We start from the raw sequence: 72089 nt of genomic DNA on the forward strand, positions 1-72089 counted from the left end.
TTTTCACAACACTTGCATGGAGAGCCTGTTTGTTGGGCTCTCGACGCGTTTCCCCCATGACTGGGTTCATCAGGAGATGTGAGGATAATGGCACATGGCAGAGGATCAGTGTCTTAATGGGGAGGCTTCAGGCCTGGTCTATGTTCACACAATGTTTTTTTCAGCTGGTCAAAAATGTCCATTTTAAAGCAAAACACGCCACAGAAACCGCTCCTTTTCTCTGCAGGTTCGAAAACCTGGAGTGTCTTTTTTTGAGCAATTTTTGGTCTTTTCCTTGCTCCCTTGATGTTTTTTTTCTGTCGATGTTTTAGTTTTTTGTCATCTTTTTTTTTAAGCATTAAGAGCTTAATTCATCAAAGCTTTCACACCAGGCAAAAACCTTTGAAAAGTCGCATAATTTAGGCACAACTCAGAACTGTGCCAAAATCTTGCGACTTTTGGCGTTTTAACGCCAGATTCTTCCATAGCCAACAAAATTCCAGATAAGTTGTGGCATTCCCTACGACAGAAATCTCACTCCAGTATGTGACTAGAGTAAAATTTATGGCGTGGCACACACGACTCAACAGATGCTCCAGATTCATGAAGAGGAGTGCACCTCTTCATGAATCAGGAGCATCTAACTCCAACACTCCCCCTCATCAAGACCAGCGTGAACAACAGAGGTCTTGATAAATCGTGGCCTAAATTTTTTTTCATCAAAAGCACTTAAGAGATGCCCATTTTAAGCATTTTCTAAGTTCTTTTTTAGGCTGTTTTTGGAGTGGACTCACTATAAACTCACCTAACAAAAATGTCATGTGAACATTCCCATAAAGAGGACCAGTCATCAGGTCAAAAGAGACTAGTTTTTGCTCTAATTTTATTCCCGCTGCTCTCCTGAGTAATCCTTTTTTCATTTTTAATCTGGCACATGGTTCCAGACATTTGGACCTTTTTATTTCGTGCTGCGTTTTTTGGTCTTTACTAAGAGGGCATGACTCACGGGTTTGTTAGTGCATAGCAGCCTATAGACATGTCCCCAGAGAATCCTATGTGCCATGCCCCATTGTAAATCCCATCAAAAGCACTAAATAAAAAGCCACATATCTTTGGAACCATATGGTGGCTTTACAGAAAAAAAGAACAATATCTGGACACTTTGGAGCTCATGACATATCCTCTTTTAAGAGGGGTATACCAATATAGTGATCACATGGAAGCAAGTGCAAAGAATAAGAGATTTACTTTGACAACCTTATTATTCTGTAAATGGCAGGCAACAATTATCAAATGATAAATATATTGTTAATTCTATAAAATGAAATCAAAATAATTTGTATGAACTTGCACAATTATGTGAGGCAAGCAGCATAATTACTGAGCCGACATTTAATGATTACACTGTTGGTTATGTCTCCCATTAGCCTTAATGATACCTTTTTATTCTAGTACCATGTGTTCGTTTCCAGAGAAAGCAGACTTGTGGCACACTTACGCAATGTAGAAATGGGTGTAATGTAGGTCAGTACATTTAGGTCAGTTTCTTGCTAACATTTTCTGCTGTCTCAGTCATCAGATTGCATGGCTGTCTAACCTCTGCTGCTGCAATCTATAGCTAAATACCAGCATATGCAATTTGACACTTTAACGTACTTACTGCTGATCCTTTCTCAGACGACAAAAATGTTAAAACTAATGAGGTCGTTAATATATATTTTTATCTGTACTGTGCAGATGAATTTTTGCTTCTAAAAAGATGATTTTGAAGTTGCTGTAATATAAACATCTGTCCATTTACTTATCGGATTTTACTGTTCCAGCGCAGGGAGCAATGCATACACTATTTGGTTAGTTTCATTGTGTCATGGCAGTTTCCACTTGTACTCAACAATATCAAGTGCTGATATTAGGTAATAAAGTACCAGAAAATAAATCCTGTCTGTTTTTAGAACCCTGGATAACTCCTTTAAAGGGAATCTGTCAGCAGTTTTTTGCCGTTTAATGAGAATAGCGTAATGTAGAAACAGAGACCCTGATTCCAGCGATGTGTCACTTAATGAGCTGCTTAGTGTGTTTTTGATAAAATCATAGTTTTGTCAGCAGGAGATTATCATTAGAGGACTAGTAACCCTTCTGCCTGGTAGTCCAGCATATTCATTAACTCTGTATAACCCCGCCCTCACCTCAGATTGGCAGCTGTCTGTGTGCACTGCACATGGACAGAAAAATGCCAGTCAGTGGTGTAGCTGTGATTGCAATGCAAAATAAAAGTTAGTGTTGGTCTTGGGCAAGCTATTTTCCCAAGGCAGATTTATTTTTTAAATGGACTACAGGAAGGTAGTGGGGCCGGTTCGTTTCCTCCTGGCCAGGTCTTGCAAGTGGCCTATGGCCACAGGTTCTTTGTAAAAGCCCTGCAGCAAAGGGTTGGGTGTGTCAGTTTGGAGTTTGCAACTTGCAGAGCCGACAGCTCTGCAAAAGCTCAGTCTGTGAGGAAACACAGAGCCAAGCAGAACGAACTCCTGGCACCCCGCAGCATGATACAGTGGTTCAGTTGCCCTGGGCAACCGTACTCATTTACGGACTGTCTTGTTTCCCGGCTGTGATCCAGAGGATACCATTTGTTTTGTTTGTGAGTATGCTGTACATTAAACTACATTTACTTTGAACTTTTCTGGGTCAATGCCTCATCACTGCACAGTGTGGACACCGCTGCACTGTACCATGCACACTGATGCCAAAGTGCAAGGACATTTGTTAACACCTTCTGCCCCGTCATGTCACAATATCCCTATTGATGGTAACCTTGTTGCCGCTACCTCTTCCGCCCCTCCACATAGAGGTAGACAGGACAGGCAAAGACACCACAGATCCTCTTCTTCCATGTCACCGTATCACCGTCATGGCCACCGTACCTCAGATCGGCACAAGAAGCGCTCCACGCAATGTTGCCGTAGGGCAAAATCCCACAGATGTCATAGATCTTGGTCCTCAACATGGCGCTCTCCATCATCATTTTCTGATATGACAAGCGTCACGGGCTTCCAGCCTGGTCCAGCCGATGGCACTGCCTAGGGCTTCAAGCAAGGTCTCATTTTTCGTCCGTCTATACTGGTGCCGGAGTTCCTCCATCCGTTGGAGTCCCTCCTCTAGCTGCAAATGTGGATGAGTGCGTTGTAACAGGAATAGAAAACAATTATAGCACTGGTTTGGTGACTGCCCTTAAGGCATTAGTAGAACAATTATCCGCGCCATCCAGCTCAGTACAGACCACCAGTAATGTTATCTCCCCTTTAGCTAGCGTACATAAAGACACAAAGACACATTTTTCTGTGGGATTAGCCCACTTGGCTCTCACTTAGATGATAATACCAGAAATATAATCTGGAATAATGATTATATCAATATCTGGTCTCTAATTTCCGTGGATCAACGTACTGTTGACAAGGAATGGAGATCAGTTGTGAGGCCCTTTAATAGATATAGGCAAAAGGTGGCAAAAACAATAAACAATTGGTTGCAAGAAGTTGCATTATGGGCCAGAAGCACCAGGAATGCTGCTTAGAACTATATATCATATATCAGGACATGATATGTAACTCGTATAAAGCCCACAGTAGCACCGCCTGGTGGCTATACGACTAGGAGTTCTGGAGGCGGCTGACCCTACAACTAGAAATTGGCTGGGGGATAAAAGCAACCGATGTTTGACTGTATCTGATGTTGTGTCAAAAACATTTTCCCTTTCCAGCAGCGGTTACTGGTCAATCCACAGCAGGTCAAAATTCAGTGGTCGTAGGCACACCTGGGACACTGTCGCTTTTATGGACTGTGTAAATATAAGAATGAATGTTCCACATGTGGGAGATCTCATCCCGCTGCAGTGTCCCCACCCCTCAGGAAACTTCCAACCAAAACCCCTCAAACAGAATGTAAGAATCCCGGTGAATGTAGTCACGATGGGCCCTTGGTTAGACCAGTGTCCTGACAAAGAAGCGGCGGGTCAAATATGTTTTGGTTTTAAGTACGGTTTCTTCATCCCATTTAAATTAAATCATTCAATTAATTTCTCAAAAAAATTTAAATCTGCTCCTAAACTCCTGGATATTCTACATAAAAAGATAGATAAAGAGTTTGCACTAGGTAGAATGTCCAGTCCTGCCCCTCCTTTTCGAAACTTTAGAATTTCCCTGTTGGGGGTAGCCAAATGGACGATGATTACTACTAAGATACGTGCTTACTAGTGATGAATGAGTATACTCGTTGCTTGGGTTTTCCCGAGCATGCTCGGGTGGTCTCTGAGTATTTGTTAGTGCTCGGAGATTTCGTTTTCGTCACGCAGCTGCATGATTTACGGCTGCTAGACAGTGTGAATACATGTGAGGATTGCCTGTTTGTTAGGGAATTCCCACATGTATTCAGGCTGTCCAGCAGCCTAAAATCATGCAGCTGAGGCAACGAAAACTAAATTGTCCAAGCACGCCAAAATACTCGGAGATCACCGAGCATGTTCGGGAAAACCCGAGCAACAAGTATACTCGCTCATCACTAGTGCTTAAAGGGAACCTGTCACCCCCTTTTTTGAAGATGAGCTAAAAATACCGTTAAATAGGGGCAGAGCTGGGCGTTACATTAGTGTCTTTGTGTGCCTTTATAACCTACCTAAGCTGCCGAAATACCTTTGTAAAGTCGCCGTTTTCTGCTGTCACTCACGCTGGTCTGGTCCTGTGGGCGTGGTGACAGCGCTGTTTCTCCCCCAGAAACCTGCTCATCATTACGTTGGTGGCGTAGCGGTATTCCGCGCGTGCGCAGATGGAGATCGCGGTGGCCATTTTCCTGAAGCCCCAGGCAGCAGAGCGCTCCATCTGCGCACGCGCGGCCACAGGAAAGATGGCCGCGCCCACCGGTAAACGGCGAATAGCGAAGACCGCGCTGTTTTGAATCTCCTGGGCAATGGATCTTCGCTTTGGACATGCACACACCACTACGCCACCAACGTAATGATGAGCAGGTTTCTGGGGGAGAAACAGCGCTGTCACCACGCCCATATGACCAGACCAGCGTGAGTGACAGCAGAAAACGGCGACTTTACAAAGGTATTTCGGCAGCTTAGGTAGGTTATAAAGGCACACAAAGACACTAATGTAACGCCCAGCTCTGCCCCTATTTAACGGTATTTTTAGCTCATCTTCAAAAAACGGGGTGACAGGTGCCCTTTAACAATGGGTTGTTCTATTTCATGTTACTACTTTGAACTATTCATTTCCTTTTTAAATTGGGTGGTAAGCTCTGAAACAGGCAGTAGGAACGTCATCCATTATTTGGATGACTTCCATTTTGTCGGCCCCAAAAATTCAAATTTATGCTTCATTTTACATAAGGAATTTCAAATTATCACTCGTCGTTTCGGCTTACCCGTGCCACCCAAAAAAAACCGGTTGAAACGGTTAACACATTGTCTTTCCCAGAAATTGAAATCGATAACACAGCAATGTTTTGTGTACTGATAAAATCCAAAAAACTCTTCATCTGATTGAGGGTTTCTGTTCTGTGCGGAGGGTAACCCTCTTGCAGATGCAGTCTTTGCTTAGTTTAGTGGTTTTTGCTTGGCAGTTGTCATTAGCAAGAAAAGGTTCATCACAGCCCGGCCATAGAATAAGGATCAACAGATCCTTACGCGCTGATCTAGAAGTTTGGAAGACTTTCTTGATTTCATTTAATGGTCATTTGTGCTTTATGTCACCAGCAATTTCGAGTTAGGAATTAAAGCCAATGAATTAGGTGGTTTTGCAGTGGTTTTCGGTGACCATTGGTGTGCGGGCACATGGCCAGCATACTGGAAAAAACAAGCCCTTCTTTTCCCTATAGTAGCGGCGATTGAACTGTGGGGTTCGCATCTCTCAAATATGAAAGATTATTTTCAGAGGGAAAAAGTAACTGTCACATGTTGTATAAACCATATGTCTTCTTTGCTTCCTGTTCTGGGCCTTTTCCGCCGGTTAGCACTGCTATATTTAAGCTACAATATAAGGCCCCGTGCGTACCTTGTGCTGGAAGCTAATAACACCCATACTAACGTATCACATTTTGATTGCCAGGTTTTCAGAGAACTCTTCCCCACCCCCCACCCATCGGGTACCCCTTGCCCTCCCCTCCCTATGGGACATGGTTGCGAACAACTGATGCCATTAGTTTGTTCCTCTGTTTCCTCATTGACCTGGCAAGCATATGGTAAAGCATGGGAGGAGTGGTGCCTTGATAGACGGCAGACCGGTGGACAGTCGTCATCAATCCAGATTAGATGTCACCATTGATTTTCTTTGGCAGCTCACTAATAGGGGTATATCAGGAACATCAAGCCAACAGGTTTATTTGGTGTGGCATTTTACTTTCACTTGTTGGGTTGGGCAGATGTTACAAAAGCATTCATTATTAGGCTTTGAAAGGATGGAAAAGAGCACAACCTAGCAAGGAATGTAGACACCCCATTTCTTTATCCTTGCTGAGCCACATTATTTCATTCATGGTTGTTACATGCCGCTCTCAATTTGAGTTGACACTCGTGTCTGTCGCATTTGGGATAGCCGTTTTTGGAGTGCTTCGGATTAGTGAACTCGTTCCATGTTCAAAGAATATCACGAGCAGTGGTTTATTTTACGAAGACGTCATGGCCAATAATGTGATACGTCTCCATATACATAAATCAAAAGCAGACCCAATAGGTAGGGGTACTTGAGTGCTATTGCATCCTTCAGATGCCCTGTTACATTAATTAACACTTAATGGTTAGAGGAAGCTGCAGTTTTTTCTTGTTCTATTTGGACGGCTCCCCATTAACGAGGTACCAGTTTCAAGCATTATTTCGTAAATGGTTTAGCAGCAGCAGGAGCTCCGCCAAAGGATTACGGGACACACTCATTTTTATAGGAGTGGCCACAGAGGCTGCAAAGGCAGATTTACCTGAATCAGAAGTTCAGAGGACAGATCGCTGGCACTCTGCATGTTTTGCAAGAGGCCAGACTTGCTAATTTAATGCTGTTATTTTCAATTCTAGGTGTCGTGAGGCCATCGGTTTGGTTGTTAGGCCATTCCTACATTTTTTGGGTAGCACAACAATCTGAATGTCAGCCAGGCAAGAGGAATTTGGAATTTTGGGGTGTTGATTTTACTTGGAGAGAAATCTCCATGGCCACAAGTTTTCCCCAAAGTGGTTGAGATTGCAAGAGAGGCAATGGGGTCGGTAATCCTAGCTATACACGCAGATAGTAACGACCTTTGCTCATACAAGGTAGCCGAGCTGATGGCAATGATGAGATCCGATATGGAGCACTTTAACGGTTTCTTTCCTGAGCTCGTCCTAGTGTGGTCTGAAATTGTCCCTTGTGCAGTTTGGCAAGGAGCCAGAGATGGCACTGCCATCAAGCGCACTAGAAGGACAATAAATGCTCGAATATCAAAATTTGTAAGGGAGAGATTTCATACGGATGTAGTCGAACAGGCATTGCTTTTAATGGTTGGGAGTCAGAGTCTTGTGTGTTGTACACATTTTCCTCTGTGGCAGTAAATGAAAGAAAAGACATATAGTAATGTTACGGCTCGTTGGCTGACTTGCCTGTAAATACAATATACAACAGGGCATTTGCTGTTTAAGAAAGTTAAGTGCCTTTCTTATTGTTAAAGAAAAATAAAATTAATAAAGCTGTGACCGACCTTAACCCATCAATTCTTGTACTTGTTTTAATTGTTATGATGCAGTAGTTGTGGGTGGGAAGGCGCTCTGGAGAGTTATGTTTGGGTCACTGCAGTCAGAGCCATAATAGAGCATTCCTAGTTTCATATAGAGGGGCTTTTTTGGATTCCCTGTACCACTGTACAGCCTCTTGCCTAAGGTAAGAGGTTAACCTCTATTACAGGCAGGTCAGTAAAGTAAGGCAGAACAGGTGTAGTTTTAAAGGGAACCTGTCACCCCGTTTTTTCCGTATGAGATAAAAATACTGTTAAATAGGGCCTGAGCTGTGCATTACAATAGTGTATTTTGTGGACCCCGATTCCCCACCTATGCTGCCGAAATACGTTACCAAAGTAGCCGTTTTCGCCTGTCAATCAGGCTGGTCTGGTCAGATGGGCGTGGTGTCTTCCCCCAGATCTTGCTTAGTTTTCCGTTGGTGGCGTAGTGGTGTGCGCATGCCCAAGTCCAGAATCCACTGCACAGGGGAGGGAAAAGAGCGCGATCTGCGCTATTCCCCTGGTGATCGGTGGGGGCGGCCATCTTCCTGTGGCCGCGCGTGCGCAGATCGAGCGCTCTGCTGCCCGGGGCTTCAGGAAAATGGCCGCGGGATGCCGCGTGTGCGCAGATGGAGATTGCGGCGGCCATTTTCCTGAAGCAGAGTTTCCACAAAATACACTATTGTAATGCACAGCTCAGACCCTATTTAACAGTATTTTTATCTCATACGGAAAAAACGGGGTGACAGGTTCCCTTTAAGCTTGATTTTATAAATGCATTCACTAGCTCACACTGTACAGTATTGGCTTGCCTAAATCAATAGCTCTCTATCTATTACACCTAGCCTAGTAATTCTACTTTTTGGCACTATAGTAATTTATGTATAACAGAAAATGGATGTTGTCAGTATCTCAGGAGTTTTGTGGTGAACAGATTCTAGATGTATATAGTGATGAAAGGGGGGAGAGACAAACAAAAGATGATCATACAGTCCAAAATGTAGAAAGTAATAACATCTTTATTATATAAAAAGGCTTAGGGAGAAGTAAACACGTATGCAGAGGGCACACGGAATCTAGTGAGTAAATATATTCCATAGTCCTGACTTGTGGTTTACAGACATAATCTGGATATACATATCCCCCAGTTATACTGATTATGGCATTACATACACTGAGTCAGTGGAAGAGGGAATAGATATAAGGCTGTGGTCAGTCCTGCGATGTGGTGTGAGGGGTTGAGCCAGGGTCGTAGTCATGACCGAGGCCAGCTGTGTAGTCGTGCCCTAGTCTCTCATCACATGAAAACAGTGCTCATTGCTCTGCATACCTGTGGCTTCCTTTTCGGCATCGTCATTAGCCATGCCTACAAGCCAAAACGACACATGCGTAGCCAAAGCCCTAAGCATACAAACGCATGTACCTGCGTCCAAAACGTTAAAGATAGGAAAGCACGACGCATGCGGATGTATGCGGCCGAAACGCTGCAGATACTACCGCAAATGTGAAACCAGCCTAAAATGAGTCCTAAAAGTCAGGAGATTCTCTAGGAAGATTCACTAAACCACTTGTGCCATTTTAGCATATCTTCTGCCTGTCAAATCAAAGTCATTTCTGGTTCAACTTTGAGCTTTGGAATATGATGTCTGTAGTTTTGACAAGGTTATACTTATTGTCCTTACCATTATCTATTCATTGATGAAAATGTTTGGCAGATCATTTTTGTTCTGGGTGAGATGGAAATCCTAAAACTCCAAGCCAGAAGTCCCTGAATCCAGAGGGGGAAGTCCAGATTGCAGTGAGATGAAGAACCATGTGGTCACAATCCACAACCTTTTATCTATAGTGAAAAAAATATTCTGGGCTGGAATAGACATAAATATAATTATCTCAGACTTATTTGGCAGGTCTCGGCATGAATACAACTAGTTCTTCAGCCATACTAATGAGCCACATAACATGATCATCTTGCTGTCAATGTGTTTTGTCTCCTTTGAATAGGTTCACAATACATTAGAATGGGGAAGCAGTGTTTTTTTGGTTTAATTCAGTTACACGATCACATACATAATGTAGGGACCTGGATGCTTCAATGTTATTGATCATAAGGAGCGTAGTCTTTTATGTCGTCACTGTAAATAAAATAAGGAAAAACAAACAGAAGACATTAGCAAACAAAGCATTGTAATAAATTACATTTCATTGTAAGACTTAATGTAATACTTAACATTTTGCGGCATGACGTTCCCAAAGTTACACATATATTAATGGGATAGAAAAACGATGTGGACAGACAAACTGTCCTGCTATAAATAGCCAGGCAAACAAACACACATGCTAACATTTCCAAGAAACTACAATGTTTTCCGATGAGCTGTCGTTACTTCACTATCTTGTTTTTTGCGCATTCATTTACATCAGGCTGTTTAGTCATGGCTTTAAATAGAATTTGCAAAGCGTTCTTGTTAGACCCCTAAGCCATTAACTGTAACATCTTCTTTCAAAAGGTTATTTTTAAAGGAATGTGTTTTCATGTACAAATTATAAGCACTTAATGAATATGTCTGTGCATATATATTTTGCTCATAATGAACTAAGCTACAATCAATGGCCATTAAAAACCATATTCAAATTGTTTTAACGTAGTACTCCAGCATTTTTTTTAATTCTAATAAACCTCATCAGTAGTATTCTAGCTGTCTAATTTATTCCCCCAAACTAGAAAGTTGTCACTTTCTAACTTCCTGTAGTATGACATTTTCATTAGAGATGAGTGAATATTTCAATGTTCGGTTCAGAATAAAGTGAACCTGTCACCAGTTTTGGCTGATACGAGGTATGGCCATCACCTTTCAGGGCTGATATATAGCGCACAGGTGCCAGAAAAGGTCAAAGAGCCCCAGCACCTGCGCACTGCAGTACTTTGCTCTGCCCTCAACAGCGCAGATAAGTACGCCTGCGCAGGAATGGAGACGCTAGACCAAGACCAGTAACGCCTATCGGACCGGACCTCCCCGCAGGTGAGTATAATAAAAGTTATTTTTCTTCTCTTACAGGTCAGGTTAGTGGCAGATATACAGCATTATACAATGCTGTATATCAGCCCCAAAAGGTGGTGGCCGTAACTTATATAAGCCAAAACTGGTGACAGATTCCCTTTAAAATTGACGAATTTACAATATTCGCCAATTAATTTGTCGAATATATGCGCCGAACATAACCGAACACCATTCATATCAATGTGAGGCAAAAAGAAACGCATGCACAACACCTGATAACGGCCCCAAATGCTGTCAAAACACATCAAATGAGGGACTGACACCAGGAAAGTGGCCTCAATTCACCCACAGTACGAATTGTAGCATGGCACTGCAGCAATCAGCCAGGCATGAGGTGTGGGGGTCTGGGACAGCATTTACAGCTTTCAATTGAACGTCACAGTAAGACGAGGTGGGTGAGGGATCGGTGTAGGCCTCCTGTGCTGGGTGCCCTGTTTTCACATGCAACAGCTTAAGGCTGTTTTCACACATCAGTTTTTTGCCATCAGGCACAATCCAGCAAATTTTGAAAAAACGGATCTGGCAAAAGTTGCCACCGGATCGTTTTTTTTCTCATAGACTTGTATTAGCGCCGGATTGCGACGGATGGCCTCACGTTTCATCCATTTTTTGCCGGACAGCGACGGATCCAGCGAAAAATGGATGAGTGTGGCTGAGCATGCAAGCAGGAACGTGAGATCAAATGATGTAATCCGGCAACGGATTCCGTTTTTTTAATCAAATCATGCATTTTCCATACAAATAATGCATTTTCCATTCTGGTCTCTCTCTCTCTCCTCTCTCTCTCCCCAGAATCCAAAATAGCCAGCAGAGCCACAAACTCGGATCCGGTGAAAAACTGGATCCATCGCATCGGTTTTTCACAATTTACGACGGATCCTTTTTTTTCAAAATTCGCCGGATTTAGCCTGACGGCAAAAACCTGATGTGTGAAATTAGCATAACCTGCTTGCATGCTCAGCCACAGTCAGGTGTCACAAATATCAGTTTTGTAGAATAACGTTGTCAGAAAAATTTAAGGATAGTAACACGGGTAGTTGAGTCTAAGGAAGTGGAGGCCTACTTCTACCGGCAACACTCATGAAGCAGACACAACCAGGAGTATTTCCAAAAATTATTGGCAGACACCACCAATGTGGCATCAGTTTCACCACAGTAGAAATAGTATAATTGGGACTGATAGGTCTTCCACTATGCCTAATCCAGCAGATGGACACCCAACAAGGAGTGTTCACATTTCCAAAAATTATTGGCAGACAATACCAAAGTGGCATCAATTTCACCACAGTAGAAATAGTATAATAGGAACGAACAGGTCTTCCACTACACCCAATTCAGTAGATGGACACCCAACCAGGAGGGTAAACATTTCCAAAAATTATTGGCAGATACTACCAAAGTGGCGTCAATTTCACCACAGTATAGATAGAATAATAGGGACTGAGAGGTCTTCCACTACACCCAATCCATCAGATGGACTCCCAACAAGGAGTGTTCACATTTCCAAAAATTATTGACAGACAATACCAAAGTGGCATCAATTTCACAACAGTATAGATAGTATAATAGGGACCAACAGGTCTCCCACTGCACCCAATCCAGCTGATGGGCACCCAACCAGGAGTGTTCACATTTCCAAAAATTATTGGCAGACAATACCAAAGTGGCATCAATTTCACCACAGTAAAAATAGCATAATAGGGACCGACAGGTCTTCCACTACGCCCAATCCATCAGCTGGACGCACAACCAGAATTGTTCACATTTAAACAAATGAGGGCCTTACACCACAGAAGTGGCATAAATTTCATGAGAGTACAAATAGTATAATAAGAACCAACAGGTCTTCCACTACACCCAATCCAGCAGATGGACACCCAACCTGGAGTTTTCACATTTTAAAAAATGATGGCCTGATACCACTGAAGTGGAATAAATGTCACGACAATAGAAATAGTATAATTGGGACAGACACTTCTTCCACTACAGCTAACCCAGCTGATGTAGACCAATCACGAATGTTCACATTTCCACAAATTTGTGTTAACATCAGCAGCAGCCACAGCAGGCACAGAAGCCACATTAAAGATATCACAGAGTGCAGTTACGTGACATTAATGTATCACACAAAAAAATGCAATATCACCTAGTCTATACAGTCTGCGACTGGGGTGCAAAAGTCCTTGGAGATCCATGACTTGTTCATCTTGATGAAAGTTAGGCCGTCTATACTTTGAGGAGACAGCCGGCTGCGCTTATCCATCAGGACACCACTAGCAGCACTGAAGACAGGTTCTGAGAGAACGCTGGCTGCTGGGCACGATAAAACCTCCAAGGCGTGTGAGTCGAGCTCAGGCCACTCATCCATTTTGTAAGACCAAAATGTGAAAGGGTCCAAACCCTCCCTGATAGTATTCATATTCAGTTCTGGATACTCCTGCATCATCCTCTCCATTTGTTCACCTCCTCCTCTTCTTCTGTGACCACCATCTCCTCCTGCAAGCTATTCAAAGTCTGCTCCAGCATATAGATGACCGGAATAGTGATGCTGATGACGGCGTCATCAGTGGTAACCATCTTAGTAGCCATTTCAAAACTGTGCAGAAGGGTGCAGAGGTCCTTAATCTGTGCCCACTCCGTAAACGTGATATGTGCCACGTCCATACTGTGTTGACCTATGCTATACGACATGACATACTGCGTCAGGGCTCGTTATTGCTGCAACATGTGCAGGGTGGAATTCCGTGTTGGCATATCGCATATAAGCCTGTTTACTGGCATGGACCTCTGTATCGATGCAAGTCAATGACCTGAGGGATGCGAATGGTGGAAATGAGCACACAATTTACGCGCTTTTTGGAGCAGCTCACCAAGGCACGGATAGTGGCGGAGAAAATGCTGTACCACCAGGTTGAGGACGTGAGCCATGCAAGGCACATATGTGAGCTTGCCTCGTCAAAGAGCCGCCTTCAGGTTCGCACTATTATCGAACATAGCCTTCCCTGGATGCAGGTTCAGCGGAGACAGCGATTGATCAAACTCAGTCTGGAGAGCTGTCCACAACTTTCAGCTGTATGACTGCAATCTCCAAGGCATATAAATTTTAACACTGCCTGACAGCGGTGAGCCCTGGCTACGCAGTGCAGAGGTGGTGGGGATTCGCTCTGCACTGTTGGAACGCGTGCCTCATTAAGGCAGATGTTGAGGGCGCAGGTGGAGGCCCTAGAGGAGGAGGAGGCAGAAGCAGTGGAGGAAGTGTTAAATGTAGAGGTTTGTCCTGCAAGCCTTGGAGACTCCAAGACTTGTGGAGCAGCGCCTGCCCCCACAGCCACCAGAGTCACCCAGTGCCCAGTCTGTGAGTTGTAAGACCCTTGGCCTTGCTTACTTGTCTAAGTGTCTGTGGTGCAATGCACCCTGGCAGGCATAGATTTAGTCAAGGAATGGGTGATTTTATCTGTGACACGCTGGTGTAGCGCAGGCACAGCTTTCTTAGAAAAGTAATAGGAACTGGGCAGTTGGTACTGGGGGACTGCGACGGCCATCAGCATTTGGAAACTGTATCTACCAGACAGCATTTCCGTGGCAAACAGATTGGAGATGGTGGAGTTCTACCTCTTAGCTTTGTCTTGCGTTGGAGGATACGATCTTTTACGTGACCACAACTGCGGTACCGTGGGCTGGCTGCAATGCTGAGAGAGGGCAGTGTACAGTGAACCATACAAACTGTTGGACCGTGAGAGAGGTGCAGGCGGAGATGTTACGGTGGATTGCGAAAGTTGTGATGTGCTTGTTCTCGGAGATGGGTCTAAAATAGCAGGCATGCCTGCATCCATTACAGCTGATGGCGGGCTCTCAGTCAGCGTGACTGGAGCGGGTAAAGAACCAGATGTTCTGCGGTCGAAGACCTGTGTCTCAATAGTTGGCACAGCAACAGAGGAGGAGGAAGAAGCAGCAGATGCGATTGATGGGGCGGCTGATGGTTGTTGAGGTCCACTTGTCCCCATTTTAGCACAGTGGGATTTCCAGATTAACTCATGTTGATTGCTAATGTGAAGGTTCATGTCACAATATAGAACGACTCAGCAGGGGGTCGGTCAGTGGACAGCACAATAATCACACAATGGGATGATAAAAGGGAGAGGAAGGCCCTACCGATAAAGAATGGATGGTCACCACCTGAGCTCAAACCTGAGCCTGTCCCTGCACTCCCCTAACGCCTTAAGTGGATACTTTCCCCTATCGCCGTCAGGAACCTCGTCCCTTGCTGTCACCTCACACTACCCTGGCTAGTGCACTGGCCGGCAAGTGCGCTAGCCTCACCACTGCAGATGGTACAACACAGGGGACAGTGACAAACACCAAACAGATGAGGTATAAACACAACACTTAGCTTCCAAGCTGCTGCTGCAAACTCCACTCAGCATAGGATGCAAAACCAGGACCTCAAACTGTTGATACATGCCGGCACCAGAGAGCTCCTCACACATCGGCTGGTCTCCAGAGAAACTCTATCACCAACAGTCAGCTGATGTATCAGATGACCATTTAAAAAATGGTGGGAGTGGTCACCACCCATATCAGCTGACCCAGCAACTCTGCACTTGCAGATTGCCAGGAGGGAAAGCTGACATTAACATCCGCTGGTCCTGAAAGGAAAAAAAGCTACATTTTTTAAATCAGAGTGGAACCAGAGCTGCCACAAATCCAAAAATGGATCATGACAGTTCACACATATAATAGTCAAATTATTGCACTTTTCACCTGTACTACTAATTTTTTTTTGCAAAGTTTGCAGATTATGTGAGTTAGCTCATCATTTGCAGTGTCAAAAAAGGCCCAGGCTAGGCAACCCTTGCTACCCCTGCGAGCTGCAGACCCACGGATGCTGCTTGTCACAGCCACAGTTATGGCTGAGGATGCATTGCTCATCGTGGCTGCAGCACTACGTGTCTGCGACGTATGGTGCAACATAACCTCCTCGTCTTCCTCCTCAGATGACCTACTCAGCTGTGTGCCTCTAAGTTCACGCCAAGTGGGATCTTACACCTCATCATCATACTCTGTTATCACATTCCTCCCCCTTGGAGTCGCCCTCCTCCTATCCCTGCCCTGACAGCACAGTACAGTCCACGTGAGCCTCAGATATCTGAGTCTCATCAGGATCACCTCCCCCCGGGGTTAACGTCTGATGACGAGGGTCAAGATGCTGCTTGGACTCTACTCCGTACTGCTCCAGATCCAAGCTATTAAAATTTTGGACATCAGTGCAGATTTCCTCCTCTTGAGGCTTTTGAGTACACTTCTGATGACCATGGCATAGAATGTGTGAACAGCTCTCCAGTCTCACCCATCTGTGGTTCTGTACAGTCAGTTGTACGGTTGGAGAGTTGGGACGTGGGGGAAAGCAAGGGGAATTTGGATGCCACCTTTGTGGACTGTACTGAGTGTGATGTTGAGGTGGAGGAAAAGGAGGAGAGGCCACCCGTCCGGTAGCAGAAGTTGTCAGATGTCTTTGCATAGGACGTGACATTGTTGGTTCACTAGTGCTTTCACTAACCTTACCACCTACCCCACGTACACAGTGAATACCAACCTAATGCCCCTTCCACCATGGCCTTGCTTTTTCCCAGGTATGTTGCTCAGATAGTGTGGTAGGAGCACAGTATTAGCAACAAAAAATTTGATTTTAAACTCTGCACCACCTATTCAAACAGTTGAATTTCAGCTGCAGTAAATTCCAAGGTCAAATATGGTGTGCTGTATTGCGTTAATCACAGAAGAAAGAATTGTTTGAGTGTGGATGTGACCTGTATGAGAAAGAACATATACTACAAACTATTTGAAAGTCAGATGTCCCCTACTGTATGATGTTAGGAGCGCAAGAATTTCTTGGTGGCCTCTATAGCACACTAGCACACTAGATGCTACAAATTATTTGAAAGTCAGGTCCCCTACTGTATGACACTAGGAACAAAATAATTTTTTTGAGGCCTCTGGATCAGGCCTCTATAACACACTAGATGCTACAAACTATTTAAAAGTCAGGTCCCCTACTGTATGACATTTAGCAACAAAAAACATTTTTTGTCATGTTCGTGAGATCTGCAGACAGCTTCATTTCAACCCAACAAAATGACAAAGTGTAATACAACGGGCTGTCTAACTTTTTGCAACTGAAATATTATATTTTTTTTTAATATGCGTTAGGTCTGCAGACAGTTTCATATCACCACAGCACTAAATGACAAGGTGGGATACAGCAGGCTGTTTCACATTTAGCTAATGAAAAAATATTATTTAGAATGCTGTACTCAGGCATGGAGCACAATAGAAGCAGTGCACAACACACTTGTAGAACATGTGTCTGTGGCCAAAAAGAAAATGCTGGAAGGTAAATTTAACCGCTTAATGACGGAGCCAATTTGCAGCTTAATGACCGGGCCAATTTTTATAATTCTGAGCACTGTCACTTTATGAGGTTATAACTCATAAACGGACATTGAACACATGAGCAATCACCACATCGTATTCATAGACTGTGTTATTTATCTTGCGGAGACGGAGCATCTCTGCAAGATAAATAGACATGCTGCGGTTTGGAAAGACACGCCACAAGTCCGGTTACGCAGGGCTGTAACATCTGGACTCTGTGGATTGGACGCTACGGCTGTACGCAGAGTCCAATCCGTAGCAAATCCTGAATGAATTCTTAACATGGAAACATAGCCGAACCCTAATTTTAGCCCCAACCCTAACTTTAGCCCAACTGACTTTAGCCCAACTGTAACCCTAATGCGAAAATGGAAATAAATGCATTTTCTTTATTTTATTATTTTTCCCTAGCTAAGGGGGTGATAAAGGAGGGGTTCATTTACTATTTTTTTATTTTGATCACTGTGATAGGGACACTATCTGACTGATATAAAACCGCCTAGTTAACTAGCTATATTCTTGCTGCTAACAGTGTCAGTGTCAGGAGCAGTCCCTCTGCGCTGTTATAGTGTCAAAATGGCGCTAAAACAAGATGTCCGCTCTTTATATGGAGAGGGACATGTTATTTTAGGAGCCAATGACACAAGCCATGGTGTCAGGACATTGTGGATGTTTCCTGCGCCCTGATTGGCTAGCTGCAATGTGCACACATAAAGTTAGGGAAAATAAGACTGTTTATAAGAACGCCGCACCTCTGAGCTCTGCAAACCCCCTCCCCTCATCAAACACGTGCCAAATGCTCGTGAAACACCACCATTATTGTTGCTAAGGTGCTGAAAATACTTTTGTAGCAACGCAAATATTTTCCCACACTTTTTACCAAATATTAGTTTTTTTCCTATTTTATAAAATTTTGCTTGTGCTTCCGATCACGAATCTGAATGTGCCATATTCGTGACGAATTTATGTTTGGCAATCGTTTTCCGAACAAATTCTCTCATCACTAATTTTCATCTGTCAATTGTCACCTGTAAATTTTTAGACCCCTTGTCCATCCTCCTTGAATGGCCCTTATGCAGCTGAAAATGGCATATCTGCTTTATAAAAGAGAACAGTGTCATCCATACAATGATTAAGGTATTAATAGATCACCAATTGGTTATTATTATTATGTGCACTGAACCATCTGAAATGGTATGTATAGCCTGCCAATGTCCTCGGCAACAAGTCCTGTTCACACCGGACGATGCGCTGCCAAGGACGATGATCTTTTGTGCAGCACAGAAGATCAATCCACCCATCAAATTAGCGTTTTCCTAGTTGATGTGTTGTGACAGTGAAACAGCCACGACACATGCAGCTACGGCTCAGAACAGCTGATCAGCCGGCGCACTCCATATATCCGGGTTCTCAATGCAGCTTATTCAGCAAGCGCTATAGCTTGCCGAATAAGCAGGAACCCAATCAAATTCGCTCATCTCTACTCAAAACCACATTCAAGAAGTTTATTAACCCTTTAAGTGCTTCACAGGAATTTAAAAAAAAAATTAAAATGTAACTTTTTTTCACAAAAAATCGACTACAGATCCAAATTTTTTTATTTTGACAAGAGTAACAGGAAAATATGGACCCCAAACCTTGTTGTGCAATTTCTCCTGAGCATGCCGATACTCCATTTGTGGGAGAAAGCCACTGTTTGGGAGCACGGCAGAGCTCGGAAGGGAAGGGACACCATTTTACTTTTTGAATGCAAAATTTGCTGGAACAATTGGCAGATGCCATGTCGTGTTTGCAGAGCCCCTGATGTGCCTAAGCAGTGGAAACCCCCCACAAGTGACCCCATTTTGGAAAACAGACCCCTCAATGAACGTACTTAGATGTGTGGTGAGCACCTTCAACCCCCAGGTGCTTCACAGAGGTTTATAATATTGAGCCGTGAAAATTAAAAAAAACAAATTTTCCCCACAAAAAATGTTATTTTGGGGCCAAATTTGGCATTTTTATAAGGGTAACAGGAGAAATTGCACCATACAGTTTGTTGTGCAACTTCTCCTGAGTACGCCGATACCCCACATATGTGGGGGAAAACTACTTTTGAGGCACAGTGCAAAGCTCAGAAGGGAAGAGGCGCCATATTGGAGTTCAGATTTTGCTGGAATGATTTGAGGGTGCCATGTCACACTGGCAGAGCCCCTGCCAATGTGACATGGCACTACATGTGCCTCACAGAATTTTATACCATCGAGCGGTGAAGAAAGAATAAATTATATTTTTATCACTACAATGTTGTTTTAGCCCCAAGATTTTAATTTTTCCAAGGGCTAATAGGAATTGTTTTCGCAACAAACTGAGGTCCATTTTTCCCTGAGTGCACCAATACCCTACATGTAATCGGGAAATATTTTCCAGGCACAGTGCAAGGCTCAGAAGGCAAGGAGCGCCAGATTTTAGGCTGTGTGCACACGTTCAGGATTTTTCAAGTTTTTTCGCTATAAAAACGTGATAGGAACGCTTAAAAAACGCATACACATGCATCCCATCATTTATAATGCATTCCGCAATTTTTGTGCATATGTTGCATTTTTTTCCGCGAAAAAAAACGCATTGCGGTAAAAAACGCAGCATGTTCATTAATTTTGAGGATTTTTTGCGGATTTCCCACTATATTATTGCATTGGAAACCTCCTGAAAAAAAACACAAAAAAACGCATGTGGATTTCTTGCAGAAAATGTCCGGTTTTGTTCAGGAAACTTCTGCAAGAAATCCTGACGTGTGCACATAGCCTTACTGTTATGGTTCGCAGGTACCATGACCCACTAGGAGAGGCCATCAGGTGCCAGAACAGCAGAACCCCCCATAAGTAACCCCATTTTACAAACTACACCTCTCAATGAATTCATCTAGGAGTGCAGTGATCGTATTGACACCACAGAATTTTATACCATTGAGCAATGAAGAAAAAATAACTACCGTATTTTTCGGCCTATAAGACGCACCGTCCTATAAGACGCACCCCAAATTTGGGGTGAAAAATGCAGAAAAAAAGATTTTTTATAAGATGGGGGTCCGTCTTATTGTCCGAATTTAAGATCTCTTACCTGAGGGCAGGCAGTGGCAGAGCAGGGTCACAGGAGGCATGGTGGTGGCAGAGGTGAGGTGATGCTGAGGTGCGGTGGGCGGAACGGCGTGCACCTGAGCAGGGTCCCATCCTGCTTAGGTGGGCGACGCCATGGCCTGGTGTCCATGGGGAGGTTGCTGTGGCGGTGGCAGACGTGCGGTCACTTCCTCAGGTGGCAGCGGCCAGGGTCCCTTCCACATTTGAGGTGACGCCACAGCAGTAGTGAAGGAGAGCAGCAGAGCTGGGTGGTTTTCCTGGTGGCGGCGGGCTTACCGGCATTGTGGCGGCGACAGAGGTGCGGGCATGATGTGGCACGGTGAGCTATATGGCGTGAGCAGGTCCCATCCATATTTGAGGTGAATCCGCGGCCCGGTATTGATGGAGAGCAGCAGCGCAGGTGAGTTACGGTATTTTCCGGTGGCGGCGGCCATCTTGCTGAGGCCGCGCGTGCGCAGATTCACTACTCTGCGTCCCAGGGCTTCAGGAAAATGGCCACCGCGATCTCCATCTGCGCACGCGTGGCCTCCCGCGGCCATTTTCCTGAAGCAGAGTAGTGAATCTGCGCACGCGCGGCCTCAGCAAGATGGCCGCCACCACCGGAAAATACCGTAACTCACCAGCGCTGCTGCTCTCCATCAATACCGGGCCGCGGATTCACCTCAAATATGGATGGGACCTGCTCACGCCATACAGCTCACCGTGCCACATCATGCCGGCACCTCTGTCGCCGCCACAATGCCGGTAAGCCTGCGTTCCGAATATAAGACGCACCCCCCATTTTCCTCACAATTTTTGGGGGGAAAAAGTGCGTCTTATATGCCAAAAAATACGGTACATTTTTACCTTCAAAATTACGTTTTAGCCCCAGATTTTACATCTTCACACAAGAAGTGGGTTAAAATGGCACCAAAATTTGTCCCACAATTTCTACTGAACATAGCAATACTCCATATATATATAACAGAAAAACTGACCGACACATCAAGAACTAGTCTGACACCACACTGGTCCCGCAGCTTCCAATATAATAACTTACTATTATATATAATAACAGCACATATAATAGTATGTTATTTATGTTACTAAATATTTTACCACATTTGTTTGATTCTAATTTTTTTTTTCCTATTTTCCACCTCTAAAACCTCGGTGTGCGTCTTACAGTCCGAAAAATACGGTACTTTATACTTTGTTTTGCATTTCATGGTTTACTTTACTCACTCTGGGACATTTCCTTTTTCAGCACACTTGCCCTTTTGTAGGTAATTTACATTCTACACTGCCCTCTGGTTCTTTAAGAAGAACCTGAAGCACTCCATGGCGTTTCAGGAAGTTTAGGTCCAAGCTTCTAGTCTGTGGTTATCTCTGCATGCATGAACATTAGGGACTGTGTGTCAGGACCTCTAGTCTGTACAGGAACCAACAGGGTCAGTTGCAGTGTTTAGTTTGCTGCCTATTTTCCCAAGTGAGTTGCAACTCTAGCATAACAATGACATAAATATACGTCATATGTCGTGAAGGGGTTAACAGCCTAGCTCTGCTCAAGGTGTAGCAGATTTTTTTTTTTTTTTTTTAGGTACTGCAGATCATCTCCTACTCTCTTAAATAGCTCATCTTACCTGGAGCGGCTGCTACATATTGAATGGTGCAGAGTTGTTCAGCTCCATTAGGTGTTTACATGTGGCAGCCACCAATAAAAGCTGATCTACGGATTGGTCATCAGTATCATAAGTCAGGCAAACCATTTCATTGCCCTGTTGTGACGACCCCATCACAGGCCTTAACAGTCACGTGCCAACCATCCTACCATTTCCAATGATGCCAGCGAATGACTACAGCAATCGCATGACTGTGGCTGACACATTATTACTGCGTAACAAAGGGGATTTACCAGGCGAGTAATTATTGCATTCTAAGTTTTGTGCAGTGTTTAAAAATTCTGAATAACTCCTTTAAAGAGAAAGATGATCTTTCACCAGCTTGAGAACATTAAATTGGCCATTTCATGGAACAGTGGCAACATAGTTAAATAAAACATAACTTTTTAAGTTGATATGGAGAAGAAATAAAAACTAAGTTTATAATTTATGATAAACGCAACAGGGCGATAACAGAGATTTGTCTCTGGGGAGCGTGTACTTCTCATGCATGAGGCTGAGCAATCATAAACTGGAGACATAATGCAGGGTGAAAAAGAACACTCACCCACAATAGCTTCAAACAGGTTTCTGTTGTGTGAGATATGAAATGATAGTCTGCTCTCCTAGCTGGTCTTTGGGGAGAGCTGTGTGTGATTGCAAAGTGCTGGGAATGGAGCAGAGATTAGTGTAATTACTAACACTTTCAGCTTTCATCTCACAGCAGTCAGTGTGGCAGGAAGTGCAGTACAACAGAGCTGACAGCACTATGAGCTTAGAGGTTCTAGAAGTGTTTGTAGTAAAACAAAGCTCAGCCCAGCTACACTGACTCTTAGGCTACTTTCACACTAGCGTCGTGCACTGCACGTCGCTATGTGTCGTTTTGTACAAAAAACGCATCCTGCAAAAGTGCTTGCAGGATGTGTTTTTTCTCCATAGACTTGCATTAGCGACGCAGTGCGACGCATTGCCACACGTCGCAACCGTCGTGCGACGGTTGCGTGGGTCTGTCGCCACCAAAAAACGTTGCATGTAACTTTTTTGGTGCATCGAGATCATCTTTTCCGACCGCGCATGCGCGGCCGGAACTCCGCCCCCTCCTCCCCGCACCTCACAATGGGGCAGCGGATGCGTTGAAAAACAGCATCCGCTGCCCCCGTTGTGCGGCACTTTCACTGCTTGTGTCGGTACGTCGCAACGACGCAATTCGTCGTGCGTCGTACGACGCTAGTGTGAAAGTAGCCTTACCGCACACTGACTGCAGTTAAATGAAAGCTGAAAAGTGTTTGTAATCACATTCATATCTGCTCTACTCCTGACACTTTCTAATCACACACAGCTCTGCAGTGAGATCTGTGATGATAACAGACAGCCACTACATGTCCCGCACAGGAAAAAGCCGTGGGCATGTTCTTTTTCCCCTGAATGTTGCTGCCTGCTTATGATCGGTCAATGTCATGGAGTATAAGATGTGCACACCCCCAGAGACAAATTTCTAGAAACACCCAGTTGGTCTTATCATAAATTCTAATATAAATTTTATAAGTTAACTATGTTTTATTTAGTTCTGTAGCCACAATTCAATGATATGGCCAGTGTAACATGTTCAAACTGGTAAAAATCCTCTTTAAACTTGTATGTAACATTAATGTTTGTGTTTTAAGAAATATCTGTGTTTCCTTGTGGGTTTAATTGATCGCACTTAAAGGGAACCTGTCACCCCCAAAATTGAAGGTGAGCTAAGCCCACCAGCATCAGGGGCTTATCTACAGCATTCCTGAAAGATGGGAAAAAGAGGTTAGATTATACTCACCCAGGGGCGGGGCGGTCCGGTCCAGGGCCTCCCATCTTCTTACGATGACATCCTTTTCTTGTAGTCACGCTGCGGCTCTGGCATACTTTGTCTGCCCTGTTGAGGGCAGAGCAAAGTACTGCAGTGCGCAGGCGCTGGGCCTCTCTGACCTTTCCCGGCGCCTGCGCACTGCAGTACATTGCTCTGCCCTCAACAGGGCAAACAAAGTACGCCTGCGCCGGAGCTGCAGCCTGAAGACAAGAAGAGGACGTCATCGTAAGAAGATGGGAGGCCCTGGACCGCGACGCCCATCGGAAGAAGAAACGGACCGGGACCGCCCCTGGGTGAGTATAATCTAACCTCTTTTTCTCATCTTTCAGGATACATCGGGGGCTTATCTACAGCATTACAGAATGCTGTAGATAAGCCCCTAATGCTGGTGGGCATAGCTGACCTTCGATTTTTGGGGAGACAGGTTCCCTTTAACGGGAACCTGTCAGCACTTTTTCCCTGTATAAACTAATTTTACCATCTTAATAAAGTAGTAGTGGACAACCCCTTCTCGATCTGAATGTTCGCCCAGTGAAAATAAAACCATGTTCCAAATTATTATCCAAATTGGATTTAAGTGTGATAAAGATTTAATTGTTTTGTTTTTCAAATAAACTCGTGGATGGTATTGTGTCTCAGGGCTCAATGGATCACTGAAATCAATCTTAAACACATGTGATAATTAGTTTTCCAGGTGATTCTAATTAAAGGAAAACTACTTAAAAATGATGTTCCACATTATTAAGCAGGTCACAGGTTTCAAGCAATATGGGAAATAAAAAGGATCTCTGCTGCTGAAAAGCTTTAAATAGTGCAATGCCTTGGACAAGGTATGATAACATTAGATATTTCACGAAAACTTAAGAGTGATCATCATACTCTGAAGAGATTTGTGACTGAAACAGAGCACAGACAGAGTTCATACAGATAAAGGCATAATGAGGAAGGTTTCTGCCAGACAAATTCATTGGATTAAGAGGGCCGCATGAAATAAATACCATTACAAAGCAGCAAACAGCTATTTGAAGCTGCTGGTGCCTCTGGAGTCCATCGAACCTCAAGGTGTAGGATCCTTCAAAGGCTTGCTGTGGTGCATAAACCTACTATTCGGCTACCCCTAAACAGTGTTCACTATCAGAAACTGTTGCAGTGGGCCCAGACATACATGAAGACTAATTTTCAAACATTTTTGTTTACTGATGAGTGTCGAGCAACCCTGGCTGGTCCAGTTGGATGGATGGTCACCATGTCCCAACAAGGCTGCAACGTCAGCAAGGAGGTGGAAGAGTCATGTTTTGGGTCGGAGTAATGGGTAAACAGCTGGTAGGGCCCTTTAAGGTTCCTGAAGGTGTGAAAATGACCTCTGCAAAGTACATAGAGTTTCTGACTGACAACTTTCTTCCATGGAATAAAAAGCAGAAATGTGCCTTCAGGAGCAAAATCATCTTCATGCATGACAATGCACCATCTCATGCTGCAAAGAATACCTCTGAGTCATTGGCTGCTATGGGCATTAAAGGAGATAAACTCATGGTGTGGCCACCATCTTCCCCTGACCTCAACCCTATAGAGAACCTTTGGAGTATCATCAAGTAAAAGATCTATGAGGGGGGAGGCAGTTCATATCAAAACAGCAGCTCTGGGAGGCTATTCTGACTTCATGCAAAGAAATACAAGCAGAAACTCTCCAAAAACTCACAAGTTCAATGGATACAAGAATTGTGAAGGTGATACCAAAGAAGGGCTCCTATGTTAACATGTAACTTGGCCTGTTAGGATGTTTTTTGGAGTTAAATAGCTTTTTTTGTTCAGTGAATGTGACCTCCTAATGCTGCAAATTCCACAAATGAGCATTTTCAGTTCTTTAAAACATATCAAATGTTTAGAAATTCTACTGTGCCTAATAATTTGGAACAGTGCATTTAAGTTTTTATTCATTTTGGAGATTATACTGTTATCATTGGGAGGGTTATTCAATAAAATTCAATGTATACTCTAATGGGTGATGACTTTTATTAGACTGACTGTCATTTGCACCGACCATTTAGGAAAATCCGAGAAAAATATAATTTGCATAATAATTTGGAACAGGGTGTATACATACCTCCTGCACTGCCATTTCAGCGGTGTCAAGCACTCGTGTTCACAGGGATCTCGTACGGTGGTTATAACACGTGAGTCCTACACCCAACCAGCACTAGCATCATTGTCCCCGCCTTCAGATGTATAAATAATCAAGATGGAGCGAGAGCTGTGGCTGGCTGCTCACTTCCTCTTGATTATGTATATATCTAAAGACAGGAACAGTGATGCCAGAAGTGATTAGGCACAGGGCTCACGTATCATAAAAACCTCACGAGTCCTGGGAACGCAAGTACAGACACTGCTGGAACGACAACCCCTTTAAGTCATCTTTATTAGCATTTTAGTAAACTGTCCATAAGTGTCGAGCATCCCATGCATAAGTTAGAAAATATATTTTATAATCCTTCTGCGCAATATTCTAATCACCGTGGATTAGACGACTGGGTGATGCTGGTCTGTGCCTGGCGCCTCCTCTTTTCCCGCAATCGCCAACCCTCCTGCCTTGAGTGATATGGCTGATGTCATCCACGGTCTACTCGACTTTCACAGAAGCTGTGCAGGCAATACAGGCTGTGTGGATGTCGTGGAAAACGTCGGCCACATCAGTCAAGATAGAATGATGATTGCAGGGATACAGGAGGCACCAAGCACAGACAATACCCTTTCAACCAGACCAATTAGCATATGACGTGGGAGGATTATAGAAGGTATTTTCTTAGATATGCCGGGAAGCTGGGTGCTTATAAACAGGTTGCAGGAGTGCTGTTCAAGATGACTTAAAGGTGGTGGATTAAGTTTATATAGGTAAAAGTAGGTGAGATTTCTTACACATAAAACACCATGTCTCAGTTCCCTGTTTTCAGCTCAAAGGAAGAAAATGAACTGATAGCCTACTGCCCACATTCTCTGAAGTTATGACAATCTCCCAAAAATATAAAAGACGGACCAGTACCATTACCAAACTACCATTTCAATTTCTTTGGGAGGGGGGATAGAGTAGATAAACAGGGAATGGAGACATGTGGCGTGCATGCTTGCAATGATATTCCGCAATGAAGGAAGCCTTCTTTTATTCTAATTTCAAATACAAATAATACCAAGTTGTATTCCCTTCACTTTATTGAGGAGCCCTATTAGGGCAAATGTATAAAAAGATAAAATAAACATACAATAACACCTTTTACAATCCGGTGCTCAGCTGGCAAAGTTTAACTCCTATTGTTTCACCATTGCAATTATCAATTTTAGGCCACATACACATATTACCGATGACTACATAAATACATTTTACACATTTTCCATTTCTTACACTAGTACATGGTAAAAAAACACATTACTTTCTAATTGCCATTTGATTTAGACCAACGTTCCTTCTTTGTCACCCAAACTTTATTATATCTGGTAACTTGCACAGTTTAGAACAGACCATCAAAAATAATATTTAAAGTATTTACAACCTTGCAATATCTACGTAACTGTACACAAGGCATAGTGATCATAATAACACAATCTAGTCTTCAGAATATTGTGCACAAAAAAGACAATATTTAGTAGACATCATTACATGAACAAAACAGTGAAATGACGTCACAAGTCCAGTGAAATTCAGCATCTTACAAAACACCAATTTACTGCTAACGACACCCTTTACATTAAGAATCTGAATTCATTTCAGTAGTAATTTAGCTGGAATCTGAAGTGCAGATTTCTTGAGCTACTATAAGTCTTTTAAGTGTGGCCACTTCAGCAGATAAATCTGCGATACCTCGCTTTAAATACAAGTTTTCTGGCTCAGAAGTATTGTAGACATTGTCTGACATTCCGGCAGATTTGCAAATGTTTGGGATTTTATCAAGTTCCTTGTGATGCCACTGTCCTGATTTTATAGGCCAGTCTGGAATATTAGTCACTTGCACTGACAAGGGGGACAAAGAAGAATGTACCAGGGGTTCGCTGCTATGTTTTTCCAGGGGAAAGTGCCGTTTGGAGGACATGTCAATTGGCAGTGGCAGTTTTTGTGTGGCATCAAATTCGTTCTCCAGTGTTTCTGGTTTTACCTGCATTGCTTTTGATTTAATTCGCAGTTTATGAGGCAGTGCAGATGAGTTCACCTCTGGGACTTTTATGACCGTTGTATGACTATTTTTCAGTTCAACAGGAGAATGGATGGGGCCTTTAGGAACCTGCTGTTCATCCTCCCCATCAGAAGTCTTTCCCACCACTCCCTCATCAGCCTCCGATGTTCTTGGAGAGTTGCTGGAGGAACTGTTAATTTGCAGAAGCGGCGGAGAATGCGAGTACCCAGAAAATGTGCTTCCAATATAGTTCCGAAAAATAGATGCTGCATAGGAGTGATTTTCTTCCCTAGGCTCCCGAGTAAAGTTCTCAATTTCCATGGGTTCCTGCTTTATCCTTTGATAATTCATGTCAGGGGTTTGGCAGATATTTTGGGTAGGGTTTGATTGGATGTGTTCTCCAGATGATACCTCAGATACATCAGAAATTGAACTTTGAGGGGAGTGCTTGATTACGGAGATACAGCTACTACTCATTAAAGGATGTTCATGTTCTCCAGGGAAAGACATGACATTTGCTTTGGCTGTTGCATATTCCTGGAAATACATAGCGGTGGCAGTAGTAACCTTTTGTACTTCTTGAGCATAAGAAGCAGAACTTATCAATCCAAATTTAAGTTTTAAAGACAGCAGCTCTGTTTTCAGATTTGCATTTTCCTCTCCTAACGCAATCAGTTTATTTTCTAGAACCATATCATTTAGTCTCCGTTTTTCCCGTGATCGCTTTGCAGCCTCATTGTTTTTCCTTCTTTTTTCCCAGTACATGGCATCTTTCTTTTCATCAGGAATAAATTCCCTTTTCCTGCGGCAGGAGGAGGACTTGTTTTTTGAACTTCCCCCTCCTTCATTATACAACATGTCATTACTGGAATCCATTGATTCTGACAAGTCCGGCATATTAGAATTAAGCATGAGGACGTTCTCCATACTATTCCTTGCATCAACACATTCCTGCTCTTTTTTAACAGTAGGCATGTTTCTTAGTTGTATCCGCGCCAACTGGCATTAGAAAAGGTCCACAGTTGCTGAAGAGAACTCTGTGACACTGTTCCTTAAATCATGTGAACATTAATATCTTAATTATAGGATATTCCATCTGCTAGAAATATTTCTTCCCAGGAGTCGAAGCATTGAGTCTGTCACCATCTTTGCAGTGTGTCCAGAATATAACTTGTCACCTGTAAAAAATGAGAACACGGATTTTAAAACATGGAGATGGAAGAAAATTAAATTGAAATCATCATGTTGGTACTTAGAAATAATAGTCTATGACTTATGAAAAAAAAAGTCCCTCTTCTATGGAAGAAATTCAGGTTTCACTTAAGTTACAGAAGTGTTGTCTTGCGATTGCGACCACAATTACAAACACTTCCGCAATTTGGTAGGCTAAATTATACAGGGCATGTTTTGTGGTTCATATGATCAGGTGCACCAAATATCGTCAAATAAGCAGAGATTTGCTTGGCTTAGGCTACGTTCACATTTGCGGTCAGCGCCGCAGCGGCGCCGCATGCGTCATGCGCCCCTATATTTAACATGGGGGCGCATGGACATGCGTTGTGCTGCGTTTTGCGCCGCATGGCCGCAAGCGTTGGACGCAAGAAACGCTTCAAGTTGCATTTTTTTTGCGTCCAACTTTTGGCCAAAAAGGACGCATGCGGCGCAAAACGCAGCGTTTTAGCGTGCGTTTTGCCGCATTTTTGTTTGCGTTGTGCGCTGCGGCGCACAACGCAAATGTGAACGTAGCCTTACATCAGTTATGGCGAGCTTGAAACATTGCATGTCTTCTGTCTGAGTATGTAAAGAGCAGAAGGAACAAAGAACTCATGGAATGATTAATTGGTACTTGATATTCAAAGAGAAGTGGAAAAAGTGAACTTGAATAGTAAAGAAAAAGCCCCTAAAAACTCAAATACATACCAAAAAACACTAAACATAAACATCATATGTTATGTTCACATTTACTGGCTTGGAACTATATTTAGGAAAGCGAGTCTTGGGAGTAACACTAATTCAACATACGGTAACGCTTTGATACAGCAATTGCAAAAAGGTTTCTGCTTTAAATAATCCTAAAACGTTAATATATTCAAAAACTACAATAAAATATAGAATCACGGGTGACTACTCTAAGTTACATACTGTGTTTTGAGATTCTGTTTATATACAGTATATGGCTTTAACTTTGGTTATGTTCACACCATCACGAATGTAGGTGACATGTAACTGGGTGCCACACAAGTGCATTTGTTGCCCATTAACTTCATTTGTCAAAATAATCTATACCACATGGTATTGTAGAGTGTACTTGACTCCCTTGATATAGTATAATGTACTCCTGATGACTTAGGGATACATTTGGCATATACATCTAGAATGTGTTATGTGGATTCTATACAAAGCCACTACTGCAAAGGATAAAATAAAATAGCCAGTACAACAAAGGATAAAATAAAATAGCCAGTACTGCAAAGGATAAAATAAAATAGCCAGTACAGCAAAGGATAAAATAAAATAGCCAGAACAGCAAAGGATAAAATAAAATAGCCAGTACAGCAAAGGATAAAATAAAATAGCCAGTACTGCAAAGGATAAAATAAAATAGCCAGTACAGCAAAGGATAAAATAAAATAGCCAGTACAGCAAAGGATAAAATAAAATAGCCAGTACTGCAAAGGATAAAATAAAATAGCCAGTACTGCAAAGGATAAAATAAAATAACCAATACCGATGGAAATACGTAAAAAAGTCAGGGTAACTTACTATTAGCTTTACTACATATATGCTAGGAAGAGATTTGGCATTGGTATAATGTAGGATATGAGAAAGAACTTGTAATGTTTGGGTACCTCGGAGCATCATCTACTCTCATGTTCATTGCAATTATGCTAGGCTTTCTAACATTAAGGCTAGAGAGCCGCTGCTGCTTAAGCCTTCTGGAAAGGAAATGGCATAAAAGGCCCATTTTTGCATAGACTATAATCATTATAGACAGCAGCCGATTGGGATTCACATCCATACCTAATTTTATCACTGCTAATTAAGAAGCACCAAACGGCAACCACGTGATTTCCGTGTACAAGCAAATCATACAAGAAGTGATTAGCCAGTATGTGAAATGGATGACTTGCTGACTGTGACTATACTTGGCAGAAAAATAAGGCTCCTGTTTGTGACTTACTCACCATGGTTTGTCAGATTTTCAGTGAATCAAAAATAGTAAAAGAACAACTGTTCACATAAATATATCCAGCCAGCTAATGTTCAGCGAGAATGCTGCCAAGGTACACAAAGACGGCCAACAAGGTTAGCTTTTCACTCATTTACAAGGGCTCATTAATCTAATTTTCTCTCTCTATCCTTGGAATAAAATGACTTGAAGACGGGCATAAAAATCAATAATAGAATAGTTATGTACAAATAAACAAATGGATTTTATGAAAGGGTTTGTAAAGACTAAGATGGCAAGAACACAACATGTGGGGGTGTAGACTCAACCACTGCCAAATCGCAATACTCTCAAAGAATAGATAGCTGACACAGTGAAAGGCCTTAATACAGTGTACATTTAGGCATCTTCTGCCTCAGCCTAAAGGTGGTCACCCACATTAGACAAAAGTATATTGATGTTTTAACACCATTCAATGAACGACCATTACACAGACACGGTTGTGCACACATTAGTTTATATTGGCCAATGTCAGTGGCTTCAGGCAAAGGGACAATCTTTCCGGGAACGTTATTTTAAACTCGAAAGATTGCTGGTGACTGAAAGATCTCTTATTCGACAAATGTCTTTCATCTATCAGATGAAATATGGAAACATTTGACTTTAAGACACTGAATGTGTGTCATTGGTTGGTTACGATTCTTTCTAAAATGGGATCCAACAAATGTTCGCTATGATTGAAATAATCCATTTTCATCAACTTTAGGCTGCATGCACACATGGTTGTGACAAGTCCGTGAGCTATCTGTTCTTCTTCTCAGACAGCACACTGACCCATAGAGCTTCATTGATGCATACACATGTTTATTTTAAAAATGGGTGTGTCTCCAGTCCGTGTAACACAGAACATGACCTATTCTCATCAGTTTTGCAGATTAGACTCGGCCCTTAAAGTCTGGGGATCCGTTTAAAACTGATGAAACATGGAAGGCATTCTTTGTAGGTCAGAGCTAGTTTCATCTGTTTTTAATGGATATCTTAAGAGTCAATGGATTAAACAAGCTCAGTCTACCTTCTTTAGTGAAAAAAAGATACAACTAGAATGACACTAGAGTGTATTCCCCAAAGGACCATTACTATACACTGGAGCTCAGCTTATCAATGGTCTCCTGCTGCTTCATCAGTGCATAAAGGCCCCGTCTCACTAAGCGATTTACCAACGATCACGACCAGCGATACGACCTGGCCGTGATCGTTGGTAAGTCGCTGTGTGGTCGCTGGGGAGCTGTCACACACACAGCTCTCTCCAGCGACCAACGATCAGGGGAACGACTTCGGCATCGTTGAAACTGTCTTCAACGATGCCGAAGTCCCCCTGCAGCACCCGGGTAACCAGGGTAAACATCGGGTTACTAAGCGCAGGGCCGCGCTTAGTAACCCGATGTTTACCCTGGTTACCAAAAAAAACAAACAGTACATACTCGCCTTTCGGTGTCCAGGTCCCTTGCCGTCTGCTTCCTGCTCTGACTGAGCCGCCGTACAGCGAGAGCAGAGCGCAGCGGTGACGTCACTGCTGTGCTCTCACTTCTCACTGTACGGCCGGATCTCAGTCAGAGCAGGAAGCAGACGCCAAGGGACCTGACGGACATCAGATGGTGAGTATGTACTGTTTTTTTTTTTTTTACATTTACGCTGGTAACCAGGGTAAACATCGGGTTACTAAGCGCGGCCCTGCGCTTAGTAACCCGATGTTTACCCTGGTTACCAGTGAAGACATCGCTGGATCGGTGTCACACACACCGATTCAGCGATGTCAGCGGGGCCTCAACGACCAAAAAAAGGTCCAGGCCATTCCGACACGACCAGCGATCTCGCAGCAGGGGCCTGATCGCTGGTACGTGTCACACATAGCGAGATCGCTATGGAGGTCGCTGTTGCGTCACAAAACTTGTGACTCAGCAGCGATCTCGCTAGCGATCTCGCTATGTGAGACGGGGCCTTTAGAACACATGAAAGAGACAGAGCAAACAATTTACTTAGCAAAAAATACCTGCCTGGGTGTCATTATCTTTGCTATAAAAATCCAAAAGGACCGTTCATACAGTGTCATACAAAGTAAAAAGGTTACTGTGCAAGGTCTTTCAGTTACATTTTAGGGTGCCTAATATTGAAGCAACACCTGAATCGTCAGAGTTCTACCGGACCACATTCACATCACTAACTTAAGGTTAGTACCAGAATCGCAAGAGGTTTGAGTATCATTTACTTATTTTACTCACTTTTATAGTGCCATTAATACCACAGCTATCCCCATTGGGTCTCACAATCTAGATTCCCTATCAGTATGTTTTGGAGTGTGGGATGAACCTGGAGGACACCCACCCAAACATGTGGAGAACATACAAACTCCTTGCAGATGTTGTCCTTGGTGGGATGTGAACCCAGGACTCCAGCACTGCAAAACAGTGCTTACCACTGAGCCACCCTGCTGCCCATATTATAGACAATGTCAAACTCCAGCATTACAAGTGTGATGGGAACCTTATTCCATAGAAAGATATCCTTGACATTACAGCAGTTTGATTTTTCAAATAATTCGGATGAATGAATGAAATTGGCCCTGATCGGAGCATTGAAAAGTCTTCTCCGGTATACACAGGGAATGATCTGATCATTTATACATATACCATTGATGATTAATGCACTCTATTGTCTTGATTAGTGTATAATTATTCTTTTATGACATTCTTAGATGATCTTGTCGGAACATTTTGCTGCAAATAGCCATTGACTGCACATCAGCTTCTAATTCTGAAAGCTATTCACACCATGCCCACTGAGTAATAAGACTAGTATGTGGCACGCTGCCCCATTCGTACTTTGAGCCGAGGTTTACAACCAGACAACTGGCAGACTGTGTCATGTGGATGTACAGTCATGGAAGCGATTATGACACAATTCGATGGCATTAGACACATGCAGGCGTCTCTTCTGCGCCGCATTAAGGTACAACTGTTCACATCACTGAACTTTGGGGCTTTTTTTATGCTTTGCGGTGACATTTCGCACTATTGTGCTTCTCAGCTTGGAAATAATTACATACTGAATATGTCACCATCTCTAGAGAGGTCAGTGAGGAGGCATTGTCAATGACTAATAGACATTTGGTAATAGATATTGGCACTTAAAATAAAAGTTTCCGGAAAAAGCAACGACAACTATCAAGACTTATGTGGTTATTAAAATGCATTCTAACCATCAACCACTATAAGAAACAGCTGAAATGGGGGAATTGTATCATATAGTATACAAGCATATCACTAATTATGGGCTCCCATGTAAATCACTGCCGATCATTGGGTGCAGCGATTCCCATCGTAATGTGAGTCAGCGCCACTTGTTCTTTTGTTTAGCTTGCGGTAATGACAGTAAGAGCAGCTCAAACACTCTGCTGGCACTTCTTCATCACAAAGGCTCGGAATTAGTAGGCACATAAAGTAATAAAAACACACAGCGGAACTAGAGCTGCCGGCAATGCCACAGTTGTGAAATCCTCCTTTGGACCAAGCTCAGAAGGAAGGATCCTAATTTCAAGGACAGGATAGGCGATGTTTATGGGGGCTAAAACCCACAAAACCACAAAGGCGGCAATCGTCGCTCATCTCAGAGAGTGTAACAAAGGACACATAGGACTGCATTGGGTGAAGGAAGGAACGGGCTAGTAGTACAAAGGAAGGATCGCGGTTCCTTCTGTTCTGCTTTTGATGCCGATTCTTTCCTAGGATTCACTGGGCAACGAAAGAACTTTTACTTTACAAAAATTTTTAGCAATGTGTGCCATTATTTTAAGCTGCTGTCCCATTGGGGACAGTAGTGATGTCTGTAAAGTGCTGTGTAAATGAATGGTGATATATAAGCAAGTAAAATAATAATGAATAAATATAACAATCCTGTAATGATATCTTTATAGCATTATATTCTTGTACCAAAGGATGTATTCACATTCATGGGCACCAGGGTGGGTCAGTGGTTAGCACTGCAGCCTTGCAGCACTGGGGTCCTGGGTTCAAATTCCAAGGACAACATCTGCAAGGAGTTTGTATGTTCTCCCAGTGTTTGTGTGGGTTTCCTCCGGGTTCTCTGTTTTTTTCCCACACTCTAAAGACTTACTTGTAGGGAGTTTACATTTTGAGCCCCAATGGGGACAGTGATGATGTCTGTAAAGAGCTATGGAATTAGTGGTGCTATATAAGTGAGCAAAATAATAAAGAATAAATATAATATAATCATCTAATGCAATCTTTCTAGCATTATATTCCTCTAAGGCTAGATTTACATTCATATGGTGCTACCTGAATCCCATTGTTTTTGCGAATATTTAGATGGAAACCCCAACGCCATGCTCAGTGTGGAGCACAGTATTTATGTGAATCAAGCCTTAGGTCGTTACTCCAAATCAGACCAAACACATCAGATTAATGTCGCCCAAACTTGCCAATTTTAACAGGATTGGATGACTATCTAAAATGTTTAGGGGCTTAAGGCAAGTAGGATCGAATTGAAGAAATTCAACATTCCCCATCTTTGTCTCGCTAGGTAATCCATCGGCAGAAGTGCCTGCCATTGGTTTACTCCCCTCTCCCTGTTGAGACTCAGACATGTGTATGCGAGGTATTGATAGGAATAAACTGTATGGCCAGACTGACACGTTATATGAGGCATATCCTCACGCCATGCTGTGATAATGGGTGCGCTAATAATGTAATGTAGATGGAACTGATGGCATGTGAACAGTCATTTCTGCTCAGTAAACTTTCATGTACAGCAAGTTACAGAAAAACCTCAAACCTCTCAGATGGTTTTATGATATGTAACTGGTGCATGGTATCTGCTTTTATCTTTAATCTATAGGATATACAGTTACAGAGAGAAAAGTCGACTTTCTCATTACTGTATCTGCACATAACACACTAGTCTGACATTATCTGTTCCATAATAGTCCATGTAACCAGCATGTAATTCCACTAAATCCAGCTATTCTGCTGCGTGTCGGGAGTTGCACTGTTACCTGCAGGATTAGTACATTTACCTAACCTGTTACAGAATGAACTTTGCTGCATATTACATGTTGGGAGTTGTAAATTTAATTATTCATTATTTAACTATCTAATTAGGTCATAAAAGTTAATAGGAATAGAAAATAATGGCTAGTTATTGTAAAGGTACAAATAGAAGGCTTGTTTACCAGCTCAGATGGTCTTCCTGTAGTTGTAAGGTCCATTCCCTAAACTCTTCTAAAATCACATTTTATTTATTTTATTTATATAGTATGCATTTCTTATATTGCACGCATCCCATGCCGCAGCGTTTTTCAGACATTATCACTGCTGTCCCCAATGGGGCTCACAATCTAGATTCCCTATCATTCTGAAGGATGTCTTCATTTATAGTCATTAGCTCATCACAATGCTCGGGCTAAATCAGGCCACGTCTGTAACGGAGCACCAGAAAAAGGCTATGCCTCTTATACAGTGACAGTGTTTACCCATTTTTACAGTGAAGAACCAAAGGAAGCCACAAACTAAATATAGTTATTTCATGCAAAGGTGTGATCTATATGGAACGGCTCCAAATTGAGGTTCCAAACACAGACTCTGCTTCCTGTGTGCTCTGATAAATGCCACACTATCGAAGCCATAATGTTTCATCTGGATGTTTGAACAGTGATACAAAATGTTCATCACATACAGTTGTGCTCAAAGTTTACATACCCCGGCAGAATTTTTGCTTTCTTGGCCTTTTTTTCAGAGAATATGAATGATAACACCAAAACTTTTTCTCCACTCATGGTTAGTGGTTGGGTGAAGCCATTTATTGTCAAACTACTGTGTTTTCTCTTTTTAAATCATAATGACCCAAAATAACCCAAAATATCCAAATGAATCTGATCTAAAGTTTACATACCCCATTTCTTAATAAAGTGTATTGCCCTCTCTAACATCAATGACAGCTTGAAGTCTTTTGTGGTAGTTGTGGATGAGGTTCTTTATTTTCTCAGATTGTAAAGCTGCCCACTCTTTTTGGCAAAAAGCCTCCAGTTCCTGTAAATTCCTGGGCTGTCTAGTATGAACTGCGCTGTTGAGATCTCCCCAGATTAGCTCAATGATACTGAGGTCAGGAGACTGAGATGGCCACTCCAGAACCTTCACTGTGTTCTGCTGTAGCCAATGACAGGTCGACTTGGCATTGTGTTTTGGATCGTTGTCATGCTGGAAAGTCCAAGTAAGTCCCATGCGTAGCTTCCAGACTGATGAGTGCAAATTAGCTCACACATCCCCAAAACATCAGCGGTTCACCTCCGTGCTTTACAGTAGGAATGGTGTTCCTTTCATCATAGGCCTTGTTGACCTCTCTCCAAATGTAACGTTCATGGTTGTGGCCAAAAAGTTCAATTTTAGTCTCATCACTCCAAATTACCTTGTTCCAGAAGTTTTGAGGCTTGTCTCTATGCTGTTTTGCATATTGTAGGCGAGATACTTTGTGGCATTTGCGCAGTAATGGCCTTCTTCTGGCGACTCGACCATGCAGCCCATTTTTCTTCAAGTGCCTCCTTATTGTGAATCTTGAAAGAGCCACACCGCTAGTTTTCAGAGAGTCTTGTATTCTTCTGATGTTATTTGGAGGGTTTTCTTTGCATCCCGAACAATTTTCCTGGCAGTTGTGGGCGACATTTTTGTTGGTCTGCCTGACCGTGGTTCTGTTTTACAGAGCCCCTGATTTTCCATTTGTTAATCACAGTTTGAACGCTGCTGACTGGCATTATCAATTCCTTGGATGTCTTTTTGTATCCCTTTCCGGTTTTATACAGTTCAACCACCTTTTCCTGTAGATTCGTTGACAATTCTTTTGCTTTCCCCATGACTCACAATCCAGAAACGTCAGTGGCAGGATGAAATATGCAACAGTCTGTCTGGATCCCAGTAACTCACTCAGCTTTTATGCACACACACTGATTACAAGCAAACAGGTCACAGGTGAGGATGTTACCTTTAGTAGCCATTCAAACCCATTTGTGTCAATTTCTGTGCATGTCATCAGGCCAAAATCACCAGGGTGTGTGAACTTTTGATCAGGGTCATCTGGATGTTTTGGGTTGTCATTATGATTTAAAAAGAGAAAACACAGTAGTTTTAAAATAAATGGCTTCACCCAACCAGTAACCATGAGTGGAGAAAAAGTTTTGGTGTTATCATTGATATACTCTTCGAAAAAAAGGCCAAGAAAGCAAAAATTCTGCCGCGGTATGTAAACTTTTGAGCACAAGTGTATAATATATTACCTGGCCCCATGAACATCACAGCCATGTATTTATTGATCATGGCGGCATTGAGTGGTTACCGCCTTAGTAGCTTGGGGGAGATCCCCTTTAAATGGTCTCTGCTGTTTCAACCTATTTTGCAAAAATTAATAGTGAATATAAGAAACATTGTAATACATCTGATCAGAGAAATTGGTTTCATTCTTCACGTATGAGCTCATTATTCCTTGACCTAATCATAAAAGTAAGATCGACTGCCAGAACAGTGAGATGTCAGGTTACAGAGAAAATTAAAGGATATGGAGAGGGGAATAAATGATTAACACTCAGCACAGCCAGAGCAAGGAACAGACCATGATGCAGCTTCAGTGCTGGATTCACAGACACACAGCTCAGAACTGCAGTATAATGTCATACATGCTGCTAATGTTTCTGTGCTATAAAGGAGAGCAGGAATCCATCTCTCTTTCTGCTGTAGATAGGAGACATAGTAGTTAGCTCTACCCACTACACTGTGTGAAGAATTATTAGGCAAGTTGTATTTTAGAGGATTATTTTTATTATTGATCAACAACTATGTTCTCAATCAACCCAAAAGACTCATAAATATCAAAGCTTAATATTTTTGGAAGTTGGAGTGGGTTTTTTTTTTATTTGGCTATCTTAGGAGGATATCTCTTTGTGCAGGTAACTATTACTGTGCAGAATTATTAGGCAACTTAATAAAAACCAAATATATTCCCATCTCACTTGTTTAGTTTCACCAGGTAAACCAATGTAACTACACACAATTTATAGATAATCATTTCTAACATGCAAAAACAAAACCCCAAAAAACGAGTGACCAATATAGCCACCTTTCTTAATGATGACACTCAGCAGCCTTCCATCCATAGATTCTGTCAGTTGCTTGATCTATTTACGACCAACATTGCGTGCAACAGCCACCACAGCCTCCCAGACACTCTTCCGAGAGGTGGTCTGTTTTCCCTCCCTGTAGATCTCACATTTTATGAGGGCCACAGGTTCTCTATGGGGTTCAGATCAGGTGAACAAGGGGGCCATGTCATTATTTTTTCTTCTTTGAGACCTTTACTGGCCAGCCACACTGTGGAGTAGTTGGAGGCATGTGATGGAGCATTGTCCTGCATGAAAATCGTGTTTTTCTTGAACGATACCGACTTCTTCCTGTACCACTGCTTGAAGAAGTTGTCTTCCAGAAACTGGCAGTAGGCCTGGGAGTTGAGCTTCACTCCTTCCCCAACCCGAAAAGGTCCCACGAGTTCATCTTTGATGATAACAGCCCATACCAATACCCCACCTCTACCTTGCTGGCGTCTGAGTCGGAGTGGAGCTCTCTGCCCTTTACTGATCCAGCCTCTGGCCCATCCATCTGGCCCATCAAGAGTCACTCTCATTTCATCAGTCCATAAAACCTTTGAAAAGTCAGTCTTAAGATATTTCTTGGCCCAATCTTGACGTTTTATCTTATGTTTCTTGTTCAAAGGTGGTCGTTTTTCAGCCTTCCTTACCTTGGCCATGTCCCTGAGTATCGCACACCTTGAGCTTTTTGTTACTCCAGTAAAGTTGCAGCTCTGAAATATGGCAAAACTGGTGGCAAATGGCATCTTGGCAGCTTCACGCTTGATTTTCCTCAATTCATGGGCAGTTATTTTGAGCCTTTTTTGCCCAACACGCTTCTTGCGACATAGTTGGCTATTTGCCACGAAATGCTTGATTGTTCGGTGATCATGCTTCAAAAGTTTGGCAATTTCAAGATTGCTGCATCCCTCTGCAAGACATCTCACAATTTTGGACTTTTCAGAGCCCGACAAATCTCTCTTCTGACCCATTTTGCCAAAGGAAAGAAAGTTGCCTAATAATTAAGCACACCTTATATAGGGTTTTGATGTCATTAGACAACACCCCTCCTCATTACAGAGATGCACATCACCTAATTTACTTAATTTGTAGTTGGCTCTCAAGCCTGAACAGCTTGGAGTAGGACAACATGTATAAAAAGTATCATGTGATCAAAATACAACTTGCCTAATAATTCTGCACGCAGTGTAATTCAGAGAACTAAAAATTAAGGCTGGGTTCACACTGCGTTATGGGCGTCCGATAGACGGACTACGTTACACCGCAGCATAAACGCGGTGTAACGTAGTCCGTTAAGGCCGCCATTAATTTCTATGTCAGACGCATCGCTAGCGCACGCCCACAATGGGCGTGCGCTAGGGATGTGCAGTCATTGAGTGACGGACCCTGAGACGCGGGCTGCAGCGTTTCCGGGTCCGTCACTGCTAGCGCAGATGGAGCTAGCAGATGCTCTATCTGCGCTAGCGTGCTGCTATACCGGCACTTGCGTTTACAGCAGCCCGTTACCGTATGTGTTGAACGGGCTGCTGTAAACGCAATGTGAACCCAGCCTAAGACATACAGTCTGCAGAAGAGAAAATTATTTGAAAAAAAAATGCAGGCTACAAGTCATACAATGGCCAGAAATGCTTTTTTTCCTCCCTCACATACACATAAAACAGCTTACCGTATTTTAAAAAGTTACTTGAAAGGACATGTACATTTAACCCCTTCCCGACATGTGACGGAATAGTACGTCACATGTCGGGACCCCCGCTTTGATGTGCGCTCCGGCGGTGAGCGCACATCAAAGTCGCGACATGTCAGCTGTTTTTTACAGCTGACATGTGCGCGCAATAGCGGCGGGTGAAATCGCGATCACCCGCCGCTATTAACTAGTTAAATGCCGCTGTCAAACTCAGACAGCGGCATTTAACTACCGCATCCGGCCGTGCGGCCGGATATGAGCGCATCGCCGACCCCCGTCACATGATCGGAGGTCGGCGATGCTTGTACATTGTAAACATAGAGGTCCTGGAGACCTCTATGGTTACTGATCGCCGGTGGCTGTGAGCGCCCCCCTGTGGTCGGCGCTCACAGCACACCTGCATTTTAGCTACATAACAGCGATCTGATGATCGCTGTTATGTAGCAGAGCCGATCGGGCTGTGCCTGCTTCTAGCCTCCCATGGAGGCTATAGAAGCATGGTAAAAGTCAAAAAAAAAAGTAAAAAAAAATGTGAAAAAAATAAAAAAAATATAAAAGTTTAAATCACCCCCCTTTCGCCCCAATCAAAATAAATCAATAAAAAAAAACCCAACCTACACATATTTGGTATTGCCGCGTTCAGAATCGCCCGATCTATCAATAAAAAAAAGCATTAACCTGATCGCTAAACGGCGTAATGAAAAAAAAATCGAAACGCCAGATTTACGTTTTTTTGGTCGCCACGACATTGCATTAAAATGCAATAACGGGCGATCAAAAGAACGTATCTGCACCAAAATGCTATCATTAAAAATGCCAGCTCGGCACGCAAAAAATAAGCCCTCACCCGACCCCAGATCACGAAAAATGGAGACGCTACGGGTATCGGAAAATGGCGCAATTTTATTTATTTATTTTTTTGCAAAGTTTGGAATTTTTTTTCACCACTTAGGTAAAAAAGAACCTAGTCATGTTAGGTGTCTATGAACTCGTACTGACCTGGAGAATCATAATGGCAGGTCAGTTTTAGCATTTAGTGAACCTAGCAAAATAGGCAAGCAAAAAACAAGTGTGGGATTGCACTTTTTTTGCAATTTCACTGCACTTGGAATTTTTTTCCCGTTTTCTAGTACACGACATGGTAAAACCAATGATGTCGTTCAAAAGTACAACTCGTCCCGCAAAAAATAAGCCCTCACATGGCCAAATTGACAGAAAAATAAAAAAGTTATGGCTCTGGGAAGGAGGGGAGCGAAAAACGAAAACGGAAAAACGGAAAAAGCTCCGGGGGTGAAGGGGTTAAAGGTCAAGCTCCTCCACACCACATAACAGCCCTTTAACGGAAAAGGTCCTTCCCTGAACTCTTCCACATTAGTTGGACATGCACAGTTCTCTAGGATTGTCATGTGCAGTGTTAGGCTTGGGGTACATGACAACTTTAGCTGCAACACAGATCACTTGGCCAAAAATTGCTATGTGAATGGGGTCGTACTGTGACGTCTAGGGTACCGCGCCAGGCAATCCACACAAAAATCAGACCCAACTAGATTCTGACGAGCTTCTGATTCACCCTTATTGTGTTGTGACGTAGCAGTGACACACAGCAATCCATGGCCAAAGTCATCTATGTTCTCTTCCCTGAAAAAACACCCAGCACAACTCCAAGCATCTCCCGACAGAGACAGGATACCCGACGGCTTTCAAGGCATGTGAGGACTTGTACTTTCATAGCAGCTGGAGCACCAAATGTTGCTGAACCCTGGATGAATGTGTATGGAGGTGTCCTACCTTCCTCAGAGAGCAAATGTCAGGAAAAAGAAGTCAGGCACTGTAAATATCAAATCATGTTTTATACCTGATATTTTACTGCTGGGAACTAAACGTTTCCCACCGATGGACAACTGTAGTATTTTTTGTGGCTGAAGTACTGAAAAAACAAACCAGCCCATATAAAAGAGGGGATCAGTCTCATAAGAGAGCCCCTCACTCACCTGTTTTATTGGACAGGTCTGAAGGTGCTGTCCCTCTCATCAGGACAGGTAATGACATTTACACTGCTAGTAATAGGTCCCTATCCGGCAATGTCTGACACAATTAACCCTAGAGATATTGGTTGCGAGAACAATAAGATATCTCTATTGTTTTTACGTCTCAGAACATTTTAGTCACTGAAAATTAAATGCTCCTATGTACACAGACACCACAAATGTGTACAACTCACGTAACGCGTGGCAGTTCCCTAGCTTTGGCAACGCGAGGAGCACAAAAATGACTTCATCGCAGAATTCCCTCACAACTGCTGAATCCAAACCAGTTCTGCAAGTGGAGTAGGAAATCCCGCTTTCGCTGTACTTTTCACTTTCATCTGCTACTACAAGCTAACATTTACAGAGCTTTACTTGCCCAGCTACAACGTAACCTGTAATAACTTGTACGATGAGGAGAACCATGTTTCTCAGACACAGCCCCCTATAATGTCCATACAGGCAATGTGTACAGACAAGCTACTGATATTTTACCTGATATCTGCACTTTCAGGAAAGTTGAATCATCTCCATACACATCAAATGGCCAGCTGGTCCTGCTGAAATCTGTGGTCCGACCTACATTAATCTAATGTGCATGATTAGCTAATATGACTGGCTAGTGTGCCACCATGTGCGATATGATTATACCCTGCTGTAAGTAAAAAGCAATACTGCATATAACTAATGCAGGGTGCTTAGTAAACACTTGCTTTTGATTAGAAAAAAGCGTAAAAGCCATCCCACCAGCACCAAGGTGTACTAAGGTAAATGCTATGTCTGTCACCTGAAGAGCACCATCCCCACAGTGAAATATGGTGGTGGCAGCATCATATTGTGGGGATATTTTTTGGAAGCAGAGACAGGGAAAATGTTCTCTGTCAAGAGGAAGATGGATGGTGCGAAATACAGGGATATTCTTGAGCAAAACCTATTTCAGTCTGTCAGTGATCTGAGACTGGGACAGAGGTTCCAACAAAACAATGCCCAAAGCATACTGCTAAAGCAACACTCGAGCGGTTTAAGGGGAAATATGTAAATGTTTTGGAGTGGCCTAGTCAAGCCCAGATCTTAATCCAATTATGAATCTGTGGTCAGACTTGAAGATTGCTGTTCACCAGAGGAAACCATTTAACTTTAAGGAGCTGGAGAAGTTTTGCCTTGAGGAATGGTCAAAAATCCCAGTGGCAAGAGGTGGAAAACTTATAGAGACTTGCAGCTGTAATTGCTGCAAAAGGAGGCTCTATAAAGTACTGACTTTAGGGGGTGAATAATTATGCTCACTGAAGTTGTCCGTTATTTGTCATATTTGTTGTTTGCTACACAACAAAAAGAAAAACAAATATTCACAGTTGTAGGCATGTTTGTTACATGAACTGATGCAAACCCTAAAAAAAAAGTTAAATTCCAGGTTGTGGGGTAGCAAAGCACGAAAAATGCAAAAGGGAGAATACTTTTGCAAGCCACTGTGGAATAGTAGCACCACTCTAGTGCTGAAATAAAAACAATGCGGGAGTGGTTTAAGTTTCAATGATTTCTGCCCATAAATGCTACATACAAGTCGATCGGGACCTGATTACAGCCCATTCACATGGGCCGATATAAATTGTTAGGGGAAAGCACAATCGTTCAGTCCTCATACAGCAAGCACATTGTCAATAGTACATTCCCTGTTTACCGTTGGGTGATGTGCTGCCTACAATGATGATTGATATGCCTACACAAACGATCCTTCCAGCTGATGACAGGTGTTCTGCTCTCTCACCAGCTGAACATGGCAGTTTTTATGGAACAATGGTCAGGAATTATCTTAAGACTAGATGGTAGCCCGATTCTAACGCATTGGGTATTCTAGATTATGTATGTAGTTTATTTATGAAGATTTTAGAATAATACATTGAATACACAGGATTCGGCCGGCCGCGATCAATTAGCGAAGCGTGGTTCAAATCCCGCGCCAATTCGCAGCCGGACTGCGCCTGTCGCTGATTGTTCGCGGCCGGCCATGTAGTATATAACAGCCCACGTAGTAAATAGCACAGCCACGGAGTATATAGCACAGCCCACGGAGCGTATAACAGCCCACGTAGCGTATAACACAGCCCACGTAGCGTATAGCACAGCCCACGTAGGGTATAGCACAGCCCACGTAGTGTATAGCACAGCCCACGTAGTGTATAGCACAGCCCACGTAGTGTATAGCACAGCCCACGCAGTACATTGCACAGCCCACGCAGTACATTGCACAGCCCACGCAGTACATTGCACAGCCCACGCAGTACATTGCACAGCCCACGCAGTACACTGCACAGCCCACGCAGTACACTGCACAGCCCACGCAGTACACTGCACAGCCCACACAGTACACTGCACAGCCCACGCAGTACACTGCACAGCCCACGCAGTACACTGCACAGCCCACGCAGTACACTGCACAGCCCACGCAGTACATTGCACAGCCCACGCAGTATATTGCACAGCTCACGTAGTATATTGCACAGCCCACGCAGTATATAGCAATGTGGGCATCATATCCCTGTTAAAAAAAGAATTAAAATAAAAAATAGTTATATACTCACCTTCCGTTGGCCCCGGATCCAGGTGAAGCGGTTACCGACGCTCCTCGCGCGCTCCGGTCCCAAGAGTGCATTGCGGTCTCGCGAGATGATGACGTAGCGGTCTCACGAGACCACTACGTCATCATCTCGCGAGACCGCAATGCATGGAGCGGTCACCGAAGCGTCGCGAGGAGCAGGAAAGGCCGGTTCTGGATCCGAGGGGCCGACGGACGTGAGTATATAACGATTTTTAATTTTTTTTAATTATTTTTAACATTAGATCTTTTAACTATTGATGCCGCATAGGCAGCATCAATAGTAAAAAGTTGGTCACACAGAGTTAATAGCAGCGGTAACGGAGTGCGTTACCTGCGGCATAACCCTGTGTGAGCGCTGACTGGAGGGGATTATGGAGCGGGCACTGACTGCGGGGAGTAAGGAGCGGCAATTTATGAATAACCGTGACGGAAGTTGCCGACAGAAGGACAGAAAGACGGAAGTACCCCTTAGACAATTATATATATAAATGCTTGATCACCAGTTATTCGCCCCTGTAAATTGTTTAGTTTCTTCCATAGATTATAAACTGTTTACCTGTGTAAGTCAGTGCAATAGTAATGCTCAGTATCTTTACTCTTGCTCTGAAAGTTTTATGAAGTTGTTTTCCTCTCTAACAGTGGGGGAGGATGAGAGTTCCCATCTCTCCCTGGTCAGTGGGTTGCAATGTTAATGAACGACTACACACAAACATTGGGAATACGTGACTGGCAAAGCATCCCTCCCTTCTCCAGAGCTGCCTTGCCCGCTCTGTGCAAACAAACAGTGTTATCCTGTCTCCAAGATCATATTTCACAACTGATTAGCACTGGGTGATCATGAGCAGTGAGCATCAGACTGGAATGGAAAATGGGAGATAGCGCCCCAGCCAGCTAGCTCACCATGGCTAGCTCATCACGGATAGCTCAGAATGGCCATCTCACCATGGCTAGCTCACCACAGATAGCTCACCACGGATAACCACATATAGCTCACTAGATAACCACGGCTAGCTCAGCACGGATAGCTCAGAATGGCCATTTCACCATGGATAGCTCACCACAGACAACCACGGCTAGCTCAGCAGCACGGATAGCTCACCATGGATAACCACAGATAGCTCACCACAGATAGCTTACCACAGATAGCTACGGATAGCTCACCACTTATAGCTCAGAATGGCCATCTCACCATGGCTAGCTCACCACGGATAACCACATATAGCTCACCACAGATAACCACGGCTAGCTCAGCACGGCTAGCTCAGCACGGCTAGCTCAGAATGGCCATTTCACCATGGCTAGCTCACCACAGACAACCACGGCTAGCTTAGCAGCACGGATAGCTCACCATGGATAACCACAGATAGCTCACCACAGATAGCTTACCACAGATAACTATGGATAGCTCACCACTTATAGCTCAGAATGGCCATCTCACTACGGCTAGCTCAGCACGGATAGCTCACCACTAGTTATAGGGCCAGAGAATCTACCAGGCCACATTGTTTAGAATGCAAAAATTCTCATTGAAGGTTCAGGTTACAAGAGTCATGTCAAATATGCGGCCTCTCCCTCCCACGCTGACATATTCTGTCTCGCACTTTAATTTAAGGACACGGGATGCATTTTCACATTCTTTCTAGGGAAAGTCCATTCGTATTTGTGGAATCATGTGTATATTCCATATGTGAACCTAGAGTTGGAGGCTGACGAGTACAAGACCTACCTAATTTATTTCAGTGACTCCACCCCATGGAGGACAATGGCCTCCAGACTATTAACTTTTCAGGTGTAATAAAACAACTCGCAGCATGGCATGTACTTAACAACCATAGGTTTATTTCATTTCTGTTGATTTCAATGAGGTCGTCCAACCTTCTAATTTGTATGGGATATCCGAAGTTGTCAGTCAAAACTAAGTATTCACATCCTATCTACTGATGAGCGAATATACTCGTTACTCGAGATTTCCCGAGCACGCTCAGGGGTCCTCCGAGTATTTTTTAGTGCTTGGAGATTTAGTTTTCCTCACCTCAGCTGAATGATTTACATCTGTTAGCCAGCTTGATTACATGTGGGGATTCCCTAGCAGCCAGGCAACCCCCACATGTACTTATGCTGGCTAACAGATGTAAATCATTCAGCTGAGGCGATGAAAACTAAATCTCCGAGTACTAAAAAATACTCGGAGGTCACCCGAACGTGCTCGGGAAATCTCCAGTAACGAGTATATTCGCTCATCACTAATCCTATCCCATGAGGTTGGAAACAGGAAGAATTGTTCCTAACATAGCAGAATAAACATTACATTACACATGCATATACATACACATATATATTACACAGATATACACACACATTACACATACATACAGTATACATACACAAATTCATATACCTACATATTACACACACATACTGTATATATACACAGAGATGCAAACACATACTGTGTGTGTATATATATATATATATATATATATATATATATATATATATATATATATATATATATATATATATATACGCACACATATTATAATGGTGGTAGGATCCGAGGAAGTGTACGTAAGCAACAGGTGTAGTAATAGGAGAGTGGCATGACGTTAGTGCCAACCTTTCCCTGCATTGTTTCCCATGAGGGCTGGTTGCCAGGCCATCTTGTGGCAGAGAGCCGTGTTATGTAATGGATTACACAACCTGCCATGGCTGAGGAGACTCCAGTGAGTCGGTCTAAACCTTTATGCCATAAGCAGTGGTGAGAAGTAAAACAATAGTTGTTGTCTGGTCATGGAAGGCCAGTAAATGGCTAGTGATGGCGGCTGAGTAACTATAGAAGCTTATAGAGTCCACCTGTACTGGTCCAGACAAGCTTACTATAGTAGATGTAATAGACGTCTCTACAGCGAGACTGCTGGGATGTTACACCTAATATACAGATGTGTGCCAAGCAGAACAAAGACACCAAGTGCTAGAATGGAATGACTGCTAATGCAGAAGCCGTGCTGGGAGCTGTAGTCCGCAGGCAGAGCGCTGCAACATATCTCCCTCACAGACACAGAGCAGCGGACACACGGCGGGCGGACATAAATGTCTCGGGCGTACACACGGCGGGGCACACATGTCGGGCGGGCACACACGTCGGGCGGACACACGGCGGGGCACACACGTCGGGCGGACACACGGCGGGGCACACATGTCGGGCGGGCACACACGTCGGGCGGACACACGGCGGGGTCGGCCGTACGCTTCCCTGCAGGAGAACAAAGGAATGCGGAGCCCGGCCGCGCCGCTCCTCCCCGCCGCCTCCCATTCACGTGCTCAGCCCTCAATCACAACAAGCGGCCGCCACATCCACAGCGCGGCTCTCATTGTGGTGTACTGCGCGTCCCCCGAGCGCTGCCATTGTCCGGGCTAATGTTCCACGCACGGCAGTCACATCACGGCCATTCACACCACAGCAGACACTGACGGGTGGGAGAACGCTAACATCCCCGGGAACATGAGCTCCCAGAAAGGGGCAGAGAGCACATGACAGACATGAATCACGGGACTATGGGATGGAGACTGTGTGTGTGTGATCGGTATATGGGCACGGGACTATGGGGTGGAGAATATGGGTGATGGGTATATGGGCACGGGACTATGGGGTGGAGAATATGGGTGATGGGTATATGGGCACGGGACTATGGGGTGGAGGATGTGTGATGGGTATATGAGCACGGGACTATGGGGTGGAGAATATGAGTGATGGGTATATGGGCACGGGACTATGGGACGGAGGATGGGTATATGGGCACAGGACTATGGGGTGGAGAATATGGGTGATGGGTATATGAGCACAGGACTATGGGGTGGAGAATATGGGTGATGGGTATATGAGCACGGGACTATGGGGTGGAGAATATGGGTGATGGGTATATGAGCACGGGACTATGGGGTGGAGAATATGAGTGATGGGTATATGGGCACGGGACTATGGGACGGAGGATGGGTATATGGGCACGGGACTATGGGACGGAGGATGGGTATATGGGCACGGGACTATGGGGTGGAGAATATGGGTGATGGGTGTATGGGCACGGGACTATGGGGTGGAGAATATGGGTGATGGGTGTATGGGCACGGGACTATGGGACGGAGGATGTTTGATGGGTATATGGGCACGGGACTATGGGGTGGAGAATATGGGTGATGGGTATATGAGCACAGGACTATGGGGTGGAGAATATGTGTGATGGGTATATGGGCATGGGACGGAGGATGTGTGATGGGTATATGGGCATGGGACGGAGGATGTGTATGATGGGTATATGGGCACGGGACTATGGGACGGAGGATGTGTATGATGGGTATATGGGCACGGGACTATGGGACGGAGGATGTGTATGATGGGTATATGGGCACGGGACTATGGGACAGAGGATGTGTATGATGGGTATATGGGCACGGGACTATGGGACGGAGGATGTGTATGATGGGTATATGGGCACGGGACTATGGGACAGAGGATGTCTATGATGGGTATATGGGCACGGGACTATGGGATGGAGGATGTGTATGATGGGTATATGGGCACAGGACCATAGGATGGAGGATGTGTATGATTGGTATATGGGCACAGGACTATGGGGTGGAGAATATGTGTGATGAGTATATGGGCACGGGACTATGGGACGGAGAATGATAGAGATATAGGCACATGCATTATAGATAATGGATAGACTATGTATAATGTATAGGGATGTAGACATCATGTATGATGTGTAGAGCGCTACTGAGGACTTGTCCATGTGATGGAGATTATGTATGATGTACAGAGATAAATACAGACTGAGGACTAGTCCATGGGATGGAGGATATGTATAATGTACATAGATAAATATAGCCTGAGGACTAGTCCATGGGATGTAGGATATGTATAATGTACAGATATAAATATAGACTGAGGACTAGTCCATGAAGTAGATATGTATAATGTTCAGAGATAAATATAGACAGACGACTAGTCCATGGGATTGATATGTATGAAGTACAGAGATAAATACAGACTGAGGACTAGTCCATGGGATGGAGGATATGTATAATGTTCAGAGATATAGACACAATCTATAGACAATGGATTATGTAAATTGAATAGAGAGCTAGAAAGAGAAGACTAGTCCAAAGGATGCAGAGATTATCTGTATCACAGATTATGGCTAGATTATACTATGTAGAGATGACAGATTATATATATGATAAATATATCAATTCTATTGAAATGAATACACAAATTTGTAGTTATATGGAGAGACATAGATTACATGTGACAGATAATTAGTTATACAGTGTCCTTCCCTACACAGTATTGATATCACCATAATAATCTGTATAAAGACTGAGCATTATATAACACTAGCCTGGGCTATTACATTATCTACTGAGCATTACATGCCATCATTGCCTACAGCTATCACACTGCATGCCATAGAGCGACTCACTGTGCTGTGTATACACTGAGCGTTGTATAACTAGCTAGTATCTTGTACTGCACCTAGACTGGGCAGTGAATGCTATCATTGACTAGTGCTATAGTATTGTGGATACACGAAGCGTCATATGATATAATATTGTACACTGAGCAGTATAATATGTAGCACTTTTCTATTATACTGTATACAGACTGAGCAGTACATAATAGTTCCAGCTATTTTATCCCACTGTATACAGACTGGGCAGTATATGACAGGGGCATTATGCTGCAGTGTATACAGACTGGGCAGTATATGACGGGCATTATACCGCAGTGTACACAGACTGGGCAGTATATGACAGGGGCATTATGCTGCAGTGTATACAGACTGGGCAGTATATGACAGGAGCATTATGCTGCAGTGTATACAGACTGGGCAGTATATGACAGGGGCATTATACCGCAGTGTACACAGACTGGGCAGTATATGACAGGGGCATTACGCTGCAGCGTACACAGACTGGGCAGTATATGACAGGGGCATTATGCTGCAGTGTATACAGACTGGGCAGTATATGACAGGGGCATTACGCTGCAATGTATACAGACTGGGCAGTATATGACAGGGGCATTATGCTGCAGTGTATACAGACTGGGCAGTATATGACAGGGGCATTACGCTGCAGTGTATACAGACCGGGCAGTATATGACAGGGGCATTATGCTGCAGTGTATACAGACTGGGCAGTATATGACAGGGGCATTATGCTGCAGTGTATACAGACTGGGCAGTATATGACAGGGGCATTACGCTGCAGTGTATACAGACTGGGCAGTATATGACAGGGGCATTATGCTGCAGTGTATACAGACTGGGCAGTATATGACAGGGGCATTACGCTGCAGTGTATACAGACTGGGCAGTATATGACGGGCATTACGCTGCAGTGTATACAGACTGGGCAGCATATGACAGGGGCATTATACCGCAGTGTATACAGACTGGGCAGTATATGACAGGGGCATTATACCGCAGTGTATACAGACTGGGCAGTATATGACAGGGGCATTATGCTGCAGTGTATACAGACTGGGCAGTATATGACAGGGGCATTATACCGCAGTGTACACAGACTGGGCAGTATATGACAGGGGCATTATGCTGCAGTGTATACAGACTGGGCAGTATATGACAGGGGCATTATACCGCAGTGTACACAGACTGGGCAGTATATGACAGGGGCATTATACCGCAGTGTACACAGACTGGGCAGTATATGACAGGGGCATTATGCTGCAATGTATATAGACTGGGCAGTATATGACAGGGGCATTATGCTGCAGCGTACACAGACTGGGCAGTATATGACAGGGGCATTATGCTGCAATATATACAGACTGGGCAGTATATGACAGGGGCATAACGCTGCAATATATACAGACCGGGCAGTATATGACAGGCATTATCCTGAGGTGTATACAAACTGGGCAGTATATGACAGGGGCATTACGCTGCAGCGTACACAGACCGGGCAGTATATGACAGGGGCATTATACCGCAGTGTATACAGACTGGGCAGTATATGACGGGCATTATACTGCAGTGTATACAGACTGGGCAGTATATGACAGGGGCATTATACCGCAGTGTATACAGACTGGGCAGTATATGACGGGCATTATACTGCAGTGTATACAGACTGGGCAGTATATGACAGGGGCATTATACCGCAGTGTATACAGACTGGGCAGTATATGACGGGCATTATACTGCAGTGTACACAGACTGGGCAGTATGTAATACGGATACACATGATATACTGCACAGTCTCTATATACTATGTACTATGCTATAGCTCTGACGTGGCGCTGTGTATGGACTGTGCAGCCCAGGTGATCAGTGCCTGGTGCCCCTCCATCCCTGGCACACAGCAGCCCCTGCCCTGCACCGCTGGCACAATGGTTATGTAATAGTCCGTACAGCCGCCCTCCTCCCCCGCTCCCAGACAACAAAAGGACACATCATTCCAGAAAGTCATCATCTCAGCACTTCACCACGGGCTGCACGTCCCACTGATCGGTGGCAGCGCTCCAGCACGGACGGCACAGGTCACATACACGTCAGTCTGTGGAGTGCCAGTCTGTGGAGTGCCAGCGCTGAGGGCAGCCTCCATTGTGAGCCGTGGACCAGCCATGGATGCAGAGCACGGGCAGGCTGTACAGCGCCGGAGCCGCGTCACTCACGGTCACGTTCATCCCCACTCAGACAGAATGGTGAGTGTGTACGTGCAGCCCCCAGCACAGCTCCGTGGTGCCCCCCAGTGTTACCTCGGTGGTCCTCAGCGCATCGTGCAGGACATGGCAGTGTCCACCTGGTGCTGCCGGAGCCGCGCTGTGTGACGGGGCGCAGCGCCTCCTCTGCAGAGTCCCGCTCCTGCCGCTGCTCCACGGATCTGTGTTAGTAGGTCAATACTCCTCAGTGTTACTCTGTGTGCACTTCCAGGCTTCCAGTGACTCAAACAGGAGCTCCCTGCAGCCAATCAGCGCCCCGGCGTTCTGGAGTGACAGCCAATAGGAGAGCGCTGCTCGAGACAGGGGCGGAGCGCGGAGAAGGCATTCAGAACTGTGCTTGCGAACACCGTGTTACTGTAGAACGTGGAGCTCTTGTCCTGTGTATTACATAACCAGCGCCGGGGGAGCGGGGGGGAGCGGGAGGGAGGGAGGGGGCATTTACGTAACTACTGCCGGCAGCGGCGGCGGCACAGTGACACGCTCCGTCCAGGTGAATGACGAGGCGCGGCTTTGTTTACTAGGGGTAGAACCATGAATGAGGGAATACGGCTGCTACAGTGAGCGCGCAGTAGTGTGTGAGGGAATGTGCTGGGAACCGCGGCCGCCCGTGTGCACTACGTCCTGCCGGTGGCGAGCTTCAGTGTGACAACCGCTCCGTACATCTCATGCTGCGTCTGTGCACAGAGCTACTGCTTTAGGCCATGTTCACACTTTGCGGCGTGCGCTGCGGGTTCTCCCGCAGCGGAATTGATAAATCTGCAGGGCAAAACCGCTGCGGTTATCCCTGCAGATTTATCGCGGTTTGTTCCGCGGTTTCCGCTGCGGGATTACTCCTATACTATTGATGCTGCATATGCAGCAATATGCAGCATCAATAGTAATGGTAAAAATAATAAAAATTGGTTATACTCACCCTCTGACGTCCCGATCTCCTCGCGCTGCACGCGGCGCTCCGGTTCCAAAGATGCTGTGCCGAGAAGGACCTTCGTGACGTCACGGTCATGTGACCCGGGCGTCATCACGGTCATGTGACCGCGTCGTCACCGCAGGTCCTGTTCGCACAGCAACTCTGACCGGCCGGCCGCGTGCAGCGCTGAGAGGTGAGTATAACATGATTTTTTTTTTTTTTACCCCAAATATGGTTCCCAGGGCCTGGAGGAGAGTCTCCTCTCCTCCACCCCGGGTACCACCCGCACATTAACCGCTTACTTCCCGCAACGTGGGCACAGCCCCATGCGGGAAGTAAGCGGATCAATGCATTCCTATGTGTGCAGAATCGCAGCGATTCTGCACAAAGAAGTGACATGCTGCGGGTTGTAAACCGCTGCGTTTCTGCACGGTTTTTCCCGCAGCATGTGCACAGCGGTTTGCGGTTTCCATAGGGTTTACATGTAAATGGAAACGCTATGGAAACTGCTGCGGACCCGCAGCATCAAAATCGCCGCGGTTCCGCGGTAAAAACCGCAAAGTGTGAACATGGCCTTATACTAACATACCGCTATATACTAACATAAGGCTATGTACTAACATACCACTATATACTAACACTTCTATATACTAACATACCGCTATATACTAACACTTCTATATAATAACATACCGCTATATACTAACACTTCTATATACTAACATACCGCTATATACTAACATACCGCTATATACTAACATACTGCTATATACAGAGCTACTGCTTTATACTAACATACCGCTATATACTAACATAAGGCTATGTACTAACACTTCTATATACTAACATACTGCTATATACTAACATACTGCTATATACTACACTGCTATATACAGAGCTACTGCTTTATACTAACATACCGCTATACACTAACATACTGCTATATACAGAGCTACTGCTATATACTAACATACCGCTATATACTAACACTTCTATATACTAACATACTGCTATATACAGAGCTACTGCTATATACTAACATACCGCTATATACTAACACTTCTATATACTAACATACTGCTATATACAGAGCTACTGCTTTATACTAACATACCGCTATATACTAACATACCGCTATATACTAACACTTCTATATACTAACATACTGCTATATACTACACTGCTATATACAAAGCTACTGCTATATGCTAACATACTGCTATATACAGAGCTAATGCTATATACTAACATACCGCTATATACTAACATACTGCTATATACAGAGCTACTGCTATATACTAACATACTTCTATATACAGAGCTACTGCTATATACTAACATACTGCTATATACTAACATACTGCTATATACTACACTGCTATATACAGAGCTACTGCTTTATACTAACATACCGCTATACACTAACATACTGCTATATACAGAGCTACTGCTATATACTAACATACCGCTATATACTAACACTTCTATATACTAACATACTGCTATATACAGAGCTACTGCTATATACTAACATACCGCTATATACTAACACTTCTATATACTAACATACTGCTATATACAGAGCTACTGCTTTATACTAACATACCGCTATATACTAACACTTCTATATACTAACATACTGCTATATACTACACTGCTATATACAAAGCTACTGCTATATGCTAACATACTGCTATATACAGAGCTAATGCTATATACTAACATACCGCTATATACTAACATACTGCTATATACAGAGCTACTGCTATATACTAACATACTTCTATATACAGAGCTACTGCTATATACTAACATACTGCTATATACTAACATACCGCTATATACAGAGCTAATGCTATATACTAACATACCGATATATACTAACATACTGCTATATACAGAGCTACTGCTATATACTAACATACCGCTATATACTAACATACTGCTATATACAGAGCTACTGCTATATACTAACATACCGCTATATACTAACATACTGCTATATACAGAGCTACTGCTATATACTAACATACCGCTATATACTAACATATTGCTATATACAGAGCTAATGCTATATACTAACATACTGCTATATACAGAGCTACTGCTATATACTAACATACTGCTATATACAGAGCTACTGCTATATACTAACATACTGCTATATACTAACATACCGCTATATACAGAGCTAATGCTATATACTAACATACTGCTATATGCAGAGCTACTGCTTTATACTAACATACCGCTATATACTAACATACTGCTATATACAGAGCTACTGCTTTATACTAACATACCGCTATATACTAACACACCGCAATATACTAACACTTCTATATACCAACATACTGCTATATACTACACTGCTATATACAGAGCTACTGCTATATACTAACATACTGCTATATACAGAGCTAATGCTATATACTAACATACTGCTATATACAGAGCTACTGCTATATACTAACATACTGCTATATACTAACATACTGGTATATACTAACATATTGCTATATACAGAGCTACTGCTATATGCTAACATACTGCTATATACAGAGCTACTGCTATATACAGAGCTACTGCTATATACTAACATACTGCTATATACAGAGTTACTGCTATATACTAACATACTGCTATATACAGAGCTACTGCTATATACTAACATACTGCTATATACTAACATACTGCTATATACAGAGCTACTGCTATATACTAACATACTGCTATATACAGAGCTACTGCTATATGCTAACATACTGCTATATACAGAGCTACTGCTATATACTAACATACTGCTATATACAGAGCTACTGCTATATACTAACATACTGCTATATACAGAGCTACTGCTATATACTAACATACTGCTATATACAGAGCTACTGCTATATACTAACATACTGCTATATACAGAGCTACTGCTATATGCTAACATACTGCTATATACAGAGCTACTGCTATATACAGAGCTACTGCTATATATTAACATACTGCTATATACAGAGCTACTGCTATATGCTAACATACTGCTATATACCCTGCAGATTGTGAGCCCTCGCGGGCAGGGTCCTCCCTCCTTATGTACCCGTGTGCCTTGTTTTTTTTGTTTTTTTTTTTTGCTCATGTCTAATGTATTTGTCTATATTTGCCCCGTATTTCACATGTAAAGCGCCATGGAATAAATGGCGCTATAAAAATGAATAATAATAATAATAATAATAATAATAATATACAGAGCTACTGCTATATACTAACATACTGCTATATACAGAGCTACTGCTATATACTAACATACTGCTATATACAGAACTACTGCTATATACTAACATACTGCTATATACAGAGCAACTGCTATATACTAACATACTGCTATATACAGAGCTACTGCTATATGCTAACATACTGCTATATACATAGCTACTGCTATATACAGAGCTACTGCTATATATTAACATACTGCTATATACAGAGCTACTGCTATATACTAACATACTGCTATATACAGAGCTACTGCTATATACAGAGCTACTGCTATATACTAACATACTGCTATATACAGAGCTACTGCTATATACTAACATACTGCTATATTCAGAGCTACTGCTATATACTAACATACTGCTATATACTACACTACTATATACAGAGCTAGTGCTACATACTAACATACCACTATATACTAACATACTGCTATATACAGAGCTACTGCTATATACTAACATACTGCTATATACTACACTACTATATACATATATATATATATATACTAATATACTAGTATATATATATATATACTAACATACCACTATATACTAACATACTGCTATATACAGAGCTACTGCTATATACTAACATACTGCTATATACAGAGCTACTGCTATATACTAACATACTGCTATATACTACACTGCTATATACAGAGCTACTGCTATATACTAACATACTGCTATATACAGAGCTAATGCTATATACTAACATACTGCTATATACAGAGCTACTGCTATATACTAACATACTGCTATATACTAACATACTGGTATATACTAACATACTGCTATATACAGAGCTACTGCTATATGCTAACATACTGCTATATACAGAGCTACTGCTATATACAGAGCTACTGCTATATACTAACATACTGCTATATACAGAGTTACTGCTATATACTAACATACTGCTATATACAGAGCTACTGCTATATACTAACATACTGCTATATACTAACATACTGCTATATACAGAGCTACTGCTATATACTAACATACTGCTATATACAGAGCTACTGCTATATGCTAACATACTGCTATATACAGAGCTACTGCTATATACTAACATACTGCTATATACAGAGCTACTGCTATATACTAACATACTGCTATATACAGAGCTACTGCTATATACTAACATACTGCTATATACAGAGCTACTGCTATATACTAACATACTGCTATATACAGAGCTACTGCTATATGCTAACATACTGCTATATACAGAGCTACTGCTATATACAGAGCTACTGCTATATATTAACATACTGCTATATACAGAGCTACTGCTATATACTAACATACTGCTATATACAGAGCTACTGCTATATGCTAACATACTGCTATATACCCTGCAGATTGTGAGCCCTCGCGGGCAGGGTCCTCCCTCCTTATGTACCCGTGTGCCTTGTTTTTTTTGTTTTTTTTTTTTGCTCATGTCTAATGTATTTGTCTATATTTGCCCCGTATTTCACATGTAAAGCGCCATGGAATAAATGGCGCTATAAAAATGAATAATAATAATAATAATAATAATAATAATAATATACAGAGCTACTGCTATATACTAACATACTGCTATATACAGAGCTACTGCTATATACTAACATACTGCTATATACAGAACTACTGCTATATACTAACATACTGCTATATACAGAGCAACTGCTATATACTAACATACTGCTATATACAGAGCTACTGCTATATGCTAACATACTGCTATATACATAGCTACTGCTATATACAGAGCTACTGCTATATATTAACATACTGCTATATACAGAGCTACTGCTATATACTAACATACTGCTATATACAGAGCTACTGCTATATACAGAGCTACTGCTATATACTAACATACTGCTATATACAGAGCTACTGCTATATACTAACATACTGCTATATTCAGAGCTACTGCTATATACTAACATACTGCTATATACTACACTACTATATACAGAGCTAGTGCTACATACTAACATACCACTATATACTAACATACTGCTATATACAGAGCTACTGCTATATACTAACATACTGCTATATACTACACTACTATATACATATATATATATATACTAATATACTAGTATATATATATATATATACTAACATACCACTATATACTAACATACTGCTATATACAGAGCTACTGCTATATACTAACATACTGCTATATACAGAGCTACTGCTATATACTAACATACTGCTATATACTACACTACTATATACAGAGCTAGTGCTACATACTAACATACCACTATATACTAACATACTGCTATATACAGAGCTACTGCTATATACTAACATACTGCTATATACTACACTACTATATACATATATATATATACTAATATACTAGTATATATATATATATACTAACATACCACTATATACTAACATACTGCTATATACAGAGCTACTGCTATATACTAACATACTGCTATATACAGAGCTACTGCTATAGGGCTCATTTCCACTGGCGAGGAAAACGGACGAGTGCAATCTGATAAAAAATCGGTTTGCACTCGGACCAATGTTATTCAATAGGTGTCTTTTCATTTGCGATTTTTTTCTCAGCCGAAATCGGACTGAGAAAAAAATCGCAGCATGCTGCGATTTGCTGCGCGTCTCGGACGAGACTCGCCAATGCAAGTCAATGGGTGCGAGAAAAAAAACGTACGGAATACGGACCATCCGTATTCCGTCTGTTTTTTACGGATACATCACCATTCTGTGGCCTAGAACACTGTCCATGGTCCTGTAAATGACTGTCTAAAAATAGTTGCAGAGAAAAAAAACGGATTGCATACGGATGTCATACGGATGTAAAACGGATGGTGCGATTAAAAATCGCATTGCACTCGCATAACACTCGCATGACAATCGCATACTCTACATCCGTTTTTTCGGTCCAGATTACGGACCGTTTTTTCTCTTGCAAGTGGAAATGAGCCCATATACTAACATACTGCTATATACAGAGCTACTGCTATATGCTAACACTGCTATATACAGAGCTGAGAAAAAGAAAAAAAAGGTTTATGGTTGTATAAACCTCAGCCAGCTCACCGATCAGACGCAGGTGCTCGGAACTTCATCCAGGACCATGACGAGAGAAGATACAGCAACAAAAGAAAAGCGTTCCGGCTCCATAAAACAATGTTTCTTTATTCGTTCCTTAAAATTCCTTCAATTCCATAACTCCTTGCATACATGCGAATGCTTAGGTACAAGAAATATGCGACGCGTTTCGATCGTGTCAGATCTTAATGCATAATCCTAACAAACACATACTGATTCTTTTGTATTGTGCTTGGACCAATGCCAAAAGCAGTCCAAGTCACCTGACTAGAGCTGCAGGTCCTGAACGGACATTCTACCTTTTGCATATACAAATATAAATATACAGTGGGGCAAAAAAGTATTTAGTCATTCAGCAATAGTGCAAGTTCCACCACTTAAAAAGATGAGAGGCGTCTGTAATTTACATCATAGGTAGACCTCAACTATGGGAGACAAACTGAGAAATAAAAATCCAGAAAATCACATTGTCTGTTTTTTTATCATTTTATTTGCATATTATGGTGGAAAATAATTATTTGGTCAGAAACAAACAATCAAGATTTCTGGCTCTCACAGACCTGTAACTTCTTCTTTAAGAGTCTCCTCTTTCCTCCACTCATTACCTGTAGTAATGGCACCTGTTTAAACTTGTTATCAGTATAAAAAGACACCTGTGCACACCCTCAAACAGTCTGACTCCAAACTCCACTATGGTGAAGACCAAAGAGCTGTCAAAGGACACCAGAAACAAAATTGTAGCCCTGCACCAGGCTGGGAAGACTTAATCTGCAATAGCCAACCAGCTTGGAGTGAAGAAATCAACAGTGGGAGCAATAATTAGAAAATGGAAGACATTCAAGACCACTGATAATCTCCCTCGATCTGGGGCTCCACGCAAAATCCCACCCCGTGGGGTCAGAATGATCACAAGAACGGTGAGCAAAAATCCCAGAACCACGCGGGGGGACCTAGTGAATGAACTGCAGAGAGCTGGGACCAATGTAACAAGGCCTACCATAAGTAACACACTACGCCACCATGGACTCAGATCCTGGAGTGCCAGACGTGTCCCACTGCTTAAGCCAGTACATGTCCGGGCCCGTCTGAAGTTTGCTAGAGAGCATTTGGATGATCCAGAGGAGTTTTGGGAGAATGTCCTATGGTCTGATGAAACCAAACTGGAACTGTTTGGTAGAAACACAACTTGTCGTGTTTGGAGGAAAAAGAATACTGAGTTGCATCCATCAAACACCATACCTACTGTAAAGCATGGTGGTGGAAACATCATGCTTTGGGGCTGTTTCTCTGCAAAGGGGCCAGGACGACTGATCCGGGTACATGAAAGAATGAATGGGGCCATGTATCGTGAGATTTTGAGTGCAAACCTCCTACCATCAGCAAGGGCATTGAAGATGAAACGTGGCTGGGTCTTTCAACATGACAATGATCCAAAGCACACCACCAGGGCAACGAAGGAGTGGCTTCGTAAGAAGCATTTCAAGGTCCTGGAGTGGCCTAGCCAGTCTCTAGATCTCAACCCTATAGAAAACCTTTGGAGGGAGTTGAAAGTCCGTGTTTCCAAGCGAAAAGCCAAAAACATCACTGCTCTAGAGGAGATCTGCATGGAGGAATGGGCCAACATACCAACAACAGTGTGTGGCAACCTTGTGAAGACTTACAGAAAACGTTTGACCTCTGTCATTGCCAACAAAGGAAATATTACAAAGTATTGAGATGAAATTTTGTTTCTGACCAAATACTTATTTTCCACCATAATATGCAAATAAAATGATAAAAAAACAGACAATGTGATTTTCTGGATTTTTTTTTCTCAGATTGTCTCCCATAGTTGAGGTCTACCTATGATGTAAATTACAGACGCCTCTCATCTTTTTAAGCGGTGGAACTTGCACTATTGCTGAATGACTAAATACTTTTTTGCCCCACTGTAACAATTACTTTGTACAAAACTATAAAGTAAATTTACAAAGGTTAAAATATATATACTCATAATGAAGTTTAATAATACATTATTTTAGTTTTTCAATTGATTTGATTCTTTTATATATTGCTCGGACCAATGTCTAAAGCAGTACAAGTCTACCCTTTGCATATATAAATGTAAATATAGCACTTCATTTAGTACAAAACTATCAAATAAATTTACAAAAGTTAAAATATAAACACATAATACAGTTTAACAATAGTGATACATTATTTCTGTTTTTCGGTTGAGACCTAATGGATATCTGGTTTGTAAGTTACCGTATTTTTTGCTGAGGCCGCGCGTGCGCAGATTCACTACTCTGCGTCCCAGGGCTTCAGGAAAATGGCCGCGGGAGGCCGCGCGTGCGCAGATGGAGATCGCGGCGGCCATTTTCCTGAAGCCGAGCTCTCAATATGCGAACTCGGCTTCAGGAAAATGGCCGCCGCGATCTCCATCTGCGCACGCGCGGCCTCCCGCTGCCATTTTCCTGAAGCCCTGGGATGCAGAGTAGTGAATCTGCGCACGTGCGGCCTCAGCAAAATGGCCGCCGCCACCGGAAAATACCGTAACTCACCAGCTCTGCTGCTCTCCATCAATACCGGGCCGCGGATTCACCTCAAATATGGACAGGACCCTGCTCACGCCATACAGCTCACCGCGCCACATCATCCCCGCACCTCTGTCGCCGCCACAATGCCGGTATGTCTGCGTTCCAACTATAAGACGCACCCCCCATTTTCCTCACAATTTTTTTTGGGAAAAAGTGCGTCTTATAGTCGGAAAAATACGGTATATATCCAGAAAGCTTCTCTAGTGAGAAGCCGTCTTTTGACATCACTTCCACGCTGCGACATTTTAACATGTTCAATTCCTTGAATCCTTATACTAGACGTGCTTCCTGCGTGATGTGTAGCAAAGTGTTTGGCAACTGCTGATATATTGCGATTCCCAGTATTAATATTGACCATATCCCTCAAATGCTCTGATATTCTCACCTTTAATTTTCTAGTGGTGCATCCTATGTAAGAGACATTACAGAAGGTACAGTCAATCTTATAGACAACATTATTGGTATGACAATTAATAAAATCCTTGATAAAAATAGGATTTTGTTTCCTCCTTATTTTGAAAAGTATTTTTTGTTACAGCTTTACGACAGGTACTACATGCCGTAACACCACATCTGAAAAAACCCTTACAATCTAACCAGGTTTTTGATGTCACCTGGGGAATATGAGAGCTGGGGGATAATGTACTGCCAATTGTCGGCGCTCTTCTTGCCACTATATTCAGTCCATCTTTCAAGATTTCAGAAAGCACATCATCCTCCTGTAAAATGGGTAACCTTTTTAGGATTATGTTTTTTATGTCAGAAAATTGAGGACTATACTGGAAACAGACATATGGTTTATTTCTATTTTTCTCTTTACCTTCATTATTTTCTATATTTGTTCTAAGAAAATTGTCTCTAGATTTACTGCGTACTAATTTATGTGCTCTGTCCAGGGTCCAATTTGGGTAGTCCCGCTTTTTTAATTTGGCCCTCAAATGATGAAATTCTTCATCTTTGTCTGTTTCTCCACTTTAATTCCTTTTTAACCTGGTATACTCCCCCACCGGGATAGATTTTATCGTATGTCTTGGATGACTACTCCTTGCGTGTAATATTGTATTACCACTTAGGGGTTTCACATGAGTTTCACTTCCAATTATTTTATTAGTTACCCCCATCAGATCCAAATCTAAAAATGACATTTTAGCAGCATCCCATCTGTGGGTAAATCTGATTCCATATTCATTTGCGTTGATATAATTTATAAAGTCTGGTACGGCAGACACATCGCCCCCCCAAATGATTAGGGTGTCGTCGATGTATCTACCGTACCAGACTCGTTTGGGGGGGCGATGTGTCTGCCGTACCAGACTTTATAAAATAATTGGAAGTAAAACTTAAGTAAGACATCCATATATCATTAGCCTCCTGATGATCCGAAAAGGTGAAACGCGTAGAGGCGTTAAGACATCATGAAATGATAAGTATATTCCCTTACTAGCTGCTATATTTTTTATCATTCTGGGTATGCAATGGTGGACCAGTTCTGTTGAAATTATGTATCTGTTGTCTTATTATTGACATGGTCTCTAATGCTATATAATACCTATCATGCCTCATTAGCTATCATTAGGGTCCCTGAGGGACAGCCGCCGTGGAGTGGGGGCGCCATATCCGCTGCATAGTAGGGTGCCAACTCCCAGCTAGGCAGGCATTCAGAAAGCAGGGAGCAATCTAGTAAGGAATTTATGTTCACTTTGCACTATTTTTTGCACTTTTATGCACTTTTCTACCTGTGTCTCCCACCCTGTTACTACCATTTTTGATTAAACCATAGCCACAATTGGCCTTATTCTATCCCTATTCATTTTCCTGCTGAATGATTGACAGTACTAGTGGCACATTAGCCTAGACTGTATCAGGAGATTTAGGCACAGCCTACGAGGAGCGGGGGCGCCAATCTCGACATAACTTAGGGTGCCAACCTCCGCTGACAGGTAGATACTAACAGGGTTTGCAACAGGGTTGTCTTTAGGGAGCACGGTTGTCTGTCGTGTGTGTCTGTGGTTGTTCTTCATGGTTTTAAGGATATTGATTAAAGTTATGTTTTATCTACTACATCTAAAAGGATTTTAGGTCGTTTTCTCTATATTCTCATTGGAACGGCACCAAACAAAAGTTCCAGCATCATCACCTTGCCCAATGCAGATTCGCAATGCATCACTGAATATGACTTTCATCCACAGTCCACGATTGCTTTTCCTTAGCCCATTGAAACCTTGTTTTTTTCTACTCTATGATGATGATGTGTCTCTAAATGTCTTATCAAGTTCTGCTTACCAGTTTCGGTTCTTTTATCTATATATAAGAGGCATCGTGATTACTCGCTAATCCCGCCCCCTGCACAGTAGCTCCGCCCCACCTCATCACCACACATAATCCTGCCACCACCCCATTACCACACACAATCCCGCCCCCCACATCACCACACATAATCCCGCCCCCAACACATCACAACACATAATCCCGCCCCCCACCACATCACATAATTCCGCCCCCCCAACACATCACCACACATAATCCCGCCCCCACACCACATTACCACAGATAATCCTGCCCCCCAACACATCACCACATAATCCCGCTCCCCCACCACATTACTACACATAATCCCGCTCCCCACCACATCACCACACATAATCTCGCCCCCCCACCACATCACCACACATAATCCCACCCCCACCACATTACTGCACATAATTCCGCCCCCCCACCACATTGCCACACATAATCCCGCCCCCCAACACATCACCACACATAATCCCGCCCCCCACCACATTACCACACATAATCCCACCCTCCACCACATCACCACACATAATCCCACCCCCCACCACATTACCACACATAATCCCACCCCCCAACACATCACCACACATAATCCTGCCCCCACCACATTACCACACATAATCCCGCCCCCCCCAACACATCACACATAATCTCGCCCCCCCACCACATCACCACACATAATCCCGCCCCCACCACATTACTACACAATCCCGCCCCCACCACATTACCACAGATAATCCCGCCCCCACCACATTACCACACATAATCCCACCCCACCACATTATCACACATTATCCCACCTCCCCAACACATTACCACACATAATCCCGCCCCCCACCACATCACTACACATAATCCCGCCCCCCACCACATTACTACATATAATCCCGCCCCCCCACCACATTACCACAGATAATCCCGCCCCCCACCACATTACCACACATAATCCCGCCTCACCACATTACCACACATAATCCCGCCTCCCCACCACATCACCACACATTATCCCGCCCCCCACATTACCACACATAATCTCGCCCCCCACCACATTACCACACATAATCCCGCCCCCCCCACCACATCACCACACATAATCCCGCCCCCCACCACATTACCACAGATAATCCCGCACCCACCCCATTACCACACATAATCCCGCCCCTCCACCACATTACCACACATAATCCCGCCCCTCCACCACATTACCACACACAATCCCGCCCCCCACCACATCGCCACACATAATCCCGTCCCCCACCACATCACCACACATAATCCCGCCCCCCTACCACATTACCACACATAATTCCGCCCCCCACCACATTACCACAGATAATCCCGCCCCGTCACCACATTACCACACATAATCCCCCCCACATTACCACACGAGGCTCCGTCCCCCCACATTACCACACGAGGCTCCGTCCCCACACATTTCCACACAAGGCTCCGTCCCCACTCATTACCACACGAGGCTCCGTCCCTACACATTACCACTCGAGGCTCCGTCCCCACACATTACCACATGAGACTCCGTCCCCCCACATTACCACACGAGGCTCCGTCCCCACACATTACCACACGAGGCTCCGTCCTTAATGATTATTATTGTTATTAACTTTATTTTAAGTTAATTTACCACTTGCGTAAGCGCTATTGAATGTTGTCATTATTTACTTTAGTTTAATCACCAGCAGTGTTAATTAGATAGCAATGAGCGTGCCGAGCTTTAGCTGGCTGGAAAAAGCTAGTTCTTAATATTTCTCAAATCTCTACTCTTAATAATAAGAATATGTTATTTATGTTAAATTCACATAGCCAATGTAAATGTTTTTTAAAGCTGTGATAGCCTGGCTTGTTAGTTCCACACAGTACTTGTGCTCTATATGAATTGTTTAAAACCTTGAACCAGTTTTAATGTTTTTTTTTTCAACATTTGTTTTCTTCTAGCTTCCTTACAACTGGTCTATCCTATGCAGCACTCCATCATGAATCTTTGATTGGGAAGTCTACAATCTCAGGCATAGTCCGGTCTACCTGTTCATTAATCTGGTCAGGACTTCATCAAGTGGTCATGCCTGAGCCCAAGATGGAAGGCTGGTTGTGTATCGCCTGGGAATTTGAGGAGCACTGCCAATTTCCCAATTGTATTGGAGCCCTTGATGGGAAGCACATCCGTGTGCATAAGCCGCCGAGCTTAGGGTCCCAATTCTATAATTATAAACAATATTTTTCTGTAGTGTTGTTGGTTCTGGTTGACAGTGACTACAGGTTTATAATTGTAGACATTGGCGCCTATGGAAGAACTGGAGACTCTAGAGTCTTTAATTCTTCTATTATGGGTCGGCGGCTGCGTAATAACCAGTTGGACCTACGACCACCACGTCAGCTTCCAATCAAGATTCTGTGCCTTATGTCCTTGTTGCAGATGAGGCCTTTCAATTAACTAGGCACGTAATGAGGCTATATCCCTGTTTGAAACCTGGACCACCGGTGTAGGATCTTTAACTTGCGCCTATCACGCGTACGGTGACTGGTGGAGTGCGCATTTGACATTTTTTGTGCCAAATGGCGGGTCCTCCAGTCAGCCATTTAGCTGAGTGAAGCCAACGTAAATGAGGTAATCAAACCATGTCTGGTCCTACATAACTTCACCCGACTTCATGATTGCTCCTCATCTGATGGTGCTGAAGGTGTGTTGGGCAATCTGGGTAGGCCTAGATCACATGTGATCCCTCAGCGTCGTCTGCTCTCCGGACTGAAAGTACGTGATATTTTCACTAATTATTTTGTGACACCTCAGGGTGCTACTCCCTGGCAAGAGCATGCTGTATCTATGTTGTAAGTTTAAAATGTTTGTGTATATAAATATCATTTTTTCCTTTAAGTTGTGTGTGTTCAATTACTTTATCTTATAGATGTTTTTTTTTCTTTTTTTTTATCTTGAAGTAATTAATTTAATAAGAGACAAAACTTGGCATTTTTAAAATTTTTATAAAGTCAAAATATAACTTTTGTTATCGAAAACCATATTTCTGTCATATGGCTTTTGTGCCCAGAGAAATTTGGGCATACCTTTTTGTCAAAATTTGTAAAACAAAATAATCCAACATAAACATAAATTTGCTAAAGCAAAATGAGATACCAAAATAAATTACAAATCTTGGTACGTTGGTGGAGGTGATTGCGGGAGTCCAGCCTCTCTTTGTTGCTGGCTTTGGTGTCCAACTTGGCCTTCACCCTGTGGGGGTGCATAATCTGGGACATGATGTATGATGTGGCCAGGATCAGATTGCTGAGCGGTGAAGTGTCCATAGGGATAATTTACATTATATTCCTGAGGATTCTGGAAGCCACGTGCCTCATACCCCCCAATATGGCCATGTCGTCCAAAGCCAGGTTGCTACCAGCCTCCAACACTGGGTCTGTACAAGTGGCCATATTGGGCAGATGGGTTATAGGCTGCCATTTGGGCCTGTTGTGGCCAAGGTTGGTATGGGGGGGATGGGTTGAGGTGTAGGCACCCATGGAGGAGGTGCCTCAGATCCATATTGACCATTTACTTCTGGGTTGGGGTTAACTCGGAGCAGGTTACGAGGTGACAGCTGCCACCTCTCCAAAAACTCAAATACCTCATATGGGGTATTGGGGGTGTGCATTCATCAATGAGGATCTGAATTGATCCTTGGACACGTAGCTGTTGTGAATTCTATTTTTGGGCTCCCTCTAGTGGTCACAAGCGGTACTGTGTAGTGTTGTCTTTCTTCAGGTTGGCTGCATCAGCTGGTTCGTTATCCTTGGTTGGTTTCCTATTTAGCTCACCTGCAGACTCAGTTCCTTGCCTGCTATCAATGTATTCAGTGCTCTTCAGATTCCTTGTGTCTACCTTGCTCCCAGTCTCTCCAAGACAAGCTAAGTTTTTGTTTGATCATTTTTTGATTATCAGTGTTCATTATGTTTTTAGTCCAGCTCGCTAAAATGTGATTTCCTCGCTTGCTGGTTGCTCTAGGGGACTGAGTTTCTCCCCCCACACCGTTAGTTGGTGTGGGGGTTCTTGAAATCTCAGAGTGGATATTTTGTAAGGGTTTTTTACTGACCGCATAGATTCCCTTTTCTATTTTCTGCTATCTAGTATTAGTGGGCCTCATTTGCTGAATCTGCTTTCACCCCTGTGTATGTGCCTTCCTCTTACCTCACCGTTATTATCTGTTGGGGGCTTCTATATCTTTGGGGATTATTTTTCTGGAGGCAAGAGAGGTCTTTTCTTTCTCTCTAGGGGTAGTTAGTTCCTCAGGCTGGCTCGAGACGTCTAGGATTTTTAGGCACGTTCACCGGCTACTTCTAGTGTGTTTGGATAGGTTCAGATTTGCGGTCAGTCCAGTTTGCCACCTCCCTAGAGCTTGTCCTATGTTTGTTACTTAGCTGGATCATAACAGTATAGCAGGACGAAAAGTGTTTAATGCATCGCAGAAGTGGGATAAAAAGAAGACCTGAGTACCTTTTTTTTTTTTTTTTTTCCTCCCGCTTTTCCTTTGCTGCAGTCTGTTTAGGTTCTTTCATCCCCTTGAACTCTGGGTGGTTTTGAGCTCAGCTGCAGACATGAATGTTCAGACTCAGACTTCTAGTGTGGATCATCTTACTGCACGGGTGCAAAGTATTCAGGATTTTGTTATTCATAGCCCTATGTCAGAACCAAAGATACCCATTCCTGAGTTGTTTTCTGGAGATAGATCTAGGTTTCTAAATTTTAAGAATAATTGTAAGTTATTTCTATCTCTGAGACCTCGTTCCTCTGGTGATTCCGCTCAGCAAGTTAAAATTGTTATCTCCTTGTTGCGCGGCGACCCTCAAGATTGGGCTTTCTCTCTGGCACCAGGAGATCCTGCATTGCTTAATGTGGATGCATTTTTTCTGGCTCTTGGACTGCTTTATGAGGAGCCTAATCTTGAGAATCAGGCAGAAAAAGCGTTGCTGGCTATCTCTCAGGGTCAGGATGAAGCAGAGGTGTATTGTCAAAAATTTCGGAAATGGTCGGTGCTTACTCAATGGAATGAGTGTGCCCTGGCTGCAAATTTCAGAGAAGGTCTTTCTGAGGCCGTTAAGAATGTTATGGTGGGGTTTCCCACCCCTGCAAGTCTGAGTGATTCTATGGCTTTAGCCATTCAGGTTGATCGGCGTTTGCGGGAGCGCAAATCTGCTCATCCTTTGGCGGTATTTTCCGAACAGAGACCTGAGTCTATGCAATGTGACCGAACTCTGACCAGAATTGAGCGACAAAGTCATAGACGTCAAAATGGGTTGTGCTTTTACTGTGGTGATTCTACTCATGTTATCTCAGCATGCTCTAAACGCTTAAAAAGGAAATCTAAACCTGTCACCATTGGTACTATACAGCCTAAATTTATTTTGTCTGTTACTTTGATTTGTTCTTTGTCGTCCTACCCGGTTATGGCTTTTGTGGATTCGGGTGCTGTCCTGAATCTGATGGATTTGTCGTTTGCCAGGCGCTGTGGTTTTGTCCTGGAGCCTTTGGAATTTCCTATTCCTCTGAGGGGAATTGATGCTACGCCATTGGCTGAGAATAAGCCTCAGTATTGGACGCAAATGACCATGTGCATGACTCCCGTACATCAGGAGGTGATTCGCTTTCTTGTTCTGCATAATTTGCATGATGTTGTCGTTTTGGGTCTGCCATGGCTGCAAGCTCATAATCCAGTTTTAGATTGGAAAGCTATGTCTGTGTCAAGTTGGGGTTGTCAGGGAATTCATGGCGATACTCCGTTGGTGTCTATTGCTTCTTCCACTCCTTCTGAGGTCCCTGAGTTTTTGTCTGACTACCAGGATGTATTTGATGAGCCCAGGTCCTGTGCCCTGCCTCCTCATAGGGATTGTGACTGTGCTATAAATTTAATTCCTGGTAGTAAATTCCCTAAGGGACAACTTTTTAATTTGTCTATACCAGAGCATGCCGCGATGCGGAGTTATATAAAGGAGTCTCTGGAGAAGGGACATATTCGCCCATCTTCTTCCCCTCTTGGTGCAGGTTTTTTTTTTGTGGCCAAGAAGGACGGTTCTTTGAGACCTTGTATAGATTATCGTCTTCTGAATAAAATCACAGTCAAATTTCAGTATCCTTTGCCACTATTGTCTGATTTGTTTGCTCGGATTAAGGGTGCCAGTTGGTTCACCAAGATAGATCTCCGTGGTGCGTATAACCTTGTGCGCATTAAGCAGGGAGATGAATGGAAAACAGCATTTAATATGCCCGAAGGCCATTTTGAGTACTTAGTGATGCCTTTTGGACTCTCTAATGCTCCTTCTGTGTTTCAGTCCTTCATGCATGACATCTTCCGAGAATATCTGGATAAATTTATGATTGTTTATCTGGATGACATTTTGGTCTTTTCTGATGATTGGGAGTCCCATGTGAAGCAGGTCAGGATGGTGTTTCAGGTCCTGCGTGCTAATGCTTTATTTGTGAAGGGCTCAAAATGCCTCTTAGGAGTACAGAAGGTCTCCTTTTTGGGTTTTATTTTTTCTCCTTCTACTGTGGAGATGGACCCAGTCAA

General features: G+C 43.2%; 1 protein-coding gene across 1 annotated transcript; it reads right to left on the bottom strand.

Annotated features, from left to right (window-relative positions):
- Positions 1-26980: 26980 nt before the first annotated feature.
- Positions 26981-53732, bottom strand: NFIL3 (nuclear factor, interleukin 3 regulated). Its single transcript, XM_077299924.1, has 2 exons — positions 53414-53732; positions 26981-29132 (listed from the first exon to the last, which is right to left on the bottom strand). Exon 2 carries the CDS (start codon positions 28927-28929, stop codon positions 27562-27564), a length of 1368 nt encoding a protein of 455 aa, XP_077156039.1. The 5' UTR covers positions 28930-29132; positions 53414-53732; the 3' UTR covers positions 26981-27561.
- Positions 53733-72089: the final 18357 nt, after the last annotated feature.

This window comes from Ranitomeya variabilis, chromosome 1 (genome assembly GCF_051348905.1).
Source record: "Ranitomeya variabilis isolate aRanVar5 chromosome 1, aRanVar5.hap1, whole genome shotgun sequence".
NCBI lineage: Eukaryota > Metazoa > Chordata > Amphibia > Anura > Dendrobatidae > Ranitomeya > Ranitomeya variabilis.

Excerpts from the sequence above, each read along its gene's own strand:
- NFIL3 (XM_077299924.1), bottom strand. The coding sequence starts at position 28,929 with ATGCCTACTGTTAAAAAAGAGCAGGAATGTGTTGATGCAAGGAATAGT.